Raw genomic sequence first — 59,341 nt, 5'->3', positions numbered from 1 at the left:
GTTTTAGCAAAAACCGAACCATATAACCGAATGCTCACCCCTAGATATCGGGTGAATGCACAGATGCTATTGTTGCCGAAAGAGGGGGATAAGCGCTGTGTTCCGCCAAAACCCGGGCTCCTGCACCTTGATGTAGATGTCTTCGTCCACGACTCCACGTTGACTCGATGCTACCGGTGTGGGTTATTTGGTCCGAAACCATCTTGGTGTTATTATCACAGTCGTGGCTCAGAGAACCGGAAAGACCGAAACTATCTTGAAGGGCGAGTTGCATGCCCTTCTTCTCGGTGTTGATTTTTGCATGGAGAACGACTTGGTTTTTGTCACAGTTTTTACAGGTTCTTTATTTGTCGTTCATGTGGTGCATGAGAAGAATAATGGTCTTGATTCCCTTTGTGATGATTTTTTCGATTCGTTCCTTCACGCGAGGAGGTACGCAGTTGTTGATTTTTGTCATATTCGTAGGGAGGCTAATAGAGCCGCCCATTTTTTAGTTAATTTTGTCGCTTCGTCTACTGTTGTAACTACATGGAAGTCGAATTTTCCAATCTAGTTTTCAGATATTGATCACCGTGATTTAATATAATACTTCCTTTCGGCCTAAAAAAAATAAAGAAAAATATAAGGGGTAATAGCTATAAAATACACAGGTTTGTTCCATTTTCTGATTTATATCATTCCCTTTTAATTTGACAAAGAAATACATCAATTTATTATTTATTCGTAATTATCCCACGAATTGCAAGTTCGCCCAAATCAAATTTGATGTGGCAACCAAAATTGTCAACGTGGCAGTCGAAATCGTCAAATCACACATACACACAGTCTACTCTCTCTCTCTCTCTCTCACACACACACATGTCAGACACCCTTCCCCTCCCCAACAGACCCCTCCCTCCACCCCCATGACCCTCCCTCCTTCCCCACCCCCACAGACCACCCTTCTCGGTCGGCAACGACTGCAATTTCACGGGCGATGATATATTGGCGAAGGCCCAATTGGTAAGGGCTCTAGTGATGTTGAGGCTTGGTGGCAGCACTACCCTTCCACTGCGAGCCAGTGGTGGCAGAATTCATATTGGGGATTTCATTTAAAGTAATTTTCTTGTTCATTTAGAAACAGTGAATATAATGTGTATGATTTTTTTTTGTAACACATAAATAGCTAGTAATGCTATATATATATATATATATATATATATATATATATATATATATATTTTGTCTGAATACAACTTGGATCTTGCCACCACACGATTGACCTAGTCATTTTACGAGCAATTTAAGAAGTACTTTTAAGTTGAACAATGCTTTTTCTAAAAGATTTAAGTTGAACAATGTTAATACTCCCTCCGTCCATGAAAGAACTTCCTAGGAGGGAGTGACACGTGTTTTAAGAAAAAATATTGTTGAATATATTGAGAGTGGATAAAAGGTAGTAGAGTGTATTGGGAGTGGTGAAAAAGTATTATAATTAATATTGGGAGTTGTGAAAAGTGAAAAGTAAGGGATTATAAGTGGTGGGGTATAGTCCAAAAATAGGTAGGAAGTTCTTTTGTAGACGTCCCGAAAAAAAAAGATAGGAAGTTCTTTCGTGGACGGAGGGAGTATAAAATACGGATACTTCCAAAATATTGCTTATTAAGGGGGGTGTATTCGTTGTGGAATTTGATGGAGTTCTATGGATTTTAAAAGTCTGGGTATATTTGTTCAAGACTTTTAAAAGTCTGCAGAAATCTGGGTGTATTCGTTCAAGACTTTTAAAAGTCCATATAAATCTGGGTGTATTCGTTCAAAACTTTTTAAAATCCATACAAATCTAGGTGTATTCGTTATTCCATTGACTTAAAATCCGGAATGACTTTCATGGATTTCATCCAAAAAATACACACGACGAAATCCGACCAAGAACCACGAGAATTGAAATCCATGAAGTTTTAAGCGAGCGCTGAGTTCCAGCGCCCGCGGCCAAGAAGCCAACGAGCGCTGAGTTCCAGCGCCCGCTGGAACTCAGCAATCATTGACAAACTACTGCTGTTGTTGCCACCGCCACGTTTCTCTACAAACTACTGCTACTCCGACAGAGACCCCTCCTCGGTTCCATCTCTCTCACGGACGCCCATCGTCTCACTTCTTCCACCCTGATTCTGCCACCAAATGGCTACTAGTATGGTTCTCGATGCGAAACCCTCACAATCCGAACCACCTCCGGCGCGTGCCACGTTCGATTCCGACCAGTCCGCCTACGCTGACGATGACCTCTACACCCGCCTCAAATCGCTGCAGCGGCAGCTCGAGTTCATCGAAATTCAGGAGGAGTACGTGAAGGACGAGCAGAAGAACCTCCGCCGCGAGCTAACTTAGTTACTGTAATGGTGGGCGCAAGAAATTTAGAGGCTGACTCAGTTGCTGTCGTGGGCGATGAAGCAGAAGAGAAAGTGAGCGCAAGCAATTTAGAGGTTGACTCAGTTGCTGTAGTGAGAGGTGAAGCCGAAGAGAAAGTGGGCGCAAGAAATCTAGAGGTTGACATAGTTACTAAAGTGGGTGATGAGGCAGACGAGAAAGTGAGCACTGATTCTAGGGAAGGCATTGATTCAGTGGTGAACATTGATAATAAAAGTCAACTGCACTGTATATGGTGAACATTGATTAACTGCTGACGATAAAATTCAGTGCACTCGCTGGGCCTTTATATCAATGCACTCGTGGTTGGTGTAGTATTTATTCCCAGCGCTCGCTGGTTTCCAGCGCTCGCTGGATTCCCAGCGGTGCTAGGACTCAGCGGGCGTTGGCATCATGGATTTCAATTCTAGAATTATTCCCTAAATTCTTCGAAAATCAGTGAAAATCGGGGTGAAATCCAGCCACGAATTCTTTGAAAGTCGTCTGGAATCTATGTGAATTCCATGGAATTTAAATTCCATGGACTTTTTAAAGTCTGTGGAAATCCACAACGAATACACCCCCGTAAGGTTCCGTTTGATTTGCAGTTTAGGATTGATTAGGATTAAAATTATCTTGAAAAATTAGCGTGGATTAATGTGGATTTATATTATTTTATGGGTGTTTGATATCATGGCTACTTAATCCTATATTGTGTTTGATATCCATAGGATTATGTTGGATTATGTTATCTAATACCAAAACTATTCTCATATAATTTTAAAAATACCATGTGTGTCCACCATTACTTGGGCATTTGCATCGATATGCGTGAGGAAGGCTAGCAGAATTTTTATCCAACTTCGCAGTATTAAAGTTATCCAAGGGGGAGGGGTGGATTATTAGTATGGGTTATTCCCACTAAATAGCATGGAGAAGTGAGATTAAGTAGGAGTTACCATATTAACTGCACATGATATCAAATATCACACTAATATATATTAATTTAATTTATCCTACCTATAAACACATATCAAACAGGCCCTAAATGTGGTACGTGGCTAGAAAAATTGAGGAGAATACAACGAGAATGTTTGTGTGAGTGTGAAATCTTAAAGAAAAAGACGTGGTAGAATATTTCCAATATGAATCGTTACAGCTAAAAAGCCTAAAATCGTTTGTCCTCGGCCACTTTAATTAAAAAATGAATTGGATGCTAAAATGGCTATTCAAAAACTATTCCATATGCTCACGCGTCGCAATTAAACCTGCAACTCAGATTATTACATTTAACCAAAAACAATCTAAAACCTTCTCTTAAACCCTAGCTGCGCCTCTCTCTCTCTCTCTCTCTATCCCCCCACACACAACACCTGCACGCGAAGAGCGCAATGGATATTGACGGAGATGGACAAGGGGAAGCTAGGCAAGTTCAAGTGCGCTTCGTAACGAAGCTACAACAGCCGTACAAAGTGCAGCAAGCTTCTATCTCCATACCTGCCAATCTCACTCGCTTCGGCCTGTCTGCACTCGTCAACAATCTCCTCCTTACAGGTGTTTATTTTCTTTGAGTGTGTATATGTTTGAATTCTTATGATTTGGTTAAATTGTCAGAGAAACTTAGTTAGTGGACCTCTTACTAGTATGTTTGGAATCGGATTGTATACTGAGATGTTGATTTGCTTGTTACTTTGATTGTGATTTAATTCATCAGTGAATGCGGATTGGACAACGGAGCCCTTTGATTTTCTTATTGATGGAGAGCTGGTTCGTATGTCACTTGAAGAGTTCCTTCTTGCCAAAGGCATTTCTGCTGTAAGTTCTACTTTTCTTTTTTTTGTCTTAATTACTTCAGAGGTACTTAGGGCTGACTGTTATACTGCCAATTTTGATATCTGAGTCATGGTGAGATATGATTTACAGTTAAGGAGTGAAAAGAGAGCGTGATAATTTATTTGGGGGGTTTGAGTTAACTGCTGAACTGGAACCTACTTATTGCATCAGACTGGACGTCCTCTCCTGTAATCAGAGTGTTTGTGTTATGTTTTGTTGTATAGATGAGTAACTTAGTTTACAATGGAACCACCAGAAATGTCCGCACTTGAAAGAAATATTTCTTTTGCTCAACTTTTGAGTTTTTGGACAATCACCCTTCACGATTTTGGTGGTATAGGATGGTATGGGCTGGTGTGGGCCGTACAAGTAAGAAGGCTAAAACATGTAACAAAAGTAAATGTATTGAGAAAAACTACTTTTCAAAAGCTGGACAAAAAAGGATGTTTTCTTATGAGTGCAGAAAATTTTATATTGCCTCTTTTCTTAATGGGAGGGTAATTTCTCCCATTAGACTGCATGATAAAATGTTATAAATTTCAATGTGTTGCTTATTTACTGATGATTTGTGATCTTTTTTATAGGAAAAAGTACTTGAAATTGAATACATTAAAGCTATAGCTCCTAGGAAACAAGAGGAGCCTTCTTTGCATGATGACTGGGTCAGTGCAGTTGACGGTTCTAGTGATGGGTATGCATCTAAGTCACACAAGAGTGTTCATACCATATTATAATTGCACTAACTGTACAGTGTACCCTTAACAAATGAAAATTATTTGTAACCAACTAACCATCCATCTTAACGAAGTGATATGATTTTGAGGATTGTACACATTTATACACATGAGAATTGATTCGACTTCTACTTTATCTGATAGGTACATTTTGACCGGATGTTATGATGGTTTTGGAAGGTAACTTAAAAAAATGCAAAATCTTCCTTTTATTATCTTTTCCATTCGGTTTTCCATTATTCCCTGATGCAGTATTATTTTGTCTATTGATTCTTAGAATATGGAAGGCTGGTGGAATTTGTACACATGTATTAGATGGACATTCTGGCCCCTTGACTTCTGTTTGTAATTTGATGCCCAAAGGTACGAAGGGGTTTTTATTTTTTCTTGTTTAAGATGAGATTTCTTTGTTGATACTCTGAGATGAGCTGTGAAATACTTTTAGTATTTATTTTCTTTTTCCTTTTTTACTTGTACAATATATCAGTACGGTACAGAAATTCTGGTTATGTATATGTTGTAAGTGCATTAGTTGAAGCCATTTTTGTCGGAGTAAAATTATAGTCTTTTGACAACAATTATGAAAAGTTACATTCAGTGCTGTATATAGGATCCTACTTCTTATCCCTAATATAATTTTGCTGTTCAATGCTCATCACGAACTGTATGTAAGTGGCGTAATTGAACTTCTGATGTAAAGCTCTGCAAAGCCATTTAAATGTTTTACAAATTTACTGTTAGGGCTTGAAATCACATGCTACACATAATCTCCTCCTTCCTGTGCCTCTTCTGATATTATACATCAGCAACACTTAGATTGGAAAACTAGTTCCCTAGGATATTGAGAGATTGTTTATGACAATATCTGGATGATTTATTTAGAACCATACCTATTTACTCTGTATATGATCATTGAAAAGGTTGTTTTCTCTATAGTTGATAGCATTGCTGATCAAGTTGTTGCTACTGGTTCGAAGGACAGGACGTTGAGGTTGTGGAAGGTATTCATTTTTTCTGCTAATCCGGCTCATTTATGCTATTTTCTATGCTTAATTGCTGACTATTTGTCTTGCTGAAAGTTTCGCGAAGAGGATCTGATTGATCAACCAAAGAAGATTAGATCAGTTAAGATATTGCGGGGTCATACTGGTGCTGTTCAAAGTATTGCAGCAATACCCTCCGGTGATATGGTATTTGTTTTTTGCTTTGTAGTTTCTTATTCATAATGATATAATGCTTCTAATGACGTTGGGGTCTTCTTATTTTCTCTTTAGGTGTGTTCTGGTTCTTGGGATTGTACTATCAACTTATGGAACACAAGTGCTACCGACACTGATGACTCAGTTTCAGTGAAAAAGAGGAAAAAGGGTGGTGAAGATGAGGAGGCTCTATCAGAGGTAGACCATTGTCTCCAACTCTCCATAATATAGAGCGTAAAAACTTACCAGCTTGAACAGTTGTTGTGGAAAAAGAGTCTATATGTTGTATGGATGAACTTATCTCCAGCTCATTAACTATCCTATCCTGCTGAGTTAGCTAATATTTGGATCAGGAAATAAGAATAACTAAAAAATGTGCAGTGATGGTGGTAGATCATGTTGTTGAATTATCCCACACCTCACTGCATATGACATAGTTTGTCATATTTCTGTACAGGGCGAAGCTTTCACAACACTAGTGGGACATACACAGTGTGTATCTTCTGTTGTCTGGCCACAACGTGAAACAATTTATTCAGGCTCTTGGGATCATTCTATCAGAAGATGGGATGTTGAGACAGGGAAAGACTCTTTCAACATGGTGAGTGAGACTTTATTATTTCCCACGTCCATTTGCCACTATTAGGTTGGTAATTATGTTGATAGTCTTAATAAAGAATGCTCATTCATAATTAGGTTCATTCTGAAGGCGTATATATTTTTCTTTCCTTTCTTTTCTATTGTAGCTAGCTTAGTATGGTTAATGGTGAATTTATTTTTTTTAATACTGTAAATCATGTTACTTGAGAACCTATATCGGCATCGCAAGATTTGCAAATATAGCATTCATTTATTTCTCATATCAGAGGGTCTGCTAACATGGGTTCTAACTTGAGTTCTGGAAGGATGACTTGGCATTTTGTAAATCCTAGGGGGGGTAAGTCGTGTTAACATTGGTGCGTTAACACGATAGAAACACATGTTAAGTCCAAATATGAATATAACACATTAAAGCACGACATGAACACAAGTTTTTGTGTTGACCTGACACAATAAAATAAAAAATAATATTTTCTAAATTAAACTTTATTTTAAAAATTATTATTATATGATATTACACAATATCACACAGTAACAGAATTATTAAACCCTCCAAGAATTATAAAATACATAAAAAAATAATTATAAAATTATAAATTAATATCATGTTGACATGATAACAACACGATAAGCCTAAACAGTAACCTATTAGTTTTGTGCCGTGCTCTCTAGTCATGTTAAAAATTTCCGTCCCTACTAAATCCTGTGTGGTTTGATATAAGCTTGAAAAAACCGTTTTTGAGTATACATGTGAATACTTCCATTTATGTGTCTTGTTTATCTATAGTTAAAAAGGTGTTCTGCTGGTAGAAAACTTTGTAAATATTTGATGCAATGGCTACAACCTTTTCAAATAAGATAATGCCTGCCAATGAATTCATTATTGTCAAGTGATTGATGGCATTTCTTTTTTTCTGCTGTTAGTCCTGTGGTAAGGCTATTAACTGTCTTAGTATTGGAGGTGAGAGTTCTGCCCTTATTGCTGCTGGTGGTTCTGATCCTGTTCTTCGAGTATGGGATCCTCGCAAACCAGGAACTTTGTCTCCTATATTCCAATTCTCATCACATAAGTCTTGGATATCTTCTTGCAAATGGCACAATAAGTCATGGTATCACTTAGTATCTGCATCATATGATGGAAAAGTGATGCTGTGGGATCTGAGAACTGCGGTATGTATTCACTTCAGTTCCTTCTATATCATGCTAGTATTTCACACTTCGATTCTGAATCATCTATCTTCTGCAGTGGCCATTGGCTGTGATAGAAACACACGGGGACAAGGTAGTTCCTCAAACCTTGGCTCCATATATGAATTTTGTTCTCATTTAAAGTAAATATGTAGTAGTTTCTAAATGGTATAATATCTATTCAGGTTCTGTGTGCTGATTGGTGGAAAGGTGATAGTGTGATTAGTGGTGGTGCTGACTCCAAGCTTTGCATTTCCTCCGGAGTATCAGTGCTGTAATCAGGTATTTCTTTGTCCATTTCTAAAGTGGACTGAAAACACAGTCTATGAGAGTTTAGATGAATAGTTTATATAGAGGCAACATTTTCGAGCTAAACTGAGCAAATTTATTTTTATCAGGCTTGCAAGCGTTCTCTTTGCATCCGGAGTAGTCTGAAGCATCTAATTCCTCTGAAATGGTATGGTATGGCTGCACCATACATGATGGTAAGCTGATCGCAGAGTTCTTGCTGGAAGCTGTGGTGCAAGTGGAAACTCTTACTCTCAGCGATCATGATGCCAGTTCAAATGGGTCGCACTTTAAGGAGTTTGCCTGATTACTGGCTCAAAAGGCGCGAGGTGTGTCATTGCTACTGAATGAGATAGCATTCTCTAATTAACTCGATGTAAGCTATTACTATTATTTCTGAAGACGATAGATTATTGAGCTTTTGATCACTCTAAATTTGCTCCTTCGCTGTTTAGAACGATTTTGAGTAGGAATACAACATAGGAGAGAAGCCTTGATATGATTATTATATTTTTGAATATACTAGCATCTTTACTTTCAGCTGGCTGCATTTTTGGAACATTGTGTAGCATATGGTTGACCTAACTCTAACGCATCATTTATTGCTCGTTTCGCATGCATTTTGAGTGCCTATATATTTGAATAGATATTATACAAGACTTTTCATTTGGTTTCTGCATTATTGTTACACGGTGATCAATTGATGGGGATTTGTAATAGAGATACAAGTAAAGTCGAATCTATAAGGGTTTGGGAACTAGAATTATATTATTTCTACTCTAATTAAACTAGAATTAGGAGGTGGGGGTTGTTTGAGATTGATAATATTAATTAACTAAAATATAATAAAATAAATGAACTTAATACGGCAGAAATAGAAATTGAGAGGAAAACTTAAATGAGAAAAATATCGAGCTCAAAAATAATTTGGATTATAGTGTGACTTATTGGAGTAACCAAAATATGACCGAGTGATTTAACTAGATGAAAACCAATTCTTACCCACAAAATTTATACGATGATTTGTTTAACCTATAGATCATATAACTCCGCACAATTAGTAAAATACTCCTTTCGTTCCTGAAATAAGTTCATCTTTTTTCCTTTTTGGGACGTCCCCCAAATAAGTTATTTCTTTCTTTTTATTTTTGGACAACTACCCCACCACTAATAATACTTTATTTATTCTTACTTTTCACTTTTCCACCACTTCCAATCCAATACTAATTATAACACTTTTTCACCTTTTCACATTTTCACCACTTCCAATATTAATTATAACATATTTTTTTCCACTATCAATACACTTTACCACTTTTCCTTAAAACTCGTGCCGTCCCCAAAGAGGAATTTATTTTGGGGACGGAGGGAGTACTAGTTAACATTAATGGCATTGTTGTCTTGGGGGTGCGACCGTGGAACCTCAAACTTAGCGTAGGGGTGCAATTAGTAACTACTATAATCTGTTGCAACATATATTCTACAAAAATTAGTCGATCTTTCATATATATAGGAAGAGTACGTCCGTCCACGAATTATTTTTATTTTTATTTTTTTCATTTTCGTCTGTCCACAAAATATCTTCCTAATTCATTTTTAGAAAGCCCTACTAATTATCACCCTACAAATTCTCACATATACACATTGTTATTAACGTATACACCATTTTTAAAAATAAATTTCATTAATTATCATTATTTTTATTTTTTAATTTATGAGACCCCTTCTCCATACACCACTTATTTTTCTCAAAACCTGTGTCCACTCTCTTTAGGAAGATGTTTCGTGGAGAATAGAGTATAGTATATCTATAACATCTTAATAATGCGGATGATATTCTATTCTTTCTATTGAGCTGGGCCCAATGAGAGCTCACAAAATCGATCTAGCCCATCGTGCATTGGTTGGGCCCAATTAGAGCTCACAAAATCGGCTTGGCTCAATGGGATGGTCCGACCCGTCCGAATTTAGGGCAGTTAGACTCAATAAAATAGGAAAAAAAAAAATCGTGCCTAAAACCTTGCTCAGTCCGCAGGGCTTAACCGGACGTTGGGGCTAAAAAGCCCGTGGTTTTCAGGCTTTTTGGCCCATCCTTCTTTTTTTAATTAATTATTTATTAAAAAATATTAAAAGATAAAATTAATCAAAATCAGAATCACTCATTAAGCTATTGATATTTCTACTTATAATTTAACGTACTTATTATCTTTCTATTTCAAACTCTATAGATACAAGATTTTCATCAACACAAGACTTGGGGGAAATCAAAGCATTCAAGTGCATAGCCAAAAATCTACAGAAATCTATAAGAAAATCAATCTAAAACTAAAACACTCAAAACACGATTGATTTCATAAGCGTTTCTACATGTAGAAATTTACATTAAAATATTTTCTTTTGTGTTTCTAAGCCATAATAATTGTAAATATATAAGCTTAGAATGAGAGAATCAATCTTTTATACTGTTAATATTTGCATGAGATCTCTCAACTTCGTTGGAAACCCGACTCAAACTTAACCCTCTAAGCTAGATTATAAGTTGAGAAGTTTGTAGTAAAGAAGCAAGTAAGGTGCAAAGTGTTCGCACTTTGAAAGCAAATGAATGTTTAGGTCACAACCTGTTAACCCATGCACTTCATTGTATCCGAATTTGGATTGGACTGCTTTTGTAAGTGTACTTGGCACTATAACATAAGGAATTTTGAAGTGAAAATGATTCACCTAATTGGATCAAGTCTATGGACGTATGAGGAGTTTCTCCAAACTATGTGTCATAGTGTTCTTTATTGTTTTTTTTTCATATTCAACTACTAATTACATTGACCAACATATCATACCATCAACATACTCAAAATCAAGCAAACTGAATCAATCAATAAGCTCTGCACTAAACTTGGCTAATCACATGACTCGACTAAATCTTGAAAGAAAATATTTCTAAGTATAAACGAGTAACAACCCAAGTCATTGAATGTCTTACTCACGTCAAGTACTAGATGTCAATAAGTTAACTTTTGATACTGATTGTTCTAAGTAGTTAAGTCAACCGACCTGAACTATACATTACCTTACTGGCTCAGAGTAACCTGAAGTTACCTAAGGTCAAGCTCCAGTATGTTGACGCCTAAGACTTAACGCATGAAAGTAATTGCAAAAGTTTTACATCAGGTGTATTCATACACCTAAGTATACTAGTACGAGACCATCGTAAGTAATACCCAATCTCATCCATTGATCATGTTTGTCCAATGGGTAATGATTGAGAGTTTTTGCATTTACTTAAAGTTTAAACAAATTATTAATGATAAGAAGGGTATAAGATTATTTTTTAAGTTAAATGTTAAAGAAAAAGTTATGCATACGGCTAAAAAAAATGTATAATTGTTGGTTCAGAGCGAGTAAATACTAGTGCATGGGGAACGAATACGCCATTTTTAAACTTTTGCATCACTTTAACCTATTAATGTAAGACTGATCAACTAACTAATACGCTAACTTTAAGGTGACTAGACCAACAAACTTGGGAGCTGACTTTGTTTAGGTATGTACTCGTGCTTAGAGTGTGATCAGTTAGCTAATTTACTGACATCTTGAAAGCTTATCAGTTGAACATATAATTGATGTTGTGCGGAAAGTGGTGATTAAGCTACTCATGTTATTTGAAAATCTTAACTTAATTAAGCAACTTGTAGATTAATTAGTATGGATCAATTGATGAGTTTTATCAGGTCAGTTGGAAAGTAGTGTGTTAAGTTATGACAATTTAATAATATGCAATTTAAAGGTATTGAAAGGTAAATAGCACACAATGTTTTACGTTGTTCACAGAAATCCTCCTAAGTCCACAAACATGATAAATAAATGAATCCACTTAACCTTAAGATTCTTTAGAGTTGCAAGTCAGCTGATTGGTGATCTTAAATTGATCCACGAGTTAACTAGCAGTGACCAAATTCTATTTTGGTTTCAGACTGCTAACACTTTATACTTACTTGCGTCTACTTTTTACAACAAACCCAACATCTTGGGTAAGGTAGGGTGTAGAAGGTGATTCCAGTTTGAGTAATCTATTACAATTAATTACAGTATCTGGAGATTAGATTACTCTGTTCAAGGTTTAGGATGATCTTGAAGAACGCCCAAAAAGTTGTGGGAAACAACTATAGGGTTCAAGTGATAACATGTATAAGAGCTTGAAACAACATTGACTTTCCCTTTTGGTTACTTGCACTGCTAGAGATTTTGAAGGTTGAGAGTTTATAAGCTTGAGAGTTTAAGTTCGTAGCGTTTCCGGTAGGTAACCAGTGTGAGTCTTCAGGTATTTATAGGTTCATGAATATTTCGCTGTAAAGAACATCTTCAAAAATTCAAATCTTTGAGTATTGAAATTCTTCCCGTTTGACTCATGGTACATCTCTTTCAGCACCTATAACATTGTACACCGACACTCTGAAATGTTGTACTTGATCTGCATTTTCAGAAGATTTTGCAGATACGCTTGATTTGTCTCTGCTAAAACTCGGCTTGGTCTTAAGTTGACTCTATGAAAGTTCAGCACATGTCAGCTTGACTCCGCATTTCTTCAGTATACCTTGGTAGCTGATCAACTGATATTTTTTAGCTGATGTGGGAGACTGTCTTCGTCCTTAGCTTTAAGTCTTCACTTGATCTTCCATCGTCAGATGATCTTAATCTGAAAATATTTCTATTAGCTGATTTATGATCACTGGACTTTTTCTTCATACACTATCAGTAAAGTCGATCTACTGATCCTTCAGCTGAAACCTATAAACATATGAGACACGCTCCCTAACAGGAGAGTTCCAGTCTACAAGTTATATCAGCATGCCATCATCATTAGAGGCTTTGGTATCTAATCAAAACATAGAAATTTTCTCAACAATATTAATGTTGATCACAAACATAATGTTGAACAAAATTATGTATAAAGTGAATTTATAAGGTATGCACTTTTAACATAATATCCCCATCAAATTTGAAAAAAAAAAGAAGTGGGATCTGCATGCATGAAATGCATCTGGATCGTCCAAAATTCCACTATCAATGGTCAAGATTGGGCACTATATACTCCCTCCTTCCTACAATCATAGGCCACAAGGGCTGTGCACGAATATTAAGAAATAAATAATTTATAATAAAATAAGAGAGTGCGAATAATTCTTTTTGATGATACATTTGTCCAAAAAGTGAGAGAGGGAGAGAGAGAGAAATGAAAAGGGAGATAATTATTTGTGAGCCACAATAACATATGACAAATAATAAGTTATGTGAGGATATTTATTATGTATTGACTTTCTATTTTAGGAAGTAGCCTATTAAAATAGGACATCTAAATAAGGAAATGTGGCCTATTAGTGTGCGAGAGGGTGTACTACTTAAGGCGTGTGTACTATTAGATCTCATCGCCCCCTCTCCCCCCCACACATATATAATCGTAAAGAAAAGATCATATAATATCTAATCATTAAGTAGTGTTTAGTATCTAACCTCATATGTTGATCTTGTTTATCCAATGATTGAGATTTTTTCATTTTTAAGCTTTAAATGTATTTTTAATGGTAAGAAGGGTATAAACGTTTATTTTAATACAAATGTTAACACACAGTTGAACAGAATATACATACTCGCATATATGCATAAGTAAATTAAAAAAAAACATAAACCAAACCATATTTGCTACTTTTCTAATAAAGTGAAGAAAAACGCCGATAGTAGTGTTGAGGTAATTTCGCTTGAAATCATGGAGGTTATGGCAATTTTTAGCGGCTTATTTGTTTAGATTTTGAGTGAAAACGAGGGAGAGAAGGGAAAAAAGAAATATACGACAATGAGATACATGCATATATTAAAGCAGAATATTATATACAGTTAAACAAAAATCCTCATGAATTAACCAAGATCTATACATTTATAGATATATTTATATAATCAAACAACATCTTGCATGCTATTAAACAAAAATATGCATTGAACAAAAATATATTTAAAGTAAATTTATTGGATATACAATTTTATGGTAACACCACCATCAAATGTTTAAAAAAAGAAACGAGAAAACAGTGAGATCCGCATGAAATGCAGCACACACTTTTTTTGGGCACGAGTTTTAAGAATGTTAGTTGAGTGTGTTGTGAGTGAAAAAAGAGGTCTACATTATTTATAACGTTGTGAGTGAAGAAAGAAGCTCATAGTTAATATTTGTTGTAGGTGTCCTTTGATCTAGTTAAAAGCTTGTATGCCAAATTTATCAATTGAGATGATTAGATGGTTGATCCAGAAACATGGATTCAGTTTAATGAAACTAAGTAGAAACTGAGAATGCGCTCATAATTACTATTCCCTCAATATACATGCAATTATGATTTACTTATTTTTGATCAGTTTATTATATGAGAAAGGAAATGATTAACTCAGATGAGAATAATATGAATGCTTGTTTAGATGGTGCTTCTCTCGATGTTCGTTCCCGATCCGGTCCAGGCCGATCCTCAATATTTTTTCAATATGAGTTGGTCCGTTTTTATAAATTTTTTGGTCTTCGGTCCGAGCAGGTAGGTTCGGGTCGGACCCGATGCTCACCTCTAAAGTAATGCAAGATTTATGACATAGTAATAAAGCGATGGTAAAAGTGTTGTATATTTTAACACAATTTGCAACAAATCATTTATGTAACAATATTTTGCCTCACTTTAAATATGATGCTACAAGCGTCATGAAATTTCATGTCGTCTTAACTATAATGTCACAAAATTCTGTTGCAAATTATGATGCATCGTTTTAACTAACATCACATCAAATATCATAAATGAATATGTGTCACTAAAATTAATAATGAACGCGTCACAAATTTTATTTGATAATCATTATAGCAAAGCACAAAGATCATATATATTGTGTGATGGAGATGAAGCTGTTTGTGCATTCATGGAAAAACATGGTCGTTTATTGAAGTTGGAAGCAAATATGTGATTTCATTATTTATTTTCAATAATTCTTATGGGCTTTTTTCATTAAGTATTTAGTTTATAGTTCAAGACTTGTGGGCTTGGCCTTTTATTTTTGACTATAAGTATGAGTTTTACGTATGATGCTAGACAGAAAAGTTTATGAATGAAAATCTAGGGTTTTCCCTATTCTCTGCGTGACGCTACGCTGCATCAGTTTGGTATCACGAGACAGGTCGACGCTCCTTGCTGCTATGCCGCCCCGCCGAGCCCCTGCTGGTCCCAACCATGTTGCACATGATGTTGCTCATCTCAACCATCGTATGGACACTTTCCAACAACAGATGAATGGGATTCAACAATCCATCACGCAGCTTCTCACCACTAGAACTCGTGGTCCTCGTGACTCTGAGTCCGAAGATGAGGAAGATTCCTCTGACAATCCTTTCGACAATCCTTTCGCCCCTGTTGACCGTCACCCCGCTGTGGCACCACGTTGGGATGGAGGATTTCGAATTGACCTGCCCGAATTCCATGGAAACATGGACCCAGATGGTTTTCTCGATTGGCTTGCCGCGGTTGAGGAAACTTTGGCTTATGCTGCTGTCCCGGTTGATCGTCGTGTTTCCCTTGTTGCTACCCGACTTCGTGGTCGCGCTGCCGCCTGGTGGCAACAACTCAAGTTGCTCCGACACCGCCAAGGTAAAACTCACATCGGCTCCTGGGAAAAATTCACGAAATACTTGCGTGCTGAATACTTGCCATTCAACTATTCTCGCACGCTCTATCAGAAACTTCAAAATTTACGACAAGGTTCTCGCTCTATTGATACTTATACAGAGGAGTTTTATCAATTGCTCGCGCGAGTGGATATCAATGAGACTCCAGAGCAACTAGTTTCTCGGTTTATTGGTGGCTTACGACTGCAATTTCAAGATACACTTAATATGTTCACTCCTGTTTCAGTCTCTGATGCGCATCAACGTGCACTTCTTTTAGAACAGCAACTCACGCGACGCCCAACCGCCTCTTTTCTTCGTGGTGAGCGCCCTACTCCCACCGCAACTGCACCCACTACTCGCCCTGGCGCACCACTGCCTCCATCTACTACATCGCGTCCTGGTGCGTGTTTTAATTGTGGAGAAAGAGGCCACCATCAAGCTGCATGTCCCCGTCGGACACGTGGACTATTTCTAGAGGACTCACCCATCGACCAACATCAACACACCGATGGAGGCGCTGATTATTCATCTCCCCCTATTTATGATGATGACCCGCCCACTGATCCACCTCAAGAATTCTTATCTGCTGATACAGGGCCTTCTTTAGTGCTTCAACGCACTTATTTGCAACCTAAAGTTGATGTTCTTGATGCTAACAGACATTCTATTTTTGAATCAGCATGCACAATCAATGGGAAAGTGTGTCGCCTCATCATCGACTCAGGCTCTTGTGAAAACGTTATAGCTGCTGACGTGCTTAGCAAACTCTCTATCACACCTGAAGCGCATCCCCGCCCTTATAATCTTGCTTGGCTACAATGTGGCAATAATGTCTCGATTACCCAGCGCGCCCTCATTCAGTTTTCTATTGGTGCAACCTATGTGGACTCGGCATGGTGTGATGTCGTTCTTATGGATGCTTGTCACATCTTATTAGGCCGGCCTTGGCAGTATGACCGAGAGATTCTTTATGACGGTCGCCGTAACACGTACATCTTTATCTTTGCAGGCACCAAGTTTGTATTATTGCCATTTGTTCCTCTAACACCAACCGAGTCCTCTGACAAGCGCATCACGCTTTTATCTCGTATCGCTTTCTTCCGTGAGGCGATCACGGCACCGATCATCTTCTTACTTATACCACGTGAGGTATCACCATCTTCACCTATTCATCCTGATATTGATGCTTTATTAGTTGAGTTTGCAGATGTATTTCCAGCTGAATTACCTCATGGATTGCCACCACTTCGCGACATACAACATCAAATTGATCTCATCCCTGGAGCTCCTCTTCCCAATCGCCCACATTATCGTATGAGCCCAACTGAACATGAGGAATTACGACGTCAGGTCGAGGAGTTACTCAATAAAGGTCTCATCCGTCCGAGTATAAGCCCGTGCGCTGTACCTGCTTTGCTTACTCCCAAGAAATCTGGAGAATGGCGTATGTGTGTGGATAGTCGAGCCATCAATAAAATCACAATTCGGTATAGTTTTCCCATTCCCCGACTTGATGATTTATTGGATCAATTGTGTGGTGCTGTGGTTTTTAGCAAGCTTGACTTGCGTAGTGGGTACCATCAAATCCGTCTTCGTCCCGATGATGAATGGAAGTCTGCTTTTAAGACGCGCGAAGGACTTTTTGAGTGGCTCGTTATCCCTTTTGGCCTGTCCGATGCACCGAGCACCTTCATGCGTGTGATGAACCAAACCCTTCGGCCCCTTATTGGCACTTGTGTCGTCGTTTATTTCGATGATATTCTTGTCTATAGCGCCTCAGTCGAAACTCATATCACACATTTACGAGCTGTTTTCACCATTTTGCGAGCTGAACAATTTTATGCAGCCCCTAACAAGTGCTCTTTTCTTACTGAATCTGTGGTTTTCTTGGGCTATCGTATCTCCTCTACTGGTATTCAAGTAGATGAATCCAAAGTGGCCGCAATTCGAGAGTGGCCTACACCAACCTCTCTCACAGAAATTCGAAGTTTTCACGGCCTCGCGTCATTCTATCGGCGTTTTATTCAACACTTCAGCGCCATCATGGCCCCAATTACTGATCTTATGAATGCCAAAACTTTCCACTGGTCACCGGCTGCGGCAACGGCTTTCGACCGCATCAAGTCCAAATTAACCACGACTCCTCTTCTCATTCTTCCAGATTTTTCAACACCTTTTGAGCTTCATTGTGACGCCTAAAAAATCGCTATTGGTGTTGTCTTGAGCCAAGGTGGACGACCTGTTGCCTTCTACAGTGAGAAATTGGCTGGTGCTCGCCTTCGTTACAACACGTATGATATTGAATTTTATGCCATTGTTCGTGCTATTCAGAATTGGCGTCATTATTTGTTCCAGAAAGAATTCATTCTTTTTTCCGATCATGAAGCTCTCAAGCATCTCTCTACTCAGTCGTCCTTATCCCATCGTCATGCTAAATGGTCTGCTTTTCTCCAGCAGTTCACTTTTGTTGTTCGCCATGTTACTGGCACATCAAACCGCCGCATATGCCTTCTCTCCGACATGCGCACTTCTGTGCAAGGCTTTGATGACTTTCGTGATTTATATGCCACTGATGCATTTTTTGGTCGTATTCTTGCTGATACTATTTCTGGTGTTGATCGTCGTTTTCTCTTGCAAGATGGCTTTTTATTCAAAGGTTTGGCTCTATGTATACCAGCAAGTAGTTTGCGGGCAAAACTCATTCAGGAACTTCACTCAGCAGGACATGTTGGCTGCGATCGCACCACCGCTCTTGTGCTCCAACGTTATTTTTGGCCGACAACCCGTCGAGAAGTGGCTCGCTTTGTTGCTCGTTGTCGCACTTGTCAGATTTCCAAGGGCACCGCGACAAATGCCGGTTTATATCGTCCACTTCCTGTTCCGTCTACTCCTTGGGTAGCATTGAGCATGGATTTTGTCTTGGGACTACCTCGCACTCAACGTGGTTTTGATTCTGTGTTCGTGGTTGTCGATCGTTTCTCTAAGATGACCCACTTTATCCCGTGCAAGCGCACCACCGATGCAGTCCATGTCGCTCAACTTTTTTTTCCGAGAGGTATATCGTCTACATGGTCTTCCTATGTCCATCATTTCTGATAGGGATACTCGGTTCCTTAGCCATTTTTGGCGCAGCTTGTGGAGGATGACACACACTCAACTGTTGTTTAGTAGTGCTTATCATCCTCAAACCGATGGCCAAACTGAGGTCGTCAATCGTTCTTTGGGAAACCTCCTTCGTTGTCTTGTGGGAGATAACCTCAAGTCTTGGGACTTGAAACTTAGCCAAGCCGAATTCGCTCATAATTCTGCCATTAGTCGCAGCACGAAGTTTTCTCCTTTTCAGGTTGTTTATGGTGTTGCCCCGCGTGGTCCGACAGACTTGCTTCCCTTACCCTCGGCTGTACCTCAAGATCGTCGTGCGACAGATCTCATTGCCGAGCTTCAACACTTGCATGCCCAGACCCACAATCACTTGGAGTCTGCTAATGCTTCCTACAAATTACACGCCGATGCTAAACGCCGTGATGTTCAGTTTGAGGAAGGTGACTTTGTATGGGTTATCTTAACCAAGGACCGCTTCTCTGCCCATGAATATAACAAGCTTGCATCCCGCAAGATTGGTCCTTTGGAGATTCTGGAGAAAATTAACCCAAATGCATATCGCCTTCGTTTGCCGAGCCATCTTCGTACTTCGGATGTTTTCAACGTCAAGCATCTCATCCCTTTTGCCGGCGACAACTCTTCTGGAGATGAAGCTCCAAGCGATTCGAGGTCGAATCGTTTTGAACTGGACGGGAATGATGGAGATGAAGCTGTTTGTGCATTCATGGAAAAACATGGTCGTTTATTGAAGTTGGAAGCAAATAAGTGATTTCATTATTTATTTTCAATAATTCTTATGGGCTTTTTTCATTAAGTATTTAGTTTATAGTTCAAGACTTGTGGGCTTGGCCTTTTATTTTTGACTATAAGTATGAGTTTTACGTATGATGCAAGACAGAAAAGTTTATGAATGAAAATCTAGGGTTTTCCCTATTCTCTGCGTGACGCTACGCTGCATCATTGTGTCATTATTGTAAAATAGTGTCGTAAACTTACAATATATTTTTTTGCGATACAATCTAACTTGGCGTAGAAAATGTCTCAAATTAGATTTTACGATATAAAAACTAAATTAGTGTCCTAAAATAGAAATTGCACACTTTTGTGAGACAGGCGAAAATAACAAAATATGCATATTTTTGTGTGTAGAGGGAGTACTATTTAATGCTTGAGTACTACAAGAACTTATCCCTATAACCATATAATATTTCCAATAATTTAGGACTATGCCACAAATGTTTGTAACTTAATGATATTTCTTCTATTTATAAGTTTAGCAGGTATGAATAGGACATAATATAATTGAACAGAAATAAAAAATTAAACCGAGTGATGGAGTCCAGTAAGGGCTTCGGTTCAGTTCGGTTCAATCAAGTAAGCTATAACCGAAATTAGTTTCAGCCAGTCATCATGGATTTTTGAAAAAATCGATTTGGTTTCGACCAGACAAACTGAAATCCATAATACATATATTTTTTATTTTTATTTTTCTTCTAATCTAAAATTTAGGGTTATTTTCTCATTTTATCTTGCCCCTCGCGCTCTTATTTGAAATTGTGAATCACTTTTCTCTCTCCATGTGTAATTGCCTCAGTCGTCCTCTCTTCTTGTGTTTGTGACGCAACCGTTGACCTTCCCCGCTCGCCACCCCTCTGTCTCCCTCAACCCGTCACTTTTCTCTCTCTGTCTCTACATGGGCCGCCTCCACCCTACGACACTGCTCGTTGCGGCGCCGCCCTCTGCCATGCCCCATCATGCCACCATTCACACTGTGCCACTACTTTTTCACGCCATGTTCAATCCCTCTTTTCATATTGGTAAATTATTTTGTATGTATCCTGTTTGGGAGTGACCACGCTCAATCCCTCTATCCACTCTTTGATTTCGGTTTGATGAAAGGTACAATTTGATTTCAGTTCGATTAGTATTTTAGGAGGATTTCAATTGATCAATAAATCAATTCAGTTCGATTTTTGACTGAAACCAACCACTGCACGACACTAAATATGAGTATGACTTTCAATTTCCCAATTCCTCATTCTAAAAAAGGAAAGAATAAAAATAAAAATAAAATAAAACTATAAAAAAAATCGGGCTTTGTTATATGGATCAACCCATCAATGATCCAAATAAAGATAATAATTACATTGTAATTATCGTAAATAATAAATGTAAAATAATTTCTAATTATGAATTATTGTACTTGTAACTAGCTTGATTAATTGAGAGCCTCATACTTTAACATTCCCAGTGCAAACGGATTTACTACTTTTGATACAAACCGATTTGAGTTCCTTCAATATAAAAAAATTGCAAGCCAATCTCAAATGATCAATTATGATGTAATATTTCATTGCATAGCCCAATTTTGTACTTTTATTATGGAAGAAAATTATACAATAATTTAATAAAATACTAGATAAAGTTATTTCTGTTTGTTAATAACTGATCTATCTAACAGCTGCAAACGGTGGCGGGAAAAACACAAAATCGGAAAAAGCCCGCAATTAGTATTTAAAGAATACAAACTCTTCTCTTTTTCTTTTTTCCTCATTTCTATTTTTTACCCTTGAAAACTCCTATTAAAAGCGAACTTTTCCTTTTATTTCAAAAAAGTGGAAATTGCACACTCCACACGCTTAGGTCGGGCGCGTGGACCACTAGCGCTTTCCCTATTTTTCTTCTTTCTACACCTATCAAACAGTCCATAGTCAAACGCACCCAACATCTTTCTTTAAATCACTACCGTCGATGACCTCAAATATCTCTATCCACGGCTGGCATTCCACCTCAACCGTAGGCCCGGCATCACAGAAAAATATCTCAGCTCCGCAAAACCGAGCCTAACTCAGAATCTGAGGCTCGGGCCGGGGCAAGTCGCTAATTTACTTGAAAAGAGTTTTTTCTTTTTATTTATGTATTTATTTATTGGCTTTATTATCTGATAGACCAGTCTGAAAAACAAAAAAACTACCCTTGTCACTATTTAGAGAGAGAAATAAGCAGTGAACAGTGGAGCGCCTATACATACGCATTCATTATATATATGTGTTTATGTATATGTAGAGACTAGAGAGAGAGAAAGGCGTTATTAAATTTGACGAGAGTTGAGCTGAGCCAAATTTGCAGTGTTTGATCTTCATTTCATGAATTACTCGGAGTAAGTTGCGAGGAAATTATTCCACACACATACACGCACTTAACCACTCAATTATTTTAGCTCAGATCACTCTGTAAACGGTTGAAGTTGCATTTTTATGCTGGTTTTCTTGCTCGTGCGCTGCTCAAGGTTGAATAATTTGGGCTTGCTTGAGTATTAGAGCTGTGCTGTGTGTAATTTGAGCTGAGATTGTTTGTGCGTTTGCTCCTAATTTTGTCGAAATGGGTTAGGAGAGAATTCTAGTTGGGGTTTTGTTTGCGGCTTTTGTGTATTGTTTAGGGAGCCTGCTGACATGCAAGAATCTCTTAGGGTTTCCTTTGTTAGTGGAATTGGGGTTCCTCAAGGAGAAATGTTGTTGCTGATGCATGTTTATTTCTGTCGCTGTAGTTGCTTCCTTTAGAGAGAGAGAGAGAGAGAGACAGAGAGAGAGGAGATGGGGAGTGAGCTGAATTAAGTTGAATTTTTCTTGTGGCAAGTGTATGAATGTGTGTCTGTGTTTTTCTTTTTCTTTTTCTTTTTCTTTCTCCTTTCTTTTGTTTTCCCAAATGACTCAATTTGGTAATTGTTAATTAGAGAAATTAATTAGTACATATTTCTGATTATAGTTTCAGAGTAGTGTAACAATATTAAAGTTTATGCCGGTTTATTCACCTGTTGGGGTTCTTGCTGCCTTTGTCACTGGCAACTGTCTTGTAAGGAAGTTGTAATTGTATATCCATATATATCCTATTCTCTTTTTGACCGATTCTCAAATTTATAACGGTTGTCTTGGGTTATGCTGTTGGCATTTGAAGTTCATTAAGTCGGAGAGATGCTTGTCGTAACAGCAACAACAAATCATGCCATATGAAACAAAAACCAATGTAAGAGAGGCATAATTCCTCTCTTTTCTGAATTCATGTTTAATGTTCAATGTGGATACGATAATCTTTGACCTTTCTGAGTATTTGTCTCTTCAATTGTTCAGTCGATTAGAGTAACCGTGCTTTTGGTTTTTGGTATCAATATATCCAATTGAGCATATTTTTAGCGGTAATTGAGCTTTGAATGACTTTTACTCTTTGCCATATCTTGTTTGTGCCCTTCCCAACCATCATTTTTAAGCAGTTTGTCAAGTTAGCAGCCTCCAGTTCTCTCAACGTAATTGTATTTGGATGCAGTAGGCTCTTCAGAACAAGTTACTTGGGGTTCACCCGACTTGAGTGAAAAAACTTAAGTTTGTGAATGATAAGATGTTGCAGCGCCAAATCATGTTCAAACAGTTGCAGGAAATGCAGCGAAAACAACAGCTCCAGGAGCTGAGCAACACTAGAAACCAGAATTATGTGAACCAGTTATCATCACTAAAACATGCATCGGGTGGTCAATTTTCTCCTACGGTCAACGGGACACCAATGCAGGATCTGTCAGGAATGTTTATGGTGGGTAATATGATGCAACATGGTGGACCCAATGGATTAGTACTTGCACAAAGTCCTGTTGGTCTGTCTCAGCCTCAGTTGGACATATCTTTATATGGGAATCACACTCCAAACCCGGACAAGAATTTAAATCCATATTCTCACCTCCATGGCCCGTCTAATCTTTCAACCGATCAGCTGACGAAGAATAATAGCAGCCCTTTGGGAATGGTCACCATGCAGCCCTCAGCCTTCAGTAACTCATTCATGAGTCAACATTGCAATTTTCCTTCTGAGCAAATTAACATGACAGATGGATCTGTTCATTCTAATCAAGAGAAGGACTTGTTTGGGCAAGCTCCAACTGAAGGTTTACATGGTGCAGTTTTGCCTGGAAACTACTCTGAGCAAGGAATTAGAATGCAGGGAAATGCATCAGCTCTGGAATTTGAAGGGAGGCACGAAGATGCAGGTTGGGGTAGAATTCCTCCTGGCAAAACATCAAACTTTGGCATGTCAGTGGTGGGTGATTCTCTAGACCCATTGGAACAGAAGATCTTGTATAACACAGATGACGACAGCTGGGGATCGTTTAGCAGAAGCTGCAAAATGAGCACAGGAGGCTTTGGGGGTACATTGGAAAGCATGTCCGACATGGATGGATTGCCTTCTTTACAAAGTGGTAGCTGGAGCGCCCTAATGCAGTCTGCTCTTGAAGAAACTTCTGGAAATGATCCTGGGGTACAAGAAGAATGGAGTGGATTGAGCTTCCAGAATCCAGAACCATCGAATGACAATCAGCACCCAAAGTCCAATGATAGCAAAAGGGTGCAAAATAATTGGGTTAACAGAAACTCGCCAAATGCTGTTTCTCCCAGTTCAAAGCCACAACAATTGGCCCAGAATTTCAATATGAACTCCGGCTTTGCTAATTTTCAGCAATCAGGTTATCAGTATCAGAAACAGAAAGAGGAATATCACCCTGAGTCTTCTCATGCCACTACTCAGAACTCTCCTAGAAATATGAGCCTGCTGGCTGACTATAACTCTCAACAGAAGCGCCCTAGTGGAAGGACCCCGGTGAGTCAAACATCTTTGTCGTTGCCAAACATTTGGCCTGGTCAACATAAGGAGAACCCAAATAATGACGCACATGAGCCTAGCCTTTTGTCATGCACTAATGACAACCAGCCACGCAATGACTTCTCAGGTATAGATTTGCTGTTTTCATACTAAAATTCATGAGTAATTAGAATGTACCGAATTTGACTGGTCATTGTGATTGAGAGGCGTAGATCTAGATGCCTTATTGAAGTTAAGACGCATAAGTTGGTCTCATAGGAGAATTGCATTAAAATCGACTCTGTCCAGGTCAAGAATTCAAGGGTGCTTTTTGGCTTCAAGGGAGTACATCACAACATGTGCCTGGTGTCATTCAAAAGCCATACGATCAGGTTAACCCGAGATTCCTTTATCTATGCCCCATGAATTGAATTTCTTCTCTATCAACCGAATGTGTTTTGTTTCTTTGATGTCTTTGTAGTTGAGTGGCAAAGAAAAAGAATGTTTAGGTGGTCTTAATTTGGTCAAGATGTTTTACCTGCATAGACCTAGATTACCTGACCATATTCGATGGCATATTAAATTCATTGGAGATCTTTATCAACTCACTTTCTCTGCTTTCCTGAAAGTTCTGTGATTATTATGTTCAGATGAACCAGATAAATTCTCATGGGTACTCAGTTGATCCAGAGAATATGACTTCTGGAGTTAATGTGGAAGCTGTATCATCAGTGTTAAATGCTTCTTTGGAACGTCCTGGTGAAAACATGACTGCTCCGAGGTAGTTACTGCTGACAAGATTTTGTATGCTATCAGAAATTCTCAAACATCTGAAAATATCACATTATGTGGAAAAAATGGATTACATTCTCAATATGTTCTTTTTGTTTATTCCTTTTGTGCTATTTCTGGTTCGGTGAAATTTGCATCTTGCGTCTTTTCCTCTGATGCAAACCTTGTGTTATCCTTTGGGAAACACTGGCCCCTTCTTTCGTTGCAGTGAAAGTATGATTGAGCTACTTAATAAGGATGATACATCCAACGATGAAGCATCGGTGATGCAATTGAACTTGAAAGTTTCAACTCCCAGAGAATTTGGTTTAAGTGATACTTCTGGTGCAACTTTTGCTAAACCATGCAGGCTTTCAGATCCGCAAACTTTGCAGCCACATTCAGTTTTCCCATCCTTATCTATGGTGGGTAAAGCAAATATTTGTCATGTAAATCTTGACCTTACCAGGTCCTCCAAGATCGAGATGTTATTTTTCAGCTTGCTCATTGGTAGATGTAACGAACTATTACATTTCCCTAAATATGCACTGTTACCTCTCTTTGCAGGTGGCCTCTAGTGCAACGTCTCTATCAAGTCATATTGTGAACGATCATGTTGAAAACCAGCATCCAGCTTCACCTGTTCCTAGTCACATGAATGCTGAAGTCCCACTTTCTGATAACGTGGTAGTTGCACAACCCTCTTTGACATCAGATAGGCTGCAGCATGTGGGATTTCAGATGGGGCAACATACTCAATGGCAGGGTATGCCCTCTCAGCAAGATACTTCTGGCCCGAAACCTTACAAATATTCCTCTAGTTTGTTTGGGTCTCCAGATTCAGCATCTAGCAGTATAAGGACTAGCTCAGCAGCTCCAAATGAGCAGCACTACCAGAATTATTCTCAACAAGTGTACAATGCAAAACAATACTCAGAGAATGTAGCTGGGCTTGATCAGCGATTAGAGAAAGGGAGTTCCATTCATGAAGGATCAACTGATATAAATAGCTCTACATCTCTCAGCAGTAATATTCAAAAGCAAGAACTTCTTAGGGAGCATGGCTCAGAAGCAGGTGCTATTGTGTCTGGTTCATTGATAACTGATGATGGTAAGAGCTTCCCTCCTAAACCTGACAGTGTAAACTATCAGCATCCAAGTGTCAATCTCGAGGAGCTGTTCTTGAGTGGACAGGATTCTGGAAAAGAAGGTGTAGCAAAAACCGACTTGAATGCATTATCATGCCTTGACGCATATTCATCTGGGGATAGTAAGGGATGGAAACTCTCCCAAGGGGGGCAAGGTGATCAGTCTGGCAAAGCTTTGTTGACATCTTACCATCAGAATTTCCAGCAGAGTATGCTTTCTCAAAATGATATACTGACACGTTCAGTTGGCAGTAACAGAGCTTCAAATGTGGTATATCCATCACAGATCAGTTTGCCAATGGTCCAATCCTGGTTTAAGCAATATGAAACCTTGAAGAACGGGCAAAGGTTACCGATTCATGATTCAAGAGCTGCAATTCATGCCACACAGCTATCCTCTGAAATGACTCCTGGGAACTTGCAGGATAACAGTTTGAATATGCAAGTAAAGTTGGCTAATCCTAGTCAAGGAAGTGGCTTACTTGCACCTACATCTACGAATCCTGTACTGTATAAACAATTAAACACCCCTTCTATATTGCCTTCAGATGCCAGTCACCAAAATTTAGCTGTTACATTGCGGAAGAAACGGAAACTTGTTGCATTTACTATGGTACCCTGGCACAAGGAAGTAAATCATGACCAGTGGGGACCCCAAAATATCAGGTATGTAGGCCTACCAACTGCTATATCAATGAAGCATCAATTTCTGCTAATTAACACCTTCTACGTCTTTTCGTTTTTCTTGTTTGGTTGACACAACATGCTCTTCCCCACACCCTTCCAAACCAGGGGGGTGAGGGTAAAGGAACAAAAAAAATCACTATCATTAAAATAAATTGCTGAAGTAGATTTATTTCTGTGAATAAATATCAACATATAATCTTTATGTTTTCCTTCTATATGGCAGCATGGCTGAGCTGTCATGGGCACAAGCTGCAAACAGAAGAGAAGAAGAGGTGAGGTCCTTTGTCTTATACATACTGAAATACCCGATATGTTTATGAATCATCAACTGTTAGTAATGCCATTTTTCTCCAATATCTTAAGGTGATATCTGAGGCTGAAAGTGTAGAGGAGCTGCACCCGGTGATTCAAGCAAAACGACGACTTATTTGTTGTACACAACTTATGCAGCAAGTCTTTCAACCTGCGCCATCAGTTATTATTTGTATGGATTCCAGTTCAAATTGTGATTATATAGCATATTATGCTGCTAGATTAGCATTAGGAGATGCATGTAGCTTGACTGGCCAATTGCCTCCCGACTCCATGGATGTGTAAGAGTTGCACTTGTTTTTATGTTTGTTCGTTTTTACTAATTAAAAATTGGTTTCACTTTCTAATACCAAAATTTGATTTCATATTGGTATCAACTTATATCTTGTTGATATAATGTTCAGGTCATGTTCACATGACAAACAGAAAACTTCAAGGAGAACGGATGCTTGCAAGTTCTCAAAAGTTATGGAAGGTATTGTTTGTCGAGTGAAGAAGCTTGAAGATGATTTAACGAGGTAGGGACATAATCTACTCTTCATTACATCTTTATCTTAATGTCACACAAATGTAGACCAGGTGAGCAATATTTTAACTGGTCTAGTGCTGAAAATGCCTGATGATGCCAAACAGATTTGGTATATGTGGTTTGTAACCTAGTGAGTACACTTCATGTGATAAATGTGATGATTACTGCCATCTATGCACCCTAACATTAATGGATCGTGATAAGCTGTGTATGTGAAGAGCTTGATTCTATTGGTTTGGTCGACTTTGCTTTCGGATATGCCTCCCTTGATTTGATGCATATTATTTTATTGGTATAAGTATTGAATGCGAATTCGATGACGCAGACTGGACAAAAGTCTATCAATTGTAGACATCAAAGTGGAAGCCCAGGAATTGGAGAAATTCTCTACCATCAACCGCTTCGCGAAGTTCCACATCAGGGCACAGCCGAGTTCAGTAGATCCGGCAACCTCCTCTGGAACACCGACTTTGCACAAAACCCACCCTCAAAGATATGTAGTAGGGCATCCAATGCCTAAGATATTACCAGAAGGCATTGATTGTCTTTCCTTGTAATCTGGAACGAAATAGAAATGTTCGCTCCAGGCCTGATTCCTCTTCTACAGAAGGTGCTCCTTATACAAAGATCTGCAGTTTTCTGACCTATAAAAGTCGACAGGAGGAGACAAAATACAAGTTAGACCAGGTGACCTTCTATAATCTAAGGTGGATCCTTCACATTTTTGAGGAAGTATATATATATTTATATAATATAATATATTGATCTTTGTATATCTGCATGAAAAATTTAGGTGGATGTAGGAGCAGGCTATTCTACGGATTTAGTAGTGATTTGTATGAATGCACTTTTGTTATACTGTGTAAGTTTTAGCCCTATCTATAAGCTCTTTCTCCATTTCGCACTTAAAATCTTTGCATTTGCGTTTAGTTTCAATCAAATGTATATGTTGTTTGTTTCTTGGAATTCATGATGTTTATTTTGTACGAGGTTGTTCCCGACATAAATTTTGTGGGCCCAGAATCTCAATCCAAATATTATTGTCACCACCATATAAAGATGGCTGAGATTACGAAAGAGAATTCATCTTTATTTGGATGTCTCTGTACTAGACTTCTCTCTCTATCTCCCTTCCTCTCTCTCTCTAAAGATACTAAAGGTTGGTGCCATATCATCAAACCCCAAGATCCCTCTGACTGAATGAAACAATAATTTTCTCCACTCTTGTCAGCATCACAGGAGTATCTGATTGGCTCCTATGTGAGAGAAAGTGATGCGAGAGAAAGGAGAGCTTTTGGCATTCTCGTACCGAATATATCATTGTTTATCCATTGGAAGAAGCTGCAGAATAAAGCAAGAAAACAAATTCTTGGTCAATTATGTGCATGATAATAATGTTTTGGGATTGGTGGGCACAGGCTTCTACAATTGTTCTTTTTTTTTTTTCTTTTGGCTGCTTACAACAGACAGTTACGATGTTGTCTCATCTTCACAAACATCAGCATTCACACTTTGTCTCTCACAATTTTGTATTTTTTATTTACTTTTCTTTTCCCAACCACCTCTTTGCTGTTCATGTGTCTTTCACACGCCTATGCGCGAGTGTTCATGAAGTTAGAATGTCCGGTTTTGCAAGTCGATTATAAAAAGAGAACAGCATGGCTTATTTCTTGACTTGCAAGAAGGTGAAAGCTTTTTTATCTTCTCTCTCTTTTGAGAGTAAAAGCTTTTTTTTTTATCTTAAATAAAGCAATACGAAGAAAGTTTAGTGGTAACGTTCATAGGTTTATATTCAAACGTATATATAAAGACAAATGGGTTCCGTAGTTCATTTATATATGATAAGAACTTTTGTGAGCTCCACCCTATCATGCTCGTGTGATCCGAATTTGACTCGGATCCGGGTTCAATTTCTCGCTCTTTTGTTTTTCCATTTTCTCTGTCTTCGTTCTCACACCACTGAACCATTCTCTCCTCTTCTCTTCCTTACGAAATCCGGTAACCTCTCTTCGGTGAGGGTTACTGTTGATAGCCACCTCCATCTTGTCCTTCCTTCTGTCTCCTTCTCATACACACAGATCCCACCTTTCCCCTGGTTCTCTCTCTTTCATGTCTCGCAGCTGCACAACCATGATCGTCGTTGCACATGTAGTGTCGGCGGCCGCGCCGCCCCTTTCTCCAACCGGCGCCGCCTCTTCCTCCTATCCTGACCCTTAACATCAAAATCCCCAAAGTTCTCACCCCAATTCCCTCTCCCTTTCTTTCTCATAGATGGCCGCTGGGCGAGAAATGGTCGTCATCGTCGCTCTGCCACCAAACAGTATAGGTCTTTCGACCTCTACAGCCGCACCTCCTTCTCTCGATCCCTAGGCAATAGAAGCCATCACCGGTCTGCCTCATCCCTTGCCGAATAGTCAACGGCCAGAGAGACCTCCCCCCTCGCCGCCTCTCTCACCACCAACAATACCTGACAAAAAAAATTCATTCTCTAAAACAAAAACTCTTCAAATTTTCTTTCCCTTAACTCGAAATTTCTTGAAATTGTTAACATGTTTTAGATTCATTGTTTAGTGAAACTAGTATGCCCTCCCATGCAAAAGATGGACCACGACATATTTATTTATTTTTAAAATTATAAATTTTGTAAAAATGTCAAAATGTCATTTATGAGTTAGATTAATTGGTAACAAAAAAAATTATGTTAATTTAAATGCCAGTATTTGATTTTAAATAGTGTATAATAACAATATGATCAACTTAATGAGTATAATATTAAATTTAATGAGTATTGTATACTAATAATTAAATTTATATATTGTGAAGCAAATAATTTAAGTCAGTCTCATTTTGACCAAATAACACTAAACAATCAATCCGGTTAATTTAAAATACAACCCCTAATTTTTTCACAATAGCCCCTTTCATAAAAAATACTAGTAAAATAAGTACAATTGTACCAATTTATCCCTATAGCCCATATTTTAAGTTTCTAAAAAATTAATAAGTTTATTCAAATAAATTTGAAAGAAAAATACGTATACCTACTCATAAATTAGCAGATAAATCACTCATTATAACCCCTATTTTGAATCTAATGAAAAAATGGATCTATTGCATGTTGCATGTGGAGGATCCATTTTGAATAAATCAGCAACCGAAACATTCAAATTGATAGCTGAGAGGGCGGATGAATCTAGAGACGAGGAGAGCACAATCGTGAGGGTAACACCATGCACCCGCACATTCTTGTGCCCAGGATGATAAGATTGATAAGCTTTGCACCACCTTGGAGAAGTTCATGAGCAGTCAGGTCCCGACCATAAATAAGCCAGTAAAGACTTTCCAACACTATATGGACATACACATAACACATGCAACCGATAAGTGTCCTTAACTATTTAGAAAAGATGAAGAAGTGAATGCTATGAGTCAGCATAATGGAAACAGTGGAGAAAATAGGACGTTTGACCCATATTGTAGCCATACAACAACCAATGATGGAGACACCACGAGAATCTGAGGTATGGCAACAACCACCACCTGGGGGCACATCAACAACTGCAGTTGCAACGGTCATATCAACAACATGCTCAACAGGCAAGAGGACATTCCTTGGCAAAATTTGTGCATTCTATGGCACAAGAAAATATATAGGCACAACAAAAAAAATTAGAATTTTAAGATGGAGACATTAGGAGGAATGTAGAATTTCTCAATCGTCGCATCTTGCCCAAGTTATGGCTTGTCTGGAGAAGAAACAAGGTGAGCTTCCTACCCAGGTGAAGGTAAAAAGGTGAATGATGTGATGTTGAGGAATGAAAAAGAATTACTCGATGTGATCAAGATACTTGAAGAGGAGCCAGTCTTTCTTAAGGATGGTGTTGAAGATGTTGTGGGCAAAAAGATGACACATAAGAAGTTGCCTAGAAGAAGGTGGTCAAGAAGGTGGCTGTTGCTAAGCCTAAACAACCCAAGGTTGCTTATCCGGATGTTTGAATACATTTCCAAAGAAGGTTGGCAAAAGAACAAGAAAAAAAGGAGCTAAGTGAGATGCTCCAAGAGTTAAAATTGTGGAGATCAACCGATATTTGTTGACAATGCTTTATTTCCAGATGGGTGAAATTCTTGAAGGAATTGTGCACAAGTAAAGTAAAGTAAAGTATACTGATGATGCTAGGTTCCAAGTTGGAGAAAATGTGTCCGATGTTTTACAGCGGGATATTCCCACAAAATGTTGAAATCCCGGGATATTTTACATTTCAAGTGTCATTGGCACAATGAAAGTAGAAAAGGTTATGCTAGATTTGAGGGGTTCGATCAATGTTATGCCCTTATCGATGTATCTGGACTTGGAGATGAGACCTATAAAGCCAATTACTAGGGTGGTCAGTCAATTGGCAAACCGATCAAATGTATAACTTGTGGGCATATTGGAGGATATTTTGGTCAAAGTAGAGGAGCTGATTTTTCCAAGGAACTGATAATATTATTGGGAAGACTATTCTTGAAGATGGACAAAACTTGTATCGACTATGATCACTAGCATAAAGAGTAAGTCAAGTATCGTATCCTCAGAGACTGATAATCGAAATACTCTAAGTACTTCCAAATTAAACTTTCACAGTATCTAGGCAACAAAATAATGATTGATGAATTGAAATTTAAAATAACACAAAACAATTAAAAACAGAGAACAAATCAAATAATAAACAACTCTGACCCTAGGGATGTACTATCGTTAATTAAACATATGCATTCAATCTATTGATCAATTACCAATTTAATCCAGCCCTGATGAAAGATCACAACACTATTCATAAGCTTATTTAACGAGCACCTACGAACGTAGATTTATAAATCCCTTATCACATTCAAGACTCAAAGGAATAAATTAACTCCAACAAGAATAGCTTCCTATAGCTTCATCTATCGCATTCAAGACTCAAGGCTAACACTATATCATGCATTCCTGAATCGGTGAACAATTATCGCATTCAAGACTTAAACTGAACAGCTAGACATGTAAACTATTGATCAGATAATTCATAATATCATAAGCACCAGGAATCATGAATCACAAGCTGGAGGACAAAATGTTATCAATAAATCAAACACACATATTTAATCAACTATGTACAAACCCTAGGTTCAGATTAAGAAAACTAGTCAGACATAGCAAAATAAAACATAAATATAATTAAAAAAACGCAATTGTAAAAACTGAATTAAATAAAACTGATGAACAATCTTGAATCTTCAATCCTTGCAGAAATCCGATCCAAGTTTCTAAAAACTAGAAAGCAATGAAAAATAAAAGCTATAAAACTAAGAAATAAAGTTGGGAACCCTAAATAGATCAAAAAAAGACCTATATATAGGCACAGGAGATAAATACAGTGTAGAACTCGAAAATACTGATAAAATCCGAAAATCCCGCAAAATCCCGAAAATTCAGAAATTTCCGTCGGGCACTATTCACTATTGCGCGCGACTTTCTTGTGTCGGTCATATCTTTTACGTCCAAACTCCGATTTGTGAACCGTTAGCGCCTACGAACTCGTATCGAGACGAACTACAACTTTCATTAAGACCATTGGTCCAAATTCAGAATACATATTTCTATAAAATTCATCAAAGTACAAATAAGTAACATATTTCACAAGTTAAAGCAATTTAAGCACAAAATAATAATCAAACACTCAATTTCCTATAAACTTAACATCTTATGAACACTAAAAATCATGGAGACATGAGTGTTATTAGACTACAATACAGGAAAACTAACTTGTCAATTTGTAGGAAAATGGCGACCTTCGATATCTATAAAGCCATGAACACCAAGTTGATACAGAGATGGTAAAAAACATGGATCATATTGAACATATTGTGGATGAGATTTTGTCATAGATAACATTACTTGACCCAGTGAATGCAATTATCCAAGGAGAGATGATGGAACCCTATGCCCATGTAGAACATATTTTGGAGGGAGCAAAAAAGTCTGGAATCAGAGGAAGAACAAGTGAGATCTACGGAGACACTCAAAATTCCTATAATTAGGCTGGTACCGTCTTGGAGAGAACACCAAAGTTGAAATTAAAACATCTAAAGTACATATACCTGGGGGATAACGAGACTTTGTCCATAATCATCAGTTCAGATTTAAATGTTGAAGAAGATAAGAAGACGTGTGAAATTTTGAACACGTACAAAAAGGCTATTAGTTGGACTTTAGCAGACATCAAGGGCATAAGCCCAATTGTCTGTATGCACCATATTCTTACACATGGTATAAAATAAAAGAGAAAGAGTTAGTTGCTACGAGACTACAAATCAAACGAAGAGTGTTTATTGACTATCAAAAACTCAACCAGAAGACATGCAAAGATCACTTCTCTTTTCCCTTTATCAATTAGATGTTGGAGAGGTTGGTGGGCAACATGTACTTCTATTTTCTAAATAGGTATTCAGGGTAAATGCAATTTGGGTAGCTGAAGAAGATCATGGAGAAACCACTTTCACTTCCCTATTTGGCACTTTTGCTTACCGTATGATGCAATTTTGACTGTGTAATGCTCCGGGCACATTCCAGTGATGACGATGAGTATTTTTTTTCGTATATGTTGGAGAATTGCATCAAGGTCTTCATGGATGACTTCACTGAAGACACTTGAGGCATGTCTTGGGCATCTGGGCAAAGTAATGAAAATGTGCTTCAAAAAGAGCTTGATTCTCAACTACAAAAAATGCCACTTTATGGTCAAGGAAGAAATTGTGTTACGTAATTTTAGAAAGAAGAATTGAAGTGGATAAAGCCCAGATAGACATCATTGTCAATCTACCATACCCAACCAACGTTAAACGATTGCGAGTATTTCTTGGGCATGAAGATTTCTACCAAAGGTTTGTGAAAGACTTTGCCAAGATTGCCCAACCAATGACTCGATTGTTGTAGAATGATGTGGAATGAGAGTTCAATGAGAAATGCAAGCAAGCATTTCATTTTCCGAAGAACAATTTGGTCCCAACACCCATCATACAACCTCCTAATTGGGACATGCCTTTTGAGGTAATATGCAACGTAAGTGGATATGTTGTGGGAACAGTTCTTGGGCAAAAGAGAGGGAATGAGAACACCATGTTATCTGCTACACCTCTAAGATACTGAATGGTGCCAAAGTCAACTACTCAACCACAAAGAAGAACACAAACCATGCCGCACAAAAGTATCTTATGGCCAAGAAAGACTCTAAGCCCAAAATTGATCAAATGGATCATTTTGCTACAAGAGTTCGATGTTGAGATAAAGAACAAGATAGGGGCCTAGGATCAAGGATCCAACACTATGCATGTGCCACCGAATTTTAGCTTACAGCTTGTTTGGAAAACGGATAGCGGCAATATTATTTCGTATAAGGAGCTATACACCCTCTGGAGCATGACCCATTAAATCAAGCTCAAATTCGGGGCCTTCTTGATTGAGCACATCAACTTGATCATGAGCAAGCCAACCCAACGCTTGTCCTGCATCCACTTCACTACATTGTTTGCCCAGAACTCTAACATTGAAATCGCTAAGGGTAACAAGGAATTGGTCCACGAGTGGGAAGGTGGCTAAGTTTACTGCCCCTGAAGAGAGAGCAACACCGACGACAGTAGCCCAACCTCCTTTCAAGGCAAGCATGTGAAAGAAGAAGTTAGAGGACCCTACTCCTAGGGGTGGGAAGATAGGGGTCGGGTATCGGGTATACCCGATACCGACCAGAACCCGATCAGGTATAGGGTACCCGATACCCTGAAAAATTAGGGTATCGGGTCGGTATCGGGTATTAGGGTGTACATAAAATCGGGCATCGGGTATACCCAAAATATCCGAAACTTTAATTAGATATATTTTAAATTATTTAATTAAATTTAATAAATAAAAAAAATTCTGAAGAAGTTTCAATTTCAAGTTTCAACCCTACTGTCTTCGTCCTCCACTCTCGCCCACCTCCCACTCTGTTCCAGTATTCCAGAATCCCTCCCGCCTCCCACCCAGCGACCTAGCGGCGCCGACGACCCCGTCGATCGTCGTCGTTCCCATCGAATCAGCCCCCATTGCGACCCTCGCCAGTCGCCCCCAGGCCACCCACTGCGACCCTCGCCCAGTCGCCCCCAAGTTAGATAGCTTATTTCCGTCCTCCCGTCGTTCCGCCGCCGTCGAGCTTGTCGCCCCGTAGTAGCCGCGCCGCCTCCGAGCTCCGACAATAGGTATGGTTTTTTTTAACATCGATTGTTGTATCTGTTCCGCGCCGCCAGTGAATTCGGTAATTTAATTGGCATATGATTTGTTGTATACTTGTATTTGCACATTCATGATTCAACCATAACTCTATGTAGAATTTTTTTTAGGAAATTAATTTTGTGACTCAATAATAGTGAAACACTGAAACTGAATATGGAGCTCTTCATTCTAGTTCATGTTTATGCATTTCGTTCCTTGTTTTATACAGATTTCCTCCACCCATGGTCCATTTTCTTCTATGTATAATGTATGTCAGTATGTGTTTCAGTGTTTGTTCGTTTTACAAATTTTATTCAAATAGAACAGTAGCATCAAAATAAAAATAAAGCTAAATACATCCTTTCATGGTATGCAGAATGTATTTGAACTAATACTATAACAGAGCTTTTTGATTAGCTGGACTTTAGCTGTAAATGATTGGAGCAACTTACATATAAATCTGCCTTCAACTAAGAATGTCAATTTTGTGGTTTGATTCCATTTCCATAGAAGCTCATACACACGGTATTTGTTTACAAAGTACAGTTGATACAAATTCAATTTCCTTGTTTTTCTATAACAACAAATAAATTTAATAAGGCATAATGGTTGGAACAAGCTCCTTCATAATGTTATTATCTTCATTTAGCATAATGGCCAAAGATATCTTAGCTGTCTCCATATCTAGTGTTGCTTTGGAGTGTGCATGTAGTATAAGAGGACGTGTTCTATCACCGTATAGAAGCTCTTTGGCGGCGGAAATGGTTGAGGCCTTGATTTGTTCTGAGGATTGGTTAAGATCTACCAATCTTGATAAAAAAGATGAAGAAGGTGTTCTGGAATAAAATCAACAGAAGGAGTTTGAAATGGGTAATTATATTTTATTCTAATTATTTGACATGTTATTGCATTACATATATTGGTTTTTTATACCTCAATTTCAATTTCTTACACTGCTCCATAGCTATACTCATGGTGATTTGAGGACGTCACAGAGTCAGACGGATCAAAGTGGAACTTGTGCGGCGGAGTAGCCATGGACATCATTTTATTAAACTTTCTGATTTATTTGAGTATTTGACATTTGTTTGTGTAACTTACTTGGTTACTTAAGACGTTCGTTCAATTTAAAATTTTAGACTTGGGAGTTGAGATTTGTGGTTGTTGATTCTTGATTTGATGTTATATTATTTGTTAGTACAGGGAATTGAAACGTACACAATTATATAGGGCAAGGGCTGGAAATAGGGGCTATATTTTCAAAAAAAATTTAGAAAATCGGGTATTAGGGTACCCGAATACCCTATTAAGCCAAATCGGGTAATTCGGGTACCCTAATACCCGATTTACCCGAATTCACAGTTTGACTTTTGTCACTTGCCATTTGATCGGGTAATTTAGGGTACCCGAATACCCGAGTCGGGTATTAGGGTACCCGATTAAGAAATCGGGTTCGGGGTCGGTACAGGGTACTCGTCCTTATTCGGGTTCGGGTACCCGATTTTTTCGAGTAGGGTACCTGAACCCGATCCGATTCACACCCCTACATACTCCTTTGAGTGCAAGTGATGAGTCCCGTTTGAGCAGAATTGAAGTTGTGGTGACGGAAACAAAGGACACACTCTTGTACATGCATCAGATTCAAGTACTTCTCTAACCTTTCTTATGAGCATAACCCTCCCTAGTTTTTTAGTTGTTTTTTGTTTTTGTCTTCTGAGTCAGTTAGTTTAGTTCTTTTTTTGTTTGTTTATTTTGTTGTGTTGTCTTGTTTGGCAAAAGTTAAAAGTTAACTTATTGCCCTCACCTGCATTTTTCCCAAAACAAAATGCATGGTGAGGGCACCCAAAACTTTTACCAAGTTTGTTAATATATATATATTTCTCTCTCTTTTAGAGTCTGTCTTATCGACCCCCTCTACACACACCCATTTTGCCTAAAGCAAAGTGTGTGTGTGTGTTTGTTGGGGGAAGGGGAGAGAGAGGGAGGGGGGAGAAAAGATAGGTTAGCCTATTGAATTGCAATCGAATAAGCATGTTTAATTTTCTTAGTTTTGATTATATATGTATGTAGTTTAGGATTTAAGTTCAAGCATGTCGTACATAGTTGAGGATGATAGATTGAGTTGTGGGCATTATCGTGAGATTTTTGAGCTTAAATTGATGTCATATGCCTATAACAACTTTTCTTTATTGTGTGTAATGACATCTTAACTAAGGTAATGTTAGAACTTTCCTTGACTTTTGGTCGAACCCCGTGTACTTAGTTTTGTTCCTTGACATGATTTAGGTAATTCTTTTTTTCTTAAGCCCATAGAACCAAAAATAATTGACCTTAAATCTATCCCTTGGTAACCGCTTTTGAGCTTAATAATTTCTTTGAAATTTACTTAAACTTTGCCTAGTTTTGAGCCAAACCGATCAAATGAACTTAGGGCAAAAAGAAGGGGACGATAAAGTAGTGAATCTTTATGGACAGGACCTGAGCATAAAATGTAAAAATATGATATCTATGTCCACAAAAAAAAAGTCCAGAAAGAAAAGAAAAAATAAAGGACAAGAATAAAAGAAGAAAAAGAAAAAGATTTAATGCCCTAGGGGTGAATGTGCTTAGGTCCGAAAGATGGGCAAGGATCATACAAATTTGGATAACACTATGCCGAGAATGAAGTTCATGCGACCTCAGCCTCATTCCAAATTTTCACACCTTATGTCTTAAGTGTACATCATAACCCTAAAAAGACCTAATGATAAGCACCAAAAACTTTAACTAAGGGTAGAGACAATAGAGCATAGGCAAGCCTATGGAAAACTTAACATGATATCACGAGCGTAAACACGTACCGAAAACACTTGAGAGATGGGCGATGGGGAGGAATATTTTTACGCCCATAAGCCCATTCTTAACTCAATTGATGGTATCATATGGCTTTATCTATAATTTTTTTACAAGTTTGACTTGGAATATTTTCATGCATTTTGAGATTGTGTTTTGACTGTGCCAACCCTTTTATTTTGAGTCCATCTTTTTTGTTTTGTTTGTAACTGTCTTTTGGGTATAATTGCATGTGCACGCTTGAGGACAATCGTGTTTAAAGTGTGTGTATGTGTGTATGATGAGTCCATATTTCTGCTCATTTTTATGTCTGATTTTAGGTCTAGATAGAGTCTCTTCCTTTGTTTTTGTTAGAGTCTTGTGTTTGGGAGGGCATAGTCTAAAGATGAGGGCTTTTAGGACATATATAACAGGTGCGGGTAGGGTATAATGCTACATTTCGCGAGAGACGGGCTGGCATGAAAGCCAAAGTCTGAAGTGAAGCTGCTCAAATGTTCTAGTCCTTTGACCAAAGTCTCGTACGAAGTCGAGTAGCATTGGACTAAAGGTTCAGGGCAGAAGCAAGCACAACAAGTGGACGTTTGATCTACCTTGCAAAGAATATGCCATAGATAGAATCGGTGGACAATATGTGGCATGACCTCTTGCACTACAATCTTGATAGCCCATATTGGTCAGTTAATATTTTCGTAGGATAACACCTCTCTCATTGCTTCCAACCAATTACTAAAAGAGCACTTGAAAGATTATGCATGCTCGTGAGTCAAGAGAGCACAACCTAGTATGATAGATTGAATATGATGATTAACCCCTACCCCGTCGCGAATGGCATCTGATATCTATTCCCGACATACATTGTGTCAAAGCTCATAATGTCGTGAAAATCTTCATATGCAGCTCGGCTCTAAGGATGGATCCACATGACGTTACGAAGTCGCCCTTTTATCATCAATATCCATCAAATGAAAAAACTTCAATCATTTTGTTGTAACCTAAGAAAAAGCAATTTGATAGCCTCGACATCTTCTTCGCCTAGTCTCAACCTTCTCATTTGATCAATGAAGTTCCTGCAATCTTTGGTTCTGCAACCTAAAGTTTGTGGACCGTCGTGTTGGACTTCCAACACTTTCATATTATTACAAGATCGTAATCGTGCAATGTCAAATGCTCCTAATTGTCTCTTCATCCTCATCAGCATAAACCTATGTCCGGCCATGAACGGAGACATATTGGTATCAAGAGAGTGATTGTGATATGTATTCACTCTAGACACCCTCCATGTCCATTAAGCTGCATTAATACAAGTTGGTTAGCCTCTTTGTGAACTTCTTCCCCACATTGGACCTTCGGGCTCTATCGCAACATATCATTAGGTATCAATCGTCTCTATTGTTTCGAATCGCAACACAAAATCCCTTGCTCCTACCAAAGGCTTGATAACTGCTCTCGAGTTCCATATCAACTCGAGGCTGGGCCCGCTTGCCACCATATCCTTATATATGAATCATCACCGTGATAGATTTCGTTGTCTTCGAATGGATTTGTAGTGCTAGTACCGACGTCAGAGACGTCATCAAGATTAGCAGAGCTACTAGATTCAGGCCCAAAGAGCGAATATAGAGTTTCTTCGACGTTGGCCATAAAAGATTAGAGTTTATGTAATCAGAGTTTGGGGATTTTTTCGGATTCGAGAATGAGATTTCAGTTGTAATATAGATCATTAGAGATATATTTACAATATTAGTACCATTTTCTGATGTAAATAAAATCTTTTTTTAACATCTAGCGGGAAACTTTGGAGGGAAAAACTGACGCTTAAGAAAAATAATTAACGTCGAAACATGCTTAGGGATATTAGTAAAAAAGAAAATAATTTAAGAATAATCGAACCGAACCGATTCATAAACTAATCGCCCGATTTTTTTAAATAATAGGCAGTGACACTATGGCCGAATAGCAACACTCTTTTATATATATTCCCAGCAAACAAATTCAAGCTTGTCGATGAGCCTGCTGGAATGGTGGTGCACACACACAAACCCCAAGTTTATTGTCTTCAAATATGGGGGCACTACTTTGAGCCCAACGTATATTATAAAAATGTACAAACATACAAAATTAGTAAATTACAAATGAGAGTTACTGTGATCACATGAAATTTTTTTAAAAAAAATCACATTATATTGTTTATTTCTATGCTACAATCTTCAGACTTATCGACATACATTGGGTTTACAAATGTCCAAAATTTTTATCGATCTAATTTTTCTAGTTCAGAATGACAGTATCTAGAAAAAGTTGTGCAAGGATTCCGATTAATCTCAAATTTTAATTTGAATTTTTTTTCGTTAAAGTTGTTTGATTATTTCCAAAATGATCCGTTCGAGAATTAAAGGAATTTTTCCAGAATTATATGGAGTAATATATTTAAAAAAAGAAAAAAAAAGAATCAATAGTGATTCCTTAAATCTCAATCTAAATAGTATCAGAAAAATGATTTATTCTAGAAAGTATATTTATAACGTAGAAGGATATAGCAAAGAAGTATTTATTTATGTTCATAATTCATTTAATAGAAGATGAACCCCCAACAAAATTTTAAGGTTAACAATATGAAGAAACTTAACCACCATACATATGTTTATGGGAATTGATGAAGAAACAAAAACTCAAATGAAAATCAAGACATTCGGCAAAATCGATCCCTATAATAGAAAACTGGATTTTCATGGCTCACACAAACTTTGTTTCACTAATTATACAAGTCGCCAATAAATAAATTAAATTCTCACCAAATTAAAAATAAAATCGTGGGATTGGCTTGGCTGAAACTTTAGTATGAGATTGAGATCCGTAAAAATCAACCAATTTCTGCAAAACAAAAACCTGAGTTTTGAGAAGCACGATGTAGTCGGCGGTTTCTTGGTAAAGTTGGTCGGGCTTTATTTGGGCCGTGTCGGAGGGGATGAGGCTCTTCAGGGCCTCCAGCTTGTCGGAAACGGACTCAAATCTTCGGGCTGAAGGTTTTCTCGTTAGCCTCCGCGTCATGTCTGTGGCGGCGACGGCGGAGGGGCTGAGAAATGGAGTTATGAGGGATATATATTCGCCACTTCTGCTTTTATACAATTCTTTTTTTCAATATCGCAACATCACATGTCTTCAGATGAATAATAATTTAAGATATTCAACAAGTATGTTGATCTCATTTTTTCTTTTAGTTAGTCTCGTGTGTACATCCGTTTGCATGGTGCGGACGAATTCGACTCTGCTCAAATTCACCCCGTTCGATTCGATTCTGTTTTCTATATAATTTTTTAATGTTCGATCGATTAAATAATACTTTTATTAATAATAAATGATATTTTTATTAAATACAAATGATATTTTTTGTAAAACAAATGATACTTTGTATAAAAATAAATGATGCATTATAAATGACAATTCTAATAGCAGAAAATGATACTTTTAATGTATACAAATGATATTTCGCAAATAATATTTTAAAAAAATACTCCCTCCGTCCCGCTATTCAAGTCCCATAACTTTTCGGCACGGAGATTAAGAAGAAGCAAATTAGATGAATAATGAGTGTGGTCCACATGATTTAATTTGTGATTAAGGAAGAAGTAATTATTTCTATTTTATTAATATCAAAAAGACTTAATTTTTTTATTAATTTTATTTTTAATAATCTGTAATTAAATTAAACGATCACTAAAATTCGAAATGTGTAATAAATTAATAATCTGAAATAATCTGTAATACAGCTAAAACTGCCTAATACACTTCTGAAATTGAAATCTGAAATTGAAGACACATAGCAAAAAATGAAAATGAAAATGAAAATGAAATCTCTTCCATTATGAAATCTGAGGAATCGTCTAACAACAGAGGGGCGATCTCTTCCAATGAAAATGAAAAATGAAAATGAAATCTCTTCCCTCAGTAGCATTTCACCCAAATCAAGAAATAGGCGATGAGCAACAACAGAAAAGCAACAAATTTTCAAGCAATTAAAACATGAACTGGGCGAACCACAACAAGAAAAGAGAGAAGAAATTTGCAAGAAATTAATGAAATTTGCAGTCGGCAAGGAGCAAGTTCGACGAATTGATCTCGAATCTCGCCGCCGACGTCCCCAACCTACATGGCCGCCCTTACCTCACCAGATCTGTCCCAATTGCCCTCACCTGCAACATCCTCGCCTTGAAAGGGTTTAGAGACCTGAGTTTTGCAGAGGGTTAGGGGAGATCAGAGGTGAGAGGCGGAGGCGGAGGAGATCAGAGGGAGGAGGGCGAAGACAGATCCGGCGAAGGGCGAAGGACAGATCCGGCGGGGGCGGCAGGTGAGGGCGAAGGGCGAAGTGCGGCTTCCTCCCTTGACAGATCCGGCGGGGGCGAAGGACAGATCCGGCGGGGGCGGCAGGTGAGGGCGAAGGGCGAAGGGCGGTGAAGGTGGAGGAGAAGGCTTCCTCCGGCGACGACCAGACGACGGAGTGGAGACTCAGGCGCAGAGAGAGAGACGAGAGAAAGAGAGAGACGAGAGAAAGAGCGGGACGAGAGAGACGAGAGAAAGAGCGGTGAATAATTAGTGATCTCACAATGTTAAGCATCCCCTAATTATTTCCTTTTTAGGAAACGGGACATTATCGGTGGGACAACCCAAAAAGGAAAATGGGACTTGAATAGCGGGACGGAGGGAGTACTTTATATAAAAATAAATGATACATTACAAATGATACTTTCAATGCATGTAAATGATACTTTTCAGATGGGCAGAGAAGGATTAAAAAAAAAAAAAAAACCGAACTATACCAGACCGACCACACTGTGCATTTAGATGTATAGGAGAATTTGTGTTTATCTTTTTCCTTTTTGAATTAGAGGAAAGGTTACGGTAGGATTCGATTGATCATAGACCTCTATGCTAATGTATACAGCTGTAAACAAACCAAGCTGCTCGCGAATTATTCGGAGCTCGGCTAAAAAAAATTTCATTCAAGTTCATTTAGAGAAGCTCGATAAATAAAAAAACCAAACTTGAGCTTAGTAGTATTCGGCTTGTTAGCTCGTGAAAATATTCGTCAAGTGATTCAGCTTGAAAAATAGGAATTATTAGTAGATACAATTTATATTTATCCACTAAAATTAATAATAATAGTATTAAATCTCTAATTAATTTTTATTTGTTATAAGAAAATAATTAATATATTTATTATTTTGAATAAAATAATTTATTTTAAAATAAAATAATCAATATTTTGAATATAAATATAAATTTCGTATAGGCTCGTGAGCCTCAAAGTATTCGGTAAGTAAAGTTCAGGATTCGATTCGATATTAAATAAACCAAACTTGAGCACGTCACTATTCGGTTAGGCTCGGTTCGATTACACTCCTACTAATGTAGAAAGTTTTCATCGTTTGAATGTTTTGAAAGATCATGTAAGTTGATCTCATTAAATATAACATATTGTAGTTGATGTGGATGATTTTTAGGCACTCACTTTTTAGGTTCAATCTAACAATTAAAATAACTATTAATTATTTTAAGGGCAAAGGTGCATATTACCCCCTGAACTATACCCCCTAGAGCTTTGACCCCCCAAACTGAACCTTGTTGTAAAAATCTCCCCCAAAGTTCGAAAGAAAGGGGCATTTAAACCCTCGTGTCAAACGGCTGTCAAACGCCGTCTTCTTAAAAAAAAAAATTCAAGTGGGCCCCACTCCCTCTCTTTCTCTCTCTACAATGGATTCGCTCACTCTCTTCTCCACCGCTGCCATTGTCCTCGCCGATGGCCTCTACTGGTTCGTCTGCGTGCTCGGCTCCGCCGAGCAGAAGGGAAAGCGTGCCGTCCACCTCTCTAGCGGCTCAATTGCGGCGGAGAAAGTCCAAGACACGTACAAGTAGTACTGATCCTTCTTCCGCCACCCCAAGGAGATCGAGACGGCGGAGAAGGTCCCTACCTTCGTCGACACCTTCTACAACCTCGTCACTGACATCTACGAGTGGGGGTGGGGCCAGTCCTTCCACTTCTTCCCCGCCGTGCCCAAAAAATCCCACCGTGACGCCACGCGCCTCCACGAGGAGATGGCGGTGGATCTCCTCAATGTCGGCCCAGGAAAATGTGTCCTCGACGCTGGCTACAGCGTCGGCAGCCCGATACGCGCCATCGTCGCCCATTCTGATTCCAACATCAATTTTATCACCGCACAATTTTTTTGAGCTTAATCTATTAATTCTCTTCCAAAACAATTAGAAATTTTTGATGTTGGAAGTTTATTTGTAATTTTTTTTCTTCAAAAATAGTAAAAATTTCTGGTGCTAGATTGATGACGATGGCGGCGGTGGAGAAGAAAGTGAGGGAATCCATTGTAGAGAGAGAGAGAGAGGAGTGGGGCCCACTTGAAATAAAAATAAAAATAAATAAATAAAGAAGACAGCGTTTGACAGCCGTTTGACGCGAGGGTTTAAATGCCCATTTCTTCCGGACTTTGGGGGAGGTTTTTGCAACAAGGTCGAGTCTGGGGGGTTAAAGCTCTAGGGGGTTCTAGTTCAAGAGGTAATCTGCACATTTGCCCTTATTTTAAATATAATTACAGGTTAAATTAAAAGTGTAGATTTAAAATATTTTAAATATAACTACAAGTCGATTTAAAACATTCGAAATTAGAGCACGTAATGTCGGTGATCAAGATGACAGCCGACCAAGAATTAACTCTGAAAGATGCATTGCATGTCCCAAACATTCGAAATTATTTGGTTTCTGACTTTCTATTAGCAAGACAAATTTTTTAGTTTAAACATTTGAAATCGATTTTATAAGTTCCTTGGTAGGGGCTATCTAATCAATAAGTTTTAGCAAATAAATTTGATAGTTGCATATGGTGTGCCAAAAATCGATTGCTAATGAAAATGCAACTACTTCTTCGATTGCTCTAATTTATGACATTGTAAATTAGGATACGAGAATTTTAAAAAAATTGTAAATTTATATTTATTAAAATAAATGAACTTAACTATCAAAATAAATGTGAAGTGGGTGTTGAAGCCAAAATATCCAAGTTACCATTTCACTCAGCGGAAATGAGTACCAAATCTCTAGAATTTATTCATATTAATGTATGTGATTTAAAGTTTGTGCAAATTAAAGATGGTAAAAAGTACTTTATTATTTTTATTAATAATTGCATTATATATTGTTGTCTTTATTTATTAAGAGTTAAAGATGAGGCTATTGAAATTTTCGAAAGAAGTCAAGAATTAATTAAGTTGTCGAATTAAGATAGTTCGAAGTGATAAAGATAATAATATCTAAATGAATGATATTGTCCAATGTCAAAATCAAGTTATTAATCTAACCTTAATCTAAATTTGGATATTTATTTCCTTTATTATTTTGGTTAATTGTATTTTATTGTCCAAATTTTTTTGGAGTCATACAAAAATATAAAAATGGCCTAAACTTTTATAAATTTTGTAAAAATGGTCTAATTTTTTTTTTTTTTGAAGAAAACCGAGAGACTATATTATTGATCACACGAACATGGAATATGAAGATGACCCACCACAGAAATCGGGGGTTCACTCCAAACATGATGTGAAAATAAATCTCTCGCAAGCTTTGCCAAACCATGAGCAACAGCATTTTGATCGCGCTTAACATGAGCAAGATATAGCAATTAAGTAAAATGGCATGAGCTTATGTATAAATCCATGACATTAATTTAAATCAGGTCAAATCACAATAATGTTACATATATTCTCGATAACAAACATAAGTAAAATCCAATTATAACCAAATTTCAATCAATCTCACATAATAATTCAACAGAATTAATGATTTTTTTTTTAGAATTACAAGATGTATTTAATATATAATCAAATAAGCATACGCAGACGGGGCCACTATCCACACAAAGGTGGAAATACTACCCATACAAAAATGGGAAAACTACCCACACGAAGGCGGGATTGAATCCAAGACCTCTTACAAAAAAGAGTTTTTGGGTGCCTCAGCTTACAAAAATTAAATCAATCAACTTACTATATACATATTTTACTATATCAATCAATTTACTATATACAGATTTTATGTCACAAACCTTACAAAAATTGTGACAAGCCAAAAGAAGTATAAACCTTGATTCACAAAAATTCCACAAAGAAGATTTAAAGGGATATACTTCTAATCTTCATGACATAAATCCCAAGCAATCTACCTTCTAAAACTTCCAAATAAAGTAAAATCTGGTTTTCCCAACTGTTTATCAATAGAAAATTTTGGTTCACACTAAAAACTTACTCTAAAATCATAAAATGAATTCGAATTGTTATATAGGCCATGTAGGATTATTGAAGACTTGGTTGCCACGCACTGTCTTTCAGAAAGAAAAAAACAATATTGTACACTTGCGCTTAAAAATTGAGCTTTAGTTCGCATTTCGATATTTTCAATGGCCTCTCTCATAGCTCGAACACCATAAACAAGTTGAACTCTATGTTCCCCTACTCTGCCTTTTGGTTAATTATTATTCGAGAATATATGTACCACTGTACCAGTATTGTGATTTGGTCTAATTTAAAGTTCATGGATTTGTAAGAGTAAAGTCGTCTCATTTTTACAAATTTTAACAAAGTTTAAATCATTTTTTGTATTTTTTAAAGTCAGAACCATTTTTACAATTTTTTTGAAAGTTTATGTCATTTGACTCATTTTTACAAATTTTATGAAAAGTTTTTCTTATATTTTTTAAAGTTTGAACTTTTTTTCATAAATGACTCCCACCTTAGAGTATAATTATTAATTAATGACTACAATTTTTCATTAGCTCGTGAATATAATTTGTTTTTAATTGTAGATGGAGATACAACGCCAATCCAGGAGATCTAGGCCACTGAGGGCTGGGATGCAACTCCAAAAGAGATAAATCGCATTTTTAAAGTAGTGGTGATGAGGGACACGAAGGGTCGTGTGCTAGGGATGGGCATGATGTCACATATAATGTCTAGTGGATCCAGTACTCAGTCCACTAGCATGTCGCAGGCTGCTCTTGCTGCTTATCTTGAAGAGGTTGATGTCACGACCGGTCCTTATTAAGGATAATTAAGCCGGGGAAACCGTGACTAATGGAGGGAGATTAGAAGCGGGGTAGAAAGGGGAATAATCAAACAAGAAAGGATCACATTTCATCATTTAACAAAAGGAATATTTATAATACTCCCTCCGTCCACGAAATGAGTACCCATATTTCCCTTTTCGTCCGTCCACGAAATGAGTACCCATTTCCCTTTTTGGCAAGTGTACCCCACACATCTCTTTAATTAATACACTCAAAAAGTGGGACCCTTAAACTATTTACACTACACTCCATACATTTCTTAAAACCCGTGCCGTCCACAAATGGGTACTCATTTCGTGGACGGAGGGAGTATAACAGAAGTTTAGTCGTATAGACTCAAATAACTAGTAAGTTCAGATATCTCTGACTTAGCCAAATAAACATAAAACTTCTGAGTACGCAGCGGAATAAGGTTCTGATTACATGTATGAAGACATGTAACCCTAGAGTTCATTAATACATAACAAGACAAAAGAATCCCGCTCGTCACTTCATCACCATCTGCAGCTGCTCAACCTGCACATTTAGAAATATATGCAGGGCTTGAGTACAAAAGTACTCAGTGGGCACGTATGCCTAAGTATAAAATACATGCTTCAAAACTGTAAATTGTCATGCCATAATTAAACAGTACAGCAAGGGAGTTTTTCGCTAAAAGGCCCAAGCTTACTATATTCATTTGTGATTCTTAAAGTTCGACTGCAGTCTAAGTTCTGTAATCTATCATATCTGGAACTTTGTGCCGGAGAGGTGGCCACCTCTCACGGTCACTTGACCGGCCAACCCGCTAGATGACTCACGGTCACTGGTGTACACTAGCCCTGGCAGGATAGCTATCAACTGCTCAAGACCCGAATTCGATTACATGATAAAAGTAACATCAGATAGATATCATACTGAAATTGAAACATTTTATGGCAAGACAATATTTGAAATAACTTCAATTAATTTAGTCATGAAATAACTTGCTTGAACGTAACATTTAAACTCATTTGATATATATGAAAGTAATGCCCACCTGATATAAACTTTCTGTGGTACAGTAGTTCCTTGACTGATTATTAATCTCGTGCTTGACCTTTATTACGAGAATATAAATAAGATACTGCTCAAGTAAAATCCTCAAATAATGAGAATACAGAATTAACTATGCATGATCTATATGCATGAATTATTATTCTGAAATAATAATCAAGGAATTTCTATTGTTAATCCAAGCTATCGGATTTAAACAAAAGCTAAGTCTCGTTTCATGAAGCCGGATAATTAATAAAAATTAATCCGTTCTCTTAGGGTGTTCTAACTTAAATGGGATTAAAAGATCTCGCTCTATTTAATCGATTAAAAGAAAATAACTAAGTCGGCTCATTCGCTTAGTAATCTCGTAAGAATTAATCGTAATTGGGCAGCTGCGTCTAATTAACCGGGCCAAACAAATATGACTTGAAGTAATAATATAAGTCAAATAATTAAAAGGCTCAACATAATACAGCCTAATAATTAATTAAGAAAAGTGGACTTGAATTAAATAAATCGTGGCATTCCAATAATTAAATTGAAAAGTTTAGTTGGAGTAATTCATGGACTCAAGTAATTAAAAAAAATTTAGGGCCCAGTTGAATAAATAACCAAGGCCTAAAGAAAATAATTAGGAGGCCCAATCGGAATAAAATAACAAAGCCCAATGAATTAATTAAATTAGGCCCAATGAATTAAACTAAAGCCCAAGCAAAATTAGGGCTGGGAATTTCGGGTTCGGGTAATCGGGTACCCGATACCCGACCCGAAAAAATCGGGTATTGGGTACCCGATACCCGATTTTTTCGGGGTCGGGTACGGGTTCGGGTAGTTAGGGGTTCAAAAAAACGGGTATCGGGTATACCCGTTCGGGTATCGGGTATACCCGAAATACCCGAATTAAATTCCCAAGTTCCCATTTAATTTTGAATTGATTTATGTAGCTACACGCCTACACGCTACACCAGAACGGGCCCTTCCCATTTTCCCAAATCCCAATCCCAGCCGGCCGTCCCCCACATTTCAGATTTCATTCCCGTCTCCGGCGACCCACCCAGCGGCGCCCCTCTCAATCCAGAAATCCGGCGACCCTTCTCCAGCGCCTCGCCTCGCCTCGGGATCTGCTCGCCTCGCCTCGCATCGCCTCGCCCGCCCGCCATTCTCCAGCGCAGCAGCCGTTCCGCGACCCTCGCCGCCGTTCCCCAGTCCCCAGTCCGCGACCCTCGCCGCCGCAGCAGCAGCCGTTCGCCGCCGCAGGTGCAGCCTCCGAGCTCCGACGACAACGTTGACAGGTGAGCTTCTTCTTCTTCTTCTTCTTTTTTTTTTGCTTTTTTAATGCAGATTTCTAATTTGCACAGTTGACTTGGAAGAGGATGTTTTGACCGGGTAATTTCGGGTACCCGATTACCCGACTCGGGTACCCGAAACGGGTATTAGGGTACCCGATTTTAAATTCGGGTTCGGGTTCGGGTAGTGCATTTAGGGTATTTTCGGGTTCGGGTACCCGATTTTTTCGGGTAGGGTACCCGACCCGTCCCGTTTAGACAGCCCTAAGCAAAATAATTGAATTAGGCCCAATTATAATAAATACAACAAGGCCCAAAAATAAATAATTATGAAGCCCAAAGAAAATAAAATAAAGGCCCAAATTTTCGGCCCAACTCAAGCCCACTGTAATTTAAAATAAAATCGGCCCACTGAAACGAAGCCCAAATAAGGAGTCCAACATAATTAAATAAACTCCGGCCCAATGAAATGGCCCAATGTAATGGCCCAATTATTAAAATAAATAAAGTCCAACTCAATTAAATGAAGTCCATACAAATCAAAACAATAATTAAATCAAAGCCCATATAATTAAAATCGGAGGCCCAATCAGTAATTAAAATCGGCCATTTAAATAAAATCAGAGGCCCAATATTAATAAATAAGCCAGCCCAATTATCTGAATAATTAAAGCCCAACAGAATAATGAGAGTGGGCTGAAACAACTTAATTAAAAGGGTGAGCCCAATTACACAATAAAAATAATAGGGCCCAAATTGAAATAAAGAGGAGCCCAAATTAAATAACAAAAACAGCCCAATCTCTCTCTCTAAACTCTCGGTCTCTTCTCCTCATTCCTCAAAGAGCCGCCCGCTCGGCTTCTTCTTCTCCCACCGAGGATCGCTCGGCTCCTCCTTCTCCGGCCATCCAGCCGTCGCCTGCTACCACCGGCGTCGGTTATTGACGCGTTTAATCCCGGCGTTGTCATCTCTCTCCTCAATTCAGTCGCAGATCATAAATCGAGCCCAAATTCCACCCCCTTCCAAAATCGAGCCCTAGCTCTTCTCCTGCCGTCGAAAACCCGCCGCCGCTGCAACTGAAAGACCGGTGAGCGGCCGCTGCCTTCCTCCGCGACGCCGCTGCTTCTGTAATCCGACGAGAGTCGATCTCTCCTTCTCTCTGAATGCACGTGCGCGAGGTCAAAGGGCGGCCCCCAAAATTCTCTAAGTCTCGAATCGCCTTCGCCGTGGACTCTGTAAATCCGGCGACTGCTAGTCATCGTTCTTCCTCCCAAATCGGCGACGCCGGTGTAGAGCCTGAGCCCGGCGCCATTTCTCATCTCTTCTCCCTTCTGGAAGCTCCGGGAACACGCACACACACACCCGAGGCAGAGGTCGAGCCCTGGTCCTCTCAGCGCACTCTCAATCTCGCCGTTGCTGCTGCATTCCTCCCGGCGGCAGGTGAAGGCCCGTCGCCTCCGTCGTCCTCCGAGCTCCGTCGCACCGTCCTTCTTGGTTTCAGAGCAGAGCAGGGCAGTGGCCCCTTTCCTCTTCTAAAGCTAAGTTTTTGTTCTATCCTCTGTTATTGTATTTCGATTCATGTCACTACATGATGGGAGTTCTCATGGCTTTGGTTCTATGTACAGTGGTAATATCTCAATGTATGAATCATACTATTTCTGTTGAAGGCCATAAATTATGTACGCATATGTGATTTGCTGCCCCTCTGTAATATACTTCAACCTATATTTCTGAACTTCTAATACATGATGCGTGGGGTGAAATGTATATGAAGATAGTGAACTGAGATAGCATAAAATACCTTGAGGTATAGGTGTTGGTTGGCTGCTGTGGGTGGATTGTGTTGGTTGGCTGCTGTGGGTGGATTAAATGGGAGGATTCTGAAATAAATGATATAAATCATACTTGTTTCTTTCAATAAATGCAGGTTGCAAATGGAAGAAGATGAGGGATAAATGCCAAGGTTTACCTTAGAGCTTATGGCAGTGTATCAATGTTCTTTCTTACTCTTGGATCTTTGGGTATTATCTGCACTGGAATGGCTGGAACAAATTTGCGTTGTTGCTTTTGTAATTGCAGGTGAATAATGGAGGAAGGTGGATGAATGAAAGCCAAATCTCACCTTGGAGTTTCTGGCAGCAGCTTAGACTAGTTACTTCCCTTGGTTTGCTGGTGATTAAGGGAGTGTTTTGGCTGAACTTGTAGGCTAGGAAGGCAAAGGGGCGATGGAGTGCACTTGAGTGTGCTAAGGAGATGGTAGTAGGGTGTAGGGGAGGGGATTGGGAAAGAGTGAATGGTCGGGGTGAAAAATGAGTGGTGGGGAAAAGTGGTGGTCAAAGATTGATGGAAAGAAAAAGAAAAAAAATAGAGAAGAATTAATGATGTATTTTCTATGTCTCGGTGATTCCGTAACTGAAATAAAATACTGACTTCGATTCTGCTTGATACTGTATTTACATAAATCTCGATTTCGACATGTGATATCTCGCTAAAATCGATAAGTTATAAAATGAATCAAAATTAAATCCGTAGATTTAATTCGTTCGTTGTTCTAATATATAAATTAAATCCGCAGATTTAATTAACTCACGAGTCTGAAATAATCCACAACTTGAGTAAGAATAAAATCTAATTCCATCTCGCTTAAATAAATAACGTGACTTTGCTAAGTCAGTTATAACTCTGAAATAATATCATTGACTGCTTTAATAATATGAATTCAGGATCATAAGCTGAATTCACTGATGAACATAAATAAACACTCATTACTGGATTTAATGTTTATAAAAGAGCGGGTCACTACAGTTGAGGCGCTCAAAGCTTAATTAGATGTGCAGGTTGCTAAAGGGGACAACCCTAAGGCTCAATGTTGGAGCAAGATGGCACCATCAATGATCTGAAGAGTATGATGGCGGAGTTGATGGCAAATATGAATAACGGGTCCTAATCCTTGATACCTGTTTACGGAGTTTGAATTTATGTTATCATTATGGAGTTTGGATTTATGTTATCACTATGGAGTTTGGATTTAGATACTGAGTTTAATTTATATTGGGGTTATTGCCAGAAAATACATATAATTTGTCAATTTTTTGGTTTATAACATGACCTTATAATTTGACTAGAAAATACATCAATTTTCAATTTAATCACAATTATAACATGACTTTATAGTCTGAGCATAAAATACATCAAGTTTTAATTTATTCTCAATTATAACATGACCTTGTAATTAATTTAGTATAATAATATAAAGGGGTAATTGCCTGTAAATTCCTAACGTTTACGCGGAATTGGTTTTTGCACCTTTTTTTTATTTTTCTTCTTTTAAATACCTAACCTTTCATTTTTGTCTGAAATTTGTCCGGTGATCGGTTTTTACTGACACCGGCGCCGGAAATGCCACTGTGGCAGCCGGAATTGATGAGGTGGCAGCCGGAAATTAACATGGTGGCACTTTTGTGACATATGGAAAAAATATCTAAAGAAATTTAAAATAAAAAATACATGTGGAAAGAAAATTAAAAAGAAAAAGAAAAAGAAAGGAAACCCCACCCCCCACCCCCCAATCGTCTTTTCCGTTTTCCCCCTTCCCCCCACCCCAAACCGATCACCGGCGCCGCTCCCTGCCACCTCCACCGCCGCCACCTCCCCTTCCCCCACCCTCTGCCATCACCACCACCGCCGCCCCCTCGCCTTCCCTCACCCTCCACCGCCACTCCCAAACAGAAGAGTCGAGCCCCCTCTGTTTTCTTCGAATCCAAGCTCTGAAATCCAGACTTCAGCGGGCGGCGGAGAGGGAGTTGTGCTGGTGTGGAGGGAGAGAGGCGGAGGCGGAGGTGCCTCTGTTGACTGTTGCCCGTCTGTTGAGGAAGAATTTGGCCGTTGCGGTCTGGGGAGGGGGAGGGGGAAGTGGCGGTGCCGAGGTGGGGGTCGGATTTGGGGATTTAGGGCTTTGGGTTGTAGTGCCGAGATGGGGTTTGAGGGAGAGACGATGGCGGCGGCTTCGCCGCTGCTGTCGCCGAAATTTCAGAGAGGGGAGGGGGAGGAGAAGGCCGGCGAGGTCTGGGGAGGTGGAGGGGGCGGCGGGCGCCGGCGTGTGGTTGTGGCAGGCTGCGGCGGGATCTGGGGTTGGGGAGGGGGGCACCGGGATCTGGGGATGGGGGAGGGGCTGACGGGATTTTGGGGGAGGGGAGGGGTAGACGGGGTCTGGGAAGGGGGAGGCCGACGGGTCTAGGGAGGGGGAAGGTGCTGCCGGCGCCGGCGTGCGGTGGCGGCAGGCGGCGCCGGGGGGGGAGGGGGGAGTTAGGGTTTGGGAGGTGGGAGAATGGAGAAGATGATGATGTGGATGTTTTCGTTATCATTTTTTTTATTTTTTTTCCACATGTCCTAAATTTGCTTAGGTGTCACTTTCCGGCTGCCACCTCATCGATTCCGGCTGCCACCTTGTAATTTCCGGCGCCGGTGTCAGTAAAAACCGGTCACCGGACAAATTCCAGACAAAAACTAAAGGTTAGGTATTTAAAAGAAGAAAAATAAAAAAAAGGTGCAAAAACCAATTCCGTGTAAACGTTAGGAATTTACAGGCAATTACCCCTAATATCAAAGTTTAATATTAAATATTTTTTATTTTCTTTTCATCTCACAATATACTATATATATACATATATATTTGATAAATATACATCTATATGTAAATAATATATAATATTATTTACTTTTTAACATAGTTTCTATTATATATGTACCTAAATTATTATTGGTCCTAATATTTTATAATTTCATAATTTAAATAAATAAATACTTATTATATATGTAATATATTAATAGAATATTAAAATCAAATATATATATATATATATATATGTGCATTTGTGTGTTGAATATATATATATATATATATGTGTGTATTTTTAAACCATCAATATAATATCTTGATATATATATATATATATATAATGAAATAATTATTATAAAATAATTAATCATCTAACTTAATTTTTATAAAAATTAAGCAATCAATTAACAATATTTTATACATAACAATTTAATATGAATACAATAAATATTAATACATCTAGGATGAAAAATAATCTAAATAAGGTCATGTTATAATTGATAATAAATTGAAACGTGGTGTATTTTCTGGTCAGACTATAAAGTCATGTTATAATTACGATTAAATTAAAAATTGATATATTTTCTGGTCAAATTATAAGGTCATGTTATAAACCAGAAAATTGACAAACTATATGTATTTTCCGGCAATAACCCCATTTATATTTGTAGGTATGTTTGAATTTAGATGTTTTATTATGATAAGTATGTTTGAATTTGGATGTTTAAATTAATTTTTTACAGGTTATTACATTAAAAAAAAAAACAAAATGAATCTCGACGGGAAGCAAAAAATGTAATTTTTAACGAATTCTCGACCAAAAATTAATTAATTTCTTGACGGGTTCTCGATGGACCGCGATTTTCAAAATAAAAATAATTTCTCGATAGGGAAATATCGTCGTTAATTTTTCGACGGGATTTTCCTTCATTAACCCGTCGTTAATTTGTTATTTCGATTTGGTGACATTGTATTTCCACGTATTAACGACGGGAGTTGGCCATCAACAATCTGTCGTTAAGTTTCTCGATGGAAATTTTTATTGTTAATTTTTTTTTCACGATTAATTTAGTGATCGTTCCTTGATTATTCATTAAAAAAATTAACGATAGAAATTTTCAAATTATTTTCGTTGAGAATGACGAGTTTTTTCGAATTGTTAACGGAAATTTCTACCTTCGTTAATTTGTGTTTTTGGGTAGTACCAATTGGATTTGGCTCAAGTAGTCGATGTAATATTTGGTAGTCATTTTGGAAGCAGTAGCATTAATTTATGTCCCTGAAAAAGATATTTGGGGAGTGTAGTAAGAAGTATATATGGTTATTATTACTATAACTAAGAAAACATGTTATAACTAAAAGTCACCCAAAATTTGTGATTTTTTTCCCAAATAATTAGGCCCAAAATGTCCTGCAAGTGACAAAACTTCATAAAATTATACTTCCTTCGTTCCAAGTAATAGGCTACCAGAGTTAAGCATGAATATTAAAAAATAAATAATTTATAACAAGAAGAAGTAGAAAATAATCAGCTATCATATAACCCCCTAACATACTTATCTTCTCATTTTTTGATTTTGGGCTGTCATCCTCTTAATGTTTCATAACAAGTGCAAAATCCCTCTTATTTATGACGGACACTTAACTCCGTCCAATTTTTTTTTTTTTTTTTCTATTTCTTAAGTGAGTCACACTCTACGGATATAAACTGCCAATTGAGGGATGATAAGAAGAGCAAAATACGCATAAGATCCCTAGTTCTTAAAGTTTCAATTAAGGAATTGTATTATTATTGACAGCTATTATATAAGCAAAATATTTTATAACCCAAGATTGAATTTGCAAAATAACACACATGAATCTTGGAAATATCAACTGTTCAAATTATTATAGCATCCAAATTAATCAAATGCACGTAGAAATATAATTTTTTTTTAAATAATTTTTTTCTTCTTCAACATAGCAAAATTTATTGAAACCCCAATGGAAAAAAATAGAAGGGGGATTTTTCACTCCTTATGAGATGTTGGGGGACTGACAGTCCAAAATCAAAAGATGAGGAGGTAAATATATTAGGGGTTGTAACACCCCGATAACTTAGATTTATTTTATAAGTTTAATTAATAGTATTTTCTTGTATAGCTTATTTTTTTAAATAATTACATGATACATATAGATATGCACCATTAATTTTAGGGTTAAGTACCAAATACCCCCCCAACGTTGGGGCCCCTATCGCAAATAGGACCCTATACTCAGGGTAAGCGCTGTTTACTACCTCAACGTGGCTAATTTTAAACAAATCCCCCCCTCAAATACCAAATACCCCCCCTGCATTAAGTCACTGTTGGGGGGGTATTTGGTACTTAATACCTGACTATAGGGTCCTATACGCGATAGGGGCCCCAACGTTGGGGGTGGATTTGCTTAGGTTTAGCCACGTTGAGGTAGTAAACAGCGCGGACCCTGACTATAGGGTCCTATACGCGATAGGGGCCCCAACGTTGGGGGGGTATTTGGTACTTAACCCTTAATTTTATCTAGACTATTATTATTATTATTATTATTATTATTATTATTATTATTATTATTATTATTATTATTATTATTATTATTATTATTATTATTATTATTATTATTATTATTAGTAGTAGTAGTAGTAGTATTATTTTTGTTTCCTATTAGAACTAGAACTCTTTAAAAACTAGTATAAATATGAGATCTATTTTTCAAACCCTAAAACAGACGGACACACTAATTAATTAGGGTTTTAGAGAGCAGAGAGGGCCAGAAACGTGTGGAGTCAGATTTTCGCAGGAAATCAAGTTCTGACAGTTTCGGGAGAACGGCCATAACTTCCTCCACAGAACTCCGATTCAAGCGAAACAGGCGGCCACAGAAATCTCTCTCGAAGACGAAGAAGTCGTATTTCTGGGCAAAATACGATTTGAGGACGTTTCAGGCTTCAAACGAAGGCTTGAAGCTGACTGGTCTGTTCAGCTGCGTTTTTGACGAATTCTTCTGGTGCGGCGCTATTAAGACCTTCATTCCGGATTTGATTTACTTAGCTTCGACTTTAAGGTGAGGGATTATATGCTTGTGGTTATATTCATGTATGTTTTTATATGCTCTTAGTTCATGTTTGATTATACTTGCTCAGCCATGTAGAAATACATGTTCAGAATATCAGCCATGTTGAAATACATGTTCAGCCATGTAGAAATACATGTTCAGAAAATCAGCCATGTTGAAATACATGTTCAGCCATGTAGAAATACATGTTCAGAAATTTAGCCATGTTGAAATACATGTTCAGGGGCTCTCAGTTCGCCCATCAGATTATCAGTATATGTGTATGACAATGTGAATTATTTGCATGTTTAAGCGTATGTGAATATTTGCATGTTAATTTCCTCACTGAGTATATTTTCAATATGCTCACCCCTTATCTTCTCAGTTTTGCAGTTATGGAGTCGAGGTGGCCATGGAAGTCGAGAATGACTAGAGATTTAGTATTTCCATAGAAATTTAAGTTGAAACATGTTACTTTTTAGTTTATCATTTTATTTCATGTTACTACTTTAGTTTTAGCAAGTTGATTTTATAAATTTTGATAGTCAAGGAATTTTATTTTTAACTATTAGTTCTTCAAGATTTTAGTTTGAAAAGTTTATGAAAATTGGGGCGTTACAGGGGTTATATGAAAAGGGATTATTTGCTACTTCTTTCTTTATCATAAAATAGGAGAGAGATTAATTTTTTTTAGAATATATTTATTTTAAAAGTAAGACAGATAAAATGAGAAAAAGAGATAATTATGTGTGAGCTACAATGACATGTTTTATAAAGGGGAAATAGCACCAAAATTCTTGTGGTTTCGCGAAATTCACATATTTTCCTTGACCTTCAAAAGGTGGTGATAAAATCCTTAACCGTTGCTCTGATTCTCGTTTTTCCCTTAAGTGATGTTTTCCGGCCATTAATTAGATGACGTGTCACCAATATAGCACACTTATGCTGAGTAGATTAATTAGAAGCTAAACGACGTCGTTTTGCGTCTAACATAATAGCGTCAAAATCCTTGAAGTTTGGCGCGATTATCGTTTTTCCTTTGACCT

The 59,341-nt window shown here is 38.0% G+C and overlaps 3 protein-coding genes and 1 long non-coding RNA gene across 13 annotated transcripts; all 4 read left to right on the top strand.

The window, feature by feature from the left end:
• Positions 1–3,576: 3,576 nt before the first annotated feature.
• LOC130988712 (ribosome biogenesis protein WDR12 homolog) lies at positions 3,577–8,764 on the top strand. 2 transcript variants are annotated; one of them, XM_057912640.1, is made up of 13 exons: positions 3,577–3,936; positions 4,097–4,197; positions 4,800–4,906; positions 5,094–5,129; positions 5,227–5,312; positions 5,886–5,950; positions 6,029–6,139; positions 6,224–6,346; positions 6,606–6,749; positions 7,673–7,918; positions 7,995–8,030; positions 8,122–8,218; positions 8,335–8,764. In XM_057912640.1, exons 1-12 carry the CDS (start codon positions 3,774–3,776, stop codon positions 8,212–8,214), a joined length of 1,311 nt encoding a protein of 436 aa, XP_057768623.1. In that variant the 5' UTR covers positions 3,577–3,773; the 3' UTR covers positions 8,215–8,218; positions 8,335–8,764. The 2 variants fall into 2 exon arrangements, with proteins under 2 accessions (XP_057768623.1, XP_057768622.1); XM_057912639.1 differs by lacking the exon at positions 5,094–5,129 and having other exon boundaries at positions 3,624–3,936; positions 4,800–4,929; positions 5,202–5,312.
• Positions 8,765–21,967: 13,203 nt separating this feature from the next.
• Positions 21,968–28,993, top strand: LOC130988711 (uncharacterized). 9 transcript variants are annotated; one of them, XR_009090179.1, is made up of 11 exons: positions 21,968–22,173; positions 23,334–24,783; positions 24,945–25,027; positions 25,286–25,416; positions 25,636–25,831; positions 25,974–27,220; positions 27,465–27,513; positions 27,605–27,834; positions 27,958–28,071; positions 28,408–28,769; positions 28,876–28,993. XR_009090179.1 is itself a non-coding variant. In XM_057912634.1 (11 exons), exons 3-11 carry the CDS (start codon positions 23,406–23,408, stop codon positions 28,637–28,639), a joined length of 3,660 nt encoding a protein of 1,219 aa, XP_057768617.1. In that variant the 5' UTR covers positions 21,975–22,173; positions 22,968–23,036; positions 23,334–23,405; the 3' UTR covers positions 28,640–28,993. The 9 variants fall into 9 exon arrangements, 6 of the variants coding, with proteins under 6 accessions (XP_057768616.1, XP_057768617.1, XP_057768618.1 ...); XM_057912634.1 differs by adding an exon at positions 22,968–23,036 and having other exon boundaries at positions 21,975–22,173; positions 28,408–28,993; XR_009090181.1 differs by having other exon boundaries at positions 21,977–22,173; positions 23,337–24,783.
• A 7,055-nt stretch (positions 28,994–36,048) lies between these two features.
• On the top strand, positions 36,049–37,504 carry LOC130988710 (uncharacterized). Its single transcript, XR_009090178.1, has 3 exons — positions 36,049–36,335; positions 37,037–37,218; positions 37,313–37,504. It is a non-coding gene; the product is annotated as an uncharacterized LOC130988710 (long non-coding RNA).
• A 10,659-nt stretch (positions 37,505–48,163) lies between these two features.
• Positions 48,164–50,873, top strand: LOC130990500 (vegetative cell wall protein gp1-like). Its single transcript, XM_057914728.1, has 3 exons — positions 48,164–48,253; positions 50,233–50,611; positions 50,678–50,873. The coding sequence occupies exons 1-3, from the start codon at positions 48,164–48,166 to the stop codon at positions 50,707–50,709; spliced, it is 501 nt and encodes a 166-aa protein (XP_057770711.1). The 3' UTR covers positions 50,710–50,873.
• Positions 50,874–59,341: the final 8,468 nt, after the last annotated feature.

Source organism: Salvia miltiorrhiza, chromosome 6 (assembly GCF_028751815.1).
Source record: "Salvia miltiorrhiza cultivar Shanhuang (shh) chromosome 6, IMPLAD_Smil_shh, whole genome shotgun sequence".
Lineage (NCBI taxonomy): Eukaryota > Viridiplantae > Streptophyta > Magnoliopsida > Lamiales > Lamiaceae > Salvia > Salvia miltiorrhiza.
The sequence above is the reverse complement of the archived record's forward strand: the minus strand, read 5'-3'. Positions and strand labels throughout refer to the sequence as shown.

Excerpts from the sequence above, each read along its gene's own strand:
- LOC130988712 (XM_057912639.1), top strand. The coding sequence starts at position 3,774 with ATGGATATTGACGGAGATGGACAAGGGGAAGCTAGGCAAGTTCAAGTG. Across the intron at positions 4,198-4,799 it reads TTGCCAAAGGCATTTCTGCT|GAAAAAGTACTTGAAATTGA; the intron begins GTAAGTTCTACT and ends TCTTTTTTATAG. Across the intron at positions 8,031-8,121 it reads TAGAAACACACGGGGACAAG|GTTCTGTGTGCTGATTGGTG; the intron begins GTAGTTCCTCAA and ends ATATCTATTCAG.
- LOC130990500 (XM_057914728.1), top strand. The coding sequence starts at position 48,164 with ATGGGCATGATGTCACATATAATGTCTAGTGGATCCAGTACTCAGTCC. Across the intron at positions 48,254-50,232 it reads TTGCTGCTTATCTTGAAGAG|TTCCCATTTAATTTTGAATT; the intron begins GTTGATGTCACG and ends TAAATTCCCAAG. Across the intron at positions 50,612-50,677 it reads TCCGACGACAACGTTGACAG|TTGACTTGGAAGAGGATGTT; the intron begins GTGAGCTTCTTC and ends TAATTTGCACAG.
- LOC130988711 (XM_057912633.1), top strand. The coding sequence starts at position 23,406 with ATGTTGCAGCGCCAAATCATGTTCAAACAGTTGCAGGAAATGCAGCGA. Across the intron at positions 27,221-27,464 it reads TGGGGACCCCAAAATATCAG|CATGGCTGAGCTGTCATGGG; the intron begins GTATGTAGGCCT and ends TCTATATGGCAG. Across the intron at positions 28,072-28,407 it reads CTTGAAGATGATTTAACGAG|ACTGGACAAAAGTCTATCAA; the intron begins GTAGGGACATAA and ends TCGATGACGCAG.